This window comes from Cydia splendana, chromosome 7, assembly GCF_910591565.1.
Source record: "Cydia splendana chromosome 7, ilCydSple1.2, whole genome shotgun sequence".
In the NCBI taxonomy this organism is placed as follows: domain Eukaryota; kingdom Metazoa; phylum Arthropoda; class Insecta; order Lepidoptera; family Tortricidae; genus Cydia; species Cydia splendana.
In genome coordinates this window covers 20,532,285-20,604,373 of record NC_085966.1, presented here as the reverse complement: position 1 = coordinate 20,604,373, position 72,089 = coordinate 20,532,285, and positions in this window count along the sequence as shown.

Genomic DNA, 72,089 nt, shown 5'->3' with positions numbered 1-72,089 from the left:
CATTCAGGATTCAATGTACGCCCTTGACGGAAATATATCATTTTGATCCCTTGTAACACAAACTACTATTACAGTGCCCATATGGGTCTACTTTCCGTGCGTATCTCAAAAGTTTAAAGGGACATATGTACTGTAAAACGATATATAAGCACGAAGATTTTCGTACATTAAACCGCCCGCGCGAATAGTGTTACTAGATGACAGGAATTTTCCTGACATGTCAGGAATTTTGGCCTTTCGTCAGGAATGGGGACGGAACACGAAAATGTCAGGAATTTTTTGAATTGATAGACTTTTTTATAAAGTACCTTTTTATGTACTTAAATTCAAAATTCAAATTCAAATTCAAAATGTTTATTGCAAATCACATTACACATTATTAGGTGGAGCTTATAAGTAGGTGAGTTTACATGTGACACCCTGCAAGGGCACAGCAATACTTAAGACTAACATGCATATAGATTAACATTATTAATCGTGTTTATCGTTAAAAAAATCATTCACATTGTAGTAACATTTGTCGACTAAGAATGTTTTTAAGTGTTTATTAAATATCGGCTGTTTTTGAATATTTTTTAGGGAGTTCGGTAGGTGGTTGTATATTTTAATTAGCATGTAGTGAGGGCTGGATGCGACTATTTTTAGTGTTGAGAGGGGTAATTGAAGTTTATTTAAGTTTCGATTGTTCCTTTTGATTTTTGGTGCTGTCGGAGTAAACAACTCTGTATGTTTCCTAACAAATTTACTTGACTCGAGGATGTACATTGACGGTAGAGTAAGTATTTGGAGTTTCTTAAAGAGAGGTCTGCATGACTCCATTTGATCAGTATTTGTTAATATTCTAACACATCTCTTTTGGAGAATGAAGATCTTATCCATGTCAGTGCTATTCCCCCATAAAACGAGACCGTAAGTCATTCTTGAATACGCGTATGCATAGTATACAGAGAGGGCAGTTTGGAAGTCTGTCGCCCGTTTGATGTGTTGTAGTGCGTATAAAAAGGAGGACAGCTTTTTTGACAGTCTCTGGATGTGTGATTTCCAGTTCATGTTAGTGTCTAGATCGATACCCAGTACGGTAGCTGAATTAACAGATTCTAATGTTGTATTATTGTAATTAAAAGTGATTGGTAATGCTGATTTTTGGTGGGGTTTAAATTGGATTATTTTGGTTTTTTCTAGATTTAGTTGAAGATTATGTATATCCAACCAGCTTTCAATTTTTTCCATTGTTATAGTCAGTTTATTTTCAGCTTCATTTTTATCAGAACACGAGAATAACACCGAAACGTCATCTGCGAAGAGAGCGCATTGGTCTTCTATTGCATTTGGTAAGTCGTTTATATAGATTAAGAATAAAATACATCCCAAGACACTACCTTGGGGGATCGAGCCCGTCTGGGTGACTCTATCGGATCTGTAATTTTGTATGCGGCCAGTTTCGAAGTCTGTATGTTCTATTTGGACTAATTGAACGCGGTTGCTAAGGTAGGACTTGAACCATTTATGAGCCACTCCTCTGATTCCGGTGCTGTACAATTTATCTAATAAAACGTCGTATCTAACTCTATCGTAAGCTTTGCTCATGTCGAGCAGGAGTCCCACAGCGTATTTTTTATTGTTTATTTCATTTATAATACCCTGAACATATTTGTAAATAGCCAAAGTAGTAGAACGGTTTTCTCTAAATCCATCTTGGTTATCATGCAGTATTTTAAATTTTTCATAATAAGAGTAGAGTCGTTTTATCATTGCTGTTTCAAATATTTTTGCTACTGTCGAGAGAAGCGCAATGGGCCTATAGTTATTTATGTCTTGTTTGTCACCTTTTTTATGAATAGGTTTTACTACTGAGGTTTTAAGAACATCAGGAAAAATTCCTTCCGAAAATGATTGATTTATAAGCCATGTCAGTGGGTGAGTTAAAATATCCGCGCACGATTTAATCAAGGAGGAGGGAAGTTCATCTATGCCAAATGAGGTCTTATTTTTTAGATTTTTTATTATTGACTGTATTTCTTTAGGTTCTGTCGGGCTGAGAAAGAATGATTTATTTATTGCATTCGTTAACGGCGCTCTGTTTTTAGCTGTTGATTGAATGTTTCCGATGGTCGAGAAGTAGTTATTGAAGGTGTTAGCTATCTGTGTTGGTTCATTTATTGCTGCTGTTTCATCTGGGCTCTTTATTTGGAGATTATTTTTCCTTTGTGGTCTGTTTTTATTCGTTACACAGTTGACGATTTTCCACATAGTTTGTGATTTGTTACTCGATTTTTCTAGTTTATTTTTATTGTTTATTTTTTTTGATTTGCTTATAACTTTTTTTAATACTTTACAATATTGCTTATAGTGGCAGCGAAGTACCTCACTTTTGGTTTGAGATACAAGGAGTTTTAACAATCTTTTGTTTTTACATGAGATTCTTATCCCCGGGGTTAAAAATGTGTTTTTAGGTTTTAGTTTAATTTTCGTGATTTTTTTAGGAATACATTTATTAAGAGCTAGTTCTAGTATTTTATGAAATTTGTTGTAGTTTTCGTTGGCGTTATTGTCGTATGAAAATAGTGTATTCCAATTAATATTTTGAATTTCATTTCGGAACTTGGTGATATTTTCGTTATTAAAAAGTCTTTTATTAATCGTTAGGGTTCGCAAGTTTGGAATGGATATGGGTATAGAAAACAAGATAGTTTTGTGATCTGAAAAGCCATATTCGTGTACTTGCAATATAGAATCTTTAGTGTTAAAGTTTGTAAATATTAAATCAATACATTTGGAACAAGTTGGTGTAACACGAGTTGGCTCTCTGACTTTTTGGTGAAAGTTAAAGGATAGCATTAGACTGGATAACCTATTTTTGTCGCTATTGTCTGCGAGGAAATCTACGTTGAAGTCGCCTCCTATTACAATATTTTTGTTCTTATCTTTAAGACTTATTAATTTTAGAAGCTTTTCTAGATTTGTATAGAATAATTCTATTTCTCTCTTGCTATTTGGCCAGTACATATTTATAACTAAGAGGTTTGCCTGTGGCAGGTCAATCGCACTTATTTCTATGATTTTTTCCAGAGAAATTGAGGTAATATCTGGTCGGTCAAGACATTCTAATCCATTTTTCGTTGCTATAAGTACTCCTCCTCCTTCGTGTTGCGTACGGCAAAAGGACGAGCTGACACTATATCCTTGTATTTCCAATAGCTCTTCCTTAGCTTTATTGAGCCAGGTTTCCGAGATGCTTATTATTTGTATTTGAGGTTTTTCTTCTGCGAAAGCCTGGAGCAGGTGGGTCTTGTTCCATAAGCTTTGCATGTTTTGGAAAACAATGTGCAAATTAGGTCCGAAAGGTAGAGTTTGATGGTGTTTCTTTTGTCTTAGATTCTAGTACGTGTGTTTCGTTATTAGAGTTGGGGCTTACTTGGGGACTGAAGCTTCGTTCAGGCCCGCTTGGTTGTTGCTGTTCCGTGTCTAGCGGCTGGTCACTGCAGTATTCGTGTCCATTTACAAATACCTTTCCATTTTTCACTATCGGGCGTAGGCCGTGCGCTCGCGCATCTCGTAAAGTCTCTCTGAGTACTCGTCTCTGTCTCAATGTATTCGTGTCCATGAATTCCGAGACTGCAAGGCCTGTATTTCTGAAAATGTGTTTATTGGTCAGAATGTAGTTCCTCATCCGCTTGCTTATAAGTTCAATCTGTATAGGTTTACGATTTCCACGTCTTCCTATCCTTCTTATATCCTCAATAAACCCGTTGATATCTGTGCCCAGAAATTCGTAGAATACATTAGTAACGCGTTCTATAAGTACGTTTTATTAAGTGTATTACTTACTTAAAGTAATACACTTAATAAATTTAATAAAACTTAAATTAATAAAACGCGGCTATCGGCTCAATCGGCTGGCCCACGCTAAGAGACCCCTGGCTAGACCCCCCCCCCGTAGTCGTAGTCAAAAATATGAATGATAGGAAAAATATTCGGAAATTTTGTCAGGAAATTCTAAATTTGTATCTGGTAACCCTACGCGCGAACTCATATCTCTATTCTCTATCGCACGCGCATATTTATTTTGCTGTCCCGCTCTTGCTGTGGCAATGACCGTCATCATCATCGGTGCTTAACGTCCTTAACTTAGTCTATACTAGGTGTAAAGTTATTTGAAAAAAAAAAACCTTCAATTTACCTATGTGGATGCTGATAAGCAATAATGTGTTAACCCACATGAGCACCGTTTTGAGAAAATGGCGTCCAAAGATTTTTTCTTGGTTTTGGGTGTTTGTTCTAAAAATTAAAGATTTCGTTCCTATTGTTGAATTTGTCAGTTTAAATACAATGAATACTAGTTATTTATAATTATAATATTCGAAATAAATTTAGATTTGTCGCAATAATCCCCTTTTTGTTTATTGCGAATCGCATGATGACGTGAAACTTTTTTAAGAACGTGTCATTATACTTAACACAGTTTTGCTAATTGTGTTAATCTACCTTTGAACTTATAATCAACATGTTATAGCACTTAACTTGTTGTTGTTTAATACTATGTAATTTAATATACACATTTTGCAATAATCAATCAAGCCTCATAATGCATTGATATTTGCAAGAATGATTCAAGTGTAACAAGTTATTTAAAATCATTATACTTATAAAAATAACATTATTTTACGATTGTGCGTACATTCAAATTGTTGAACTTGGCATTTAAAATAAATTCCTAAGAAAAACTACAGCATTTTGCGGTTTTGTTTAATTTATTTCGGCAAACTTATCTCAAAAACAAAACCCTTCAAAACTAATGCGATTACGCTTTATAAATACGTTATTTCGATCAGCTTTAGTGGTCACCTTTTGAAAACCACTAGAATTAACAGATTTGTACACAAAATTCGTAAAATCACTTATCATAGACACAATTTTTAGTACACTTACCTTCATAGCACTTTTGGTAAAACAGAACTAATGGAATGTGATTTCCGCAATAATGAGTTAACCTCTCTTAAGTCATTATTGACATTTTAGTATGCGTTCTGCCCATTACTGCAATAAGTTAAGGTACTAAACGCATTAATGCAAAACAGACAACACGTGTTAACGGATTTGTGTTAACCTTTTTTCCTTCTTTTGGAATATTTATAACTTTCAAATCACTAAGGTTATTTGTGCAAAATGAAGTCGAGCGGATCAGCTACAATATGGCATTAAAATCTATTTTTTTTAGTTTTTGTGGGTTGACACATTATTGCTTATCAGCATCCAAATACAGCCCCTCTGCACAGACAATAAGTTGGTAAGAGGAAAACATAGAGAAGGAGATATTTCCACCGGTGCCCGCAAACCTCCGCAAATTGATGAAGCCTAACGACATTGTGAACCCCGACCTCGGGATACTATACACAGTGTAGTTGTGTCCGTACATTGACTACAACTACAACACTAATAATATAGATATCACAAATGTACCTATATGTATATCCCTACTAATCTCTGTCTAGTCTATATATCTGGTTACCTCTTCACGTTTAAACCGTTGAACTGATATAGATAAAAAAAATCGTTTATTAAAAGAAAAAAGATAAATTACATAACAAGCTCAGTGGTCCCACACTAGGCTAGGCCTGTATCGTGGTGATTTGATATGAAGATAGTTTGAGGCCTTGGGATATTATTTTATAAAACAGTTCCCTTATATTTACTGACGGACAACGCAAACATTAAACCATTGAGATGAGAGTAAGTAAGATATTGAAATTTTCAAATATGTTCTAAAGGTGAAGTCTATTATAAATATGTATCGTATATTATACATACATATGTTACATGATTTAATGAAACACGCCAAACTAAAAGGTGGTTTCTAATCTCAAATCTCAATGCATTTTTTGCATCCAGCCATTGCCGTTGTTAATTTACGATTGTTTTTATATCACGAAAATAACACAATCTCTTTTGTTCTATAAAATAAGTGAATTAAGTATTCTTCTTCCTCGCGTTATCCCGGCATTATGCCACGGCTCATTGGAGCCTGGGGTCCGCTTGACAACTAATCCCATCATTTGACGTAGGCACTAGTTTTTACGAAAGCGACTGCCATCTGACCTTCCAACCCAGAGGGAAAACTAGGCCTTATTGGGATTAGTCCGGTTTCTTCACGATGTTTTCCTTCACCGAAAAGCGACTGGCAAATATCAACTTCGTACATAAGTTCCGAAAAACTCATTGGTATGAGCCGGGGTTTGAACCCGCGACCCCCGGATTGAAAGTCGCACGCTCTTACCGCTAGGCCACCAGCGATTCAAGTGAATTAAGTATTACCACCATTTAACAGTAATTCAAGTTTCAAGAGATTGATTGACAGATAGAGCTGAACACTATTATTATGCTGCAATTACTCGATTGCTTATTGCATATTGACTGCAGGTGTCTACGCTAGACAGATAAACCTTACTTAAATATTGTTTTATTTTAGTTGAATGTAAAGGTTTTCTTGGCCAACCTTTCCCTTTAGGCAGTGGCCTTCGACCTTTCAGATCTTGCTGCCCGGATTTTTTGACATTTACGGCAGCAATGCAGTCAACAGTAATGTCGACTGCAGCAGTAATGCTGGTGTAGTCTGAATTCGAACGGGTCCTTAAGCTTTACACGGCCTGCAGCCTGCACTACCACCATGACGTACGAAGATAAGATACTGGTTAATATTTTACTTGTGCCCAGTCATTCAGGTACGTCCTATCCAGTCCACTAGATGGCTTTCTTGCCGGTTGTTAGAGAATTGCGTCAGGCCGGAGTTCGAGCGCTGCTTATTACGTTATCGTGCTTTTATTTGTGCAGACTTGGCCGTTGTTTTTACAGGGCTTCAGACAATGGTTGGAGGCAGATTGCTTGTTTAGCTAGTTGTTTATTTAATTTGATATTCATGAAAGACAGAGGGCTATTCAATTGACTGGCATGAGGAGGTTAAATTAATTATATTAATGAGTAAGAAATTGTGAAAATATCAACTGGAGGCCAGAAAGCCAACAGGGTAATTATTTTAAAGGTTTAAGGCAATGACCTTTTATTTATGTAGACGTGACGTTCATAGTTGACAAACACCCAACCCTAAAATTTGATCCAACGATTTTGACAACTTGACAGGTTGGCGTCACCTATACGACTAACTAAATATAGGTTCCGTAACCTATATTTCATGGCTCACGATCGTGCGCCTGGTACCATATCTACCTCAATTTACTTACATCTATGGTTTAAGGTAGGTATTTCATTTTTTTCCTTCAAGTTTTGATAAAAAAAAAATTGTGAAGCATTTTGGGCGGAATAAATAAGAAATCCTAGTTTCTTCCAAAAATATATGTAATTTTCCATTGAGTTTTGAAATACCATCACTCGTAACTCAGAGGAAGATTTTGCAGGAAATACTTAATATATTGTACAGAATAGGGAATTATCTATCTACCTTTTCTCAAGACCAGACAAAAACTTGCAAATTATACGTAGATCCCTTCTATGTAGGTATATACCAACTTATATTACTGCATTCCAGGTAACATCTTAAAAAAATGCAACTTCAAGCTACAACAAAAATTTTGGGTTTATAAAAGTTGTAATTTTTGCAACATTGAGCCTCGTTTAGTGGCACTTCGCACATAACATACCTAAAGTTTCTTATTTATTCTCCACAATTTTCTCTCATAGCCATCTCAGTTTTTAATCAAATTAAACCAGGAGCTTTTACTTACCACAAATAGGACCTTTTTAGCTAATTGCGAAGCCTTCTGCCGGGACTTTTTCCGCCATCTTGGATTTTATTGTTCTTTTATTCCGCTATCGGGGAATTGGATTCATTTTTTATGCCAATCACCGGTTGGAAACGTTTACTTTCTAGAGGTAAAAACTAGAAAACCGGTGATTTTTAGTAAAGTCTGCGTAGAAAACAAATGTTTACAAAAGATCTCTTCGTGTTCGAGGTTTATTATTGACCAGCCGTATCCTGTTAAGTATTTACGCAGAATAATTCTTTCTGGCTCAGTTTTCTTTATATAGGTAGTTAGAAAGAGAGCGTTTTAGGTGCGAAGTTGGAAAACTCACGTCAAAACGTTTATAACTCATGGTACCCGTTGAAATTTTTAGTTCTTTAGGTGACCGGTAGAGGCACTGTACAATTACTCCATACATTTTCCTTATCTTTCTCACTATCGACTGTCATTCACGGAACTCATGGTAGAGCTTCTTCTTACCTACCCACGTTAAGTAATACGATTCTCTAGTTACTCCGTTTCCCTTCTATATGTCAGTCTTAAGATGACTACCTTGTATTCATATTAATTTATACCAAATCGAACAGCTTATGAATTTAAGTATGTATAATATTTTTTATTTCAATTTCTTTTGCCTAAATTTCTGAAGTAGAAAGAAAAGCTTTGAAAAACTTTGCTTTTTTAGATCTTTATTTGATACAATTTTGACATAACTCGCAGCGCATCGCGATTTAAATGGTATAGTCGTTAGATTTGTAGCTGGCCCCGAACGGCTAGTCCTTTGTCTATAGTCTATATCTTTAGGTATTTAAATAAAAGTAAACAAACAATTTGTATATTTCCGGGTAATTATAACATTTATTGGTTAACCAACTTAATACAAAACCGCCTGGAACAGACACTGAACGACCTGACTTTAACCTACATTATTTGATCATGTAATGTTTTCATCTACCCTCAACTGGCTTAATAAGAAGCTATTTGAGGGAAGATTTTGTTTACTTTTATTTAAATACCCAAAGATACAGAGTGTAACTCGCACGTACCTAAGAGCGAGATGTACTGTGGGTACTGTAAAGAGGGCGGCCTATCTGGAGGACGTCGTGGGCATAGAAAACACGCAGTAGACTTTCTTTCAATATATTTAAGACAAATTTACATCAAGATCAACATCTATACTAGGTAGCTGCCTCTGATCGAATCAATGACCTTTTATTTATGTAGACGTGTGACGTTCATAGTTGACAAAATTAAAAATTGATCCAACGATTTTGACAGCTTGACAGGTTGGCGTCACCCATACGCCTAACTAAATATAGGTTCCGGAACCTATATTTAATGGCTCACAATCGTGCGCCTGGTACCATATCTATCTCAATTTACTTACATCTATGGATCGAATGCCGAATGCGCACCGCGTTCTATTGGACAGCGGGCTGATATTCTAAATTTAAATATCATAACTAACCAGTCACATATTAAAAAGGCTGTAAAGGTTGCAAACCTTTACAGTACTCACACTGTGATTACATTTTCAAAGTATGAATCTGGCTCCCGCATTTACGAAGATTTCGTTAAGTACTAACTTTCGTTATTCGTAAAGAAAAATGTGACGTTCCACGGGAAAAGGTACCTTATGAGGGTTTCTAGTTTCGGAGATATGAAATGTTTTGTAAAGAGGTGAAAAAATGCTCAATTTTTTTTTATTGTGTGATCTGAAACCTTAATGCGTAACGTTTGTTTACCTGTTTTTATTTTTGTTATAAGTTAGTTATAAGCCTAGTAATGTCGTCTCAGAGTTTAGTAGAAAAGGTACCTTATGGAAAAAAGATTGAAAATTCCCAAAAAAACTAGTCAATACGGGAAAAGAAGTTTGGTAGAGAACTGTATTAGCATTCTGCAAAACTAATTTGATAATTTCAGTTCTGGTTGGGGCGCCTCGCAAATATTATAACCGTACATAGACCGACATCACAAATCCAAGTAGCCTGCTATTATACCAAAGTTACTCTCGTCAAGTCTTTCTTAACTAGAATAATCTTCATTTGGTTTGGTCGCATGCAGTAAATCAGCCATTGGTTTGCTGAAAAATGCCAATACCCGACGCATTACCTTATGGAATATCTGAGGTCATTGAACCTCAATGCCGCTTATCTTCAATAGCAACCGAAATATATTATTGATAAGAAATAGACGATTTATACCATCTTAACCCCAAAATATTATTAGTTTATCCTAACTGTTCCATCATCATCATGCCTCATCATGTAACTTAATCACAAGGTACCTTTTCATTACATACAAATTATTGGTCTTTTTTAAGATTATTATGACGAAGAACTAATTAAATTTGGGGCAGTTTAATGTAAATTAATATTTTCTATTCTTAAAAGATAAACTGTAATATGATTGATATTTTGTAGTGATGTATTATTAGATTTATTTCCATAAGGTACCTTTTCGTAAATGTATGGAGCAAATACTGTTATTGTTATGTAAGTTTAAAGTGGCATAAGGGGTTAAATATAGTATTTAGTTGGGGTTTTAGGATTTATTTCATTTGAATGACAGAATTTCTTTCATATGTGCTCAGAAAAATTGATTGTGTGTCACATTAAAAGTAAAAATATTCAATTTTGTGATTTTATATGAAAAAGTCAGAAAATACATTTTCACCTCTAAATCGGTATTGTTTTTTGCTTAAACTGTCTGTCAGTGTCGTTTTCTAATAGATAGAATTTAAATCTTGAGAGCTCATTGCAATCAATCGTGAAAATGAAATAAAACTTTATTTTCAAGAGATTGGCTAGTATACACATAAATCAGTCGATATCAAAAGTTTCTATTTGCATTACAGAACAAGTCGCAATATTTTTTTAGTCTCACATATATAAGGTATTATTATTTGTAGTCAACTATGTAACTTACTTCAGGAACATAGTTTTTTAGGCGGCTAAACTTAAAACTTCTCTATCGTAAAGTTGCTAATTTCACAACATTATTTTCAAAAAATCATATCTCTGTAACTACGCAACCTAGAAGGTTGATCTTTTGTGTTATCGATAGCTTATTTATTGTAGATTACTGGGGTATGCATAACTCCATACCCGCCATAAGGTACCTTTGACCGTGGGACGTCACAAATGGCCAGCAATATTTATAATTATCTTAGAAGATTAACAAAGTTCCAAAGAGAGCCAACGGGCTAATTAGCTACTGAAAATGTTCGTTAAATCTTATTATTAATTAGACCTATTTTTTATAAAACACAAACTTTGCGCAGCTTTGGCAAGAACATTTTGTATTTTGGTGAATTAGACTTTTATTGTGCTATACAGGATGGCCCATTTAGATCGGTCAGTATCGGAAAATCTGAAACTATAAGACATACGACGATCTCTTCTTAGGAACCATGTCATCGATTTTATTAAGAAGAAAAACTGCATTCATACATTCAAAAAAAAAAGTGCACTCAGTTCGGGAATCAAACCCGGACGTTTTGAAAAATAAAACTAACACTATTTCTATTTAGATGTCGATTGTGTAGGTCTTAAGCAATAAATGTTACTATGAAACATGATGTCTGAAATGAATAAAATGCATTGTTTTCATATCCTTTAATTTATTTTAGTAAGTTTTCGAAATGAACACCATTTTTTTCAATACAATATTCTAGTAGATCCGATCTAAATGGGCCAACCTGTAGTATAAGCACGCCTCGCTCCAGAAACAGACATATCACCCTTTTGGTTCAACTTGCTATTGGTACGAAAAAAGAACACTCATTTCAAAATCTCGCTGTCATTACATGATTTTGTTGTTGTGTGCGTGACTTCAACTCTCCTGACGATATTACCTATAAGTACTAATAATATCTCTCCAGTGGTAAAACGTATGTTACCTTTACTTGGGCCTTTATATTTTGATTGAATTAAGCTAGAATGCAGGGCCGGGCGACTGGCCTACAAAGTACTAACCCGAATATGAGCATAAAATAAAAATGCAGCCGCCTTTCCAATGTTATCAGGGCCAGCAGGGCTGGCAATTATCCTTTACACTCCTTAGGTATCTCGTATCTTTCGTAACCACAATAAGTGGACGTAAGTACGTATTAAGTTGCATTTTATACAAGCACACATCCTTGTCTAAACGTCTAAATATTAGAGATGCCACGAATATTCGGCAACTATTCGGTATTCAGCCTATTGGGCCACTTTGCCGAATATTCGGTATTCTGCCGAATGTTGCCAACTATTCGGCCGAATACCGAATATCGGTTGCACCTACCTATAAAGAAAAATTACACAAAAAATAACCCAAAACTAGGTATATTTCATATTTAAAATGTATTCTTGGAAAGTAGTTAAACACGAAGGCACGTTTTTGAGCATTTGTTGATTACAAAATATTTTATTTTTATCATGGGTCTGATTCTAGTTACATTCATTAATTCTGTTCAACATAAAAATATATCTTAGCAAACGTTGTGCTTTGATAGCGAACAGTTTTCATAATAATTGTGACTCAAAATGTTCGCATGTCATGCCGAATATTCGGTCGCCGAATATTCGGTATTCGGCCGAGAGAGGAGCCGAATATTCGGTATTCGGCCAAATTCACTATTCGGGGCATCTCTTCTAAATATACACTCATTCACATTCGTAATGTTAGTAGGATCAGAGGTCACTACGCGATTTCGTCGCGTCACTACAAGTACATGCGGCGCACACCAATTTTGGTGTCTAGCAGTAGGTAGTAGTTGCCGCGCACCGCTACGGAACGGACGCCTGCTCGCGCTGGCTCCACCTGGCAGTCATGTCTGTCGTAACAGACGCGTTTTGTTAGAGAGTGAACCTTCTGTACCTTGTACTATTATTTATTCTATGGTAGGATACAATTGCAACTTAAAGTGCAGCCCTACGCGCCTGCGCGTTATCAGCGCTGGCTTTATCAGGATCTGCGCTCGCGTTGCGAAACTAACCGCGTTTCATTATTTTCCCGTTTCGTACCGGGTCGTGACTCGAACCCTTAAGGGTAGGTAACTATAATCTTTCTCATTATGCAGTGTCTGACGAGCGAGACCTTACCAATGAATCTTGTCGGAATGCGAAAGAGCAACCAGTGAGATGGATCGATAAAATTGCCAATGTCGGTGGAAAATATGGTCACAAAGAGCTCAGATCGAAGAAAATAGCGTGCTGATAAGCCTACTCACTACAAGCGAGTAAAAAGTAGAACATGTCATGCGTTAGGAAAGGACGAAATGATTCGCGACGGTCCACTGTCAAATACGTCGAAATTATTTTCGTTGTCTTGTTTTTTGTCTCCAAAAAAATTGACAGAGTGGACCTTTTTGTATGGGGTGAAATTCAGTTTTTAATTGCTCAAAAGAATTACAAGTATTTAATCTACAGCTAGAAAGACATGCAATAGCGCTCAACTTTATTTATTTATTTGATAAATACAAAATACAATAGAAATAAAAGACAAAAATAGAAACGTGAAAAGTGGTCAGAAACAAGAAAACGAAAAGAATTCTAATCCAAAATATCTAGTTAGGCAGTGCGCATTCTGACGTGCCATTGTTCAGTGTAGCTATTAACCTGAAAATAAATCCTGAATTAGAAAAAGTGACAGCAACCTACAAGCTTCGAACTTTATGCGGAGCTATTAAATCAGGATCAATATATTACGTCATTAAACAATTACTCCGATCACAAATTGTATCAACCATAAGGTCACATTTGAATAACTGACCAGACCCCAGACCATATCGATTTAGAATATCAGAGCAATAATTCTGTTTTGGGTAGATAAGCTATAAATGTATCGTAAGTATCATAACTATTCTTACTTTCACATTTCATATATAGACTGTAGTAGGTTTGCACAGTAAACTAATGTATTTAAAATCCTATGCTCTAAAAGGTGTTTTCGTTTTTCATTGATATCAAAATTATTAGATTTGACTTTTCTCTAATATTTAAAGCTATCTTGGAATAATTATTTCATGATGGCAATCAACATTATATCGTGTCACAATCGAGGATCGAGGAGGAATCGTGCCCTAAATCGGATCAATATTCTTAAAAACTGTCATCAAAGGTTCTTGGGCGCAATCCTGGCCATCTAACCCGTAACAATATCTCTGAAAGAGCCAAAGTTATCGGGCATTTAGGTGCTATAGTCTAATAACTCGCTTAACAGGTTATTAAAACCTCATGAGTGCCGGCGTACTTGTACAAGTACAATTTAATTTTGCGTTTTAAGCTCTTATATAGAAATAAAATAAAGTTCAAAATAAAAAAGTGGAACAATTAGCCTGTGGGAGTTACGAGGATAATATTTTAGTTTTATTTTCTAGTTAGCTTAGTCAGTCGCTACTTTATTGTTTATTGTCTTAATAAACGTCATTGCATGTTAATAAACAAGTCGCAAGCAACTACAAATTATAAAGTCCGGCTGTGACTAAGTCTTATACATTGTAAGCAATAATATTATCTTAATAGGCATGTAGCAATGTTGTCAAATACTGTGTTTTTGTATCCGCGACCGGCATACGCCCACCTAATGTTCTACATACTGCAGGTACAAGCGTTATTCACTATGTAACCATTCTACTGCAGTCAAAATATACATGGCAGTACATTTACAGTCACCTGCAATAATATATTACACAATGAGGGCCGCAAAAATATCTGACACGAATGACACGATCTTATTTGGAGAGCCATAAAAGCGTGTCACATATTTTTGCGGCCTTCGAAGAGTAACAAAATTATTGCAGGTGACTGTACAGCATACCTTTTCCACTGCTGGTGTATTATGTAACCTCTATTATTATGTGAAAATAAGGATGATAGCTTGCAACTACAGTTGCATAAAGCATGTGAGTGGATATACTATATTTCCATACAAAAAATAACCGAAAATAACCGATTTGCATTCCCTACCTACAGTGGCAAAGGCCGAATCCTAAACAGTTTTTGACCCATAACTTATTTACAGTAAATAAGTAATTGGAACTTTTACAAATATTTGAAGTCAGCATACTGTAGACGACAGATTAGCTCTGTAACTTACGGTATCTGTACCAAGGCCGTATCGCGTATTTCTCTTTAAAATAATAACTAGTTGAACGCACGTATGGTCTGTAATGTCGGGTTTTTACTACTAGCTCACACACTTGCATATCATGTGGGTGCGACATTGCGTTTTAGCGAGTTTGAAGCCGTAGTTTAGGTTATCTAAATATTAATTTTATTAGATTAATGGTTTGCCTTTCGAATTCCTCTACAGTTAGATCAAATCGGTAGATTTTTTGGTATAAACTAGGAGCGATTAGAAAATAAATTACTCAGAATTGGGTTAGTAAAGTTATGTACCGCCGCAAAAATATCTGACACGATCTTATTTGTAGAGCGATAAAAGCGTGTCACATATTTCTGCGGCCTTCGAAGAGTAACATATTTGCAGGTGATGATTAATGATGATCAGCCGTAAGGAGGGGTAAGCAGAGACCACAGATTTCAACTTGCTACGAGCCTGACATACCTCTTTCGCTTCCTTCACTTTCATAACATTCCTCATACACGCTCGCCGGTTTTGGGTGCTCTTGACCTGGCCTTTCTTCAGGATTTCCCCGATTTGATCTTAGAAAGTCCGTCGACGTCTACCCCTTCCAACTCCTGCTTCTACTTCAATTTATTTGATACTTTGTTTTAGACATATTTAATTACACAAACGGGTCTACCCCGAAATTTTTTATAAACTAATTTCGGGTAGTTTGGTGTTGTTTTATTAATATCTCCGTTGACATTTGTTGGGACGTCAGTCTTTCCGTGACCACAGCTGGTGCAACTCAGCTGAAACGTCGGAATTAAAGGTAAAAACAATGAAATTATATCGCGGTAGACCCGTTTGTGTAATTAAATATGTTTTTAATAGCTTCTAAGAAAATCAATACCTACCTATACTCAAATAAAAAAATCACCACATTAGTTAAAATAAACAACACTGCCTTGTTTTTTGCCGACGCTTGACATTTCATTATCGAGCCGGACTTGTTTTTCTATCGGCACATCACACGTAGGTCGACGTACCTACTATTGACACATAACTGACCATTCACAACCTTAATGCAATGAGATAAGGTCTAAGTATAGTTAGTTATTAATGTGTTGTTAGTAGTTGTCAGATCCGCTTTGTATTGTTTTTTTGTCAGGCTACTGGGAAATTTGGATAACAATTGCAATGTTGTTTTGACAAGTGTTTGCTTTTTATAGCCTATTAGTAGTAGCTAAATACCGTCAGCTGTTCTAAAAATACATTCCCTAGATTTTTTTGACTTTATATGTGTTGTTTTTAACTCTACACAGGCGACAACACAACAACAACAAAAAAACGCAAAAAAACAACAATCGCTGTCGCATTACATTGTTTGACAAAATGTTAGAAAGTCGCCATCAGATATATCGGAGCGACCAAGGTGTTCACAAATACCTGAACAAAGAGTATTATCAAGACGTTACAGCGAACCATTGAACATATTCCTATATTTTTGAGCATTTTAGCCGCTCAGATATATCAGATGGCGACTGTATCGTAGAAATATAGCGTAAGACGTCAGTTAGGGGTTGTGCACAAATCACGCGAGCTGTTTTCGGCTACTTTTTGACCCCCCCTCCCCCTTGGTGATATTTGGTGAGGTTTTTGGCTACCCCCCTCCCCCAACACAACCTAACGCGATTTTTTTTTTTAATTTTTTCATTTGACCTAATTTTAAGATAAATAGTATTGTATATAGAAAATCTTGTTTTATTTTCTATTTTCGTTAAATAGACTCACTATTTTGAAGTGCAGAGTGAAAATTTATGTTTAACCTTTACTCTGCACTTATTCACTCCCCCTATCGAACCTCGTGTGATTTGTGCACAAGCCCTTAGTACAAAATGTAATCTAGAACGTCTAGAGCGACACCCGAGGGACAACAAGACAACATCAATTCAAGCCCTAGTAATTATTCTGGGGGAATCGTAATTGGATACGTTTTAAGAAGTTCTAAACAAATTCTCCAATTACTAAACTTATTAGACCTTTTTGACTTTGGCTAATCAAATAATCGTCAGAGGGCCTCGATCTTTTTACTAAAATTCGAAGAAAAAACTATCTCATTCGCACGGCACCGTACAGTCGACGTCAAAATTAAGTTTACACTTTTGCACCTTAGTCCCTTATAATAGAGCGAAAACTGTAAACATATCTTTGACGTCGACAGTACATACAAAAACCGGACAAGTGCGAGTCGTACTCGCCCACCGAGGGTTCCGTACTTTTTAGTATTTGTTGTTATAGCGGCAATAGAAATACATCATCTGTGAAAATTTCAACTGCCTAGCTATCACGGTTCATGAGATACAGCCTGGTGACAGACGGACGGAGTCTTAGTAATAGGGTCCCGTTTTTACCCTTTGGGTACGGAACCCTAAAAACGACATATAATAGCCACTGGTCACTATAGCATAGATTGTAAATAGTCCCTGTACATTAAAAAAAAATCCAACGTCTTTAAAATAAATGTACCTATTTACGCGTTTTGAAATTACAACCGCCATTTCAGTAGATTTGATTAAGTATACACGGAAATCAAATGCGTAATAGGACATTCCCAGTACAATGTTTGCTCTGCATATATTTGTCTTTTATTGCGCAATGCTAAAAAAGACGGTCACTGGCGCGAATACCTTTAACCAAAAAGATATCTTAAGTTCCAAAAGATGAGGTTTGTTTTAAAGCAATAGTATGTTAGGTATAAGCCCGATTGAAACAGGGTAATTCTAAGGTAAATATGCTCGTACGAAATTGGAAGCACCTAAATGGCATTTTTAACTTTTGTTTTTTAACGTGGCAATGCTATGAGTAGCTAAATTTAATGCACAGCTTTTAAACGAGCGGGCGAATCTCCCGATGGTAAGCGGTTTCTGTCGCCCATGGACACTTGGGTTTGAAGGTCATATTGGTCTAACTGTAAGTTTTGATTAAGTATATTTCAATAATAGGTAGCGTCGAAATCAACGGCCTAGTACTTTTATTCCGTTGATTCTTTCTATTCCTTCTTTCTTTTTTATTTAGATCCTTAGTAAAGAGCGTGGCTACATGTAATTAAAAATGTTACAACAATCATAGTTCTACTCAGGGGACCGATTCTATTTTACCAATTTGTTGTGGCTTCTAACTGGTTTTGACACGACCTAGTGATTGGGGCGCATCTCAAACACGGCTTTCACTTCAATTCACATGCACCAATCGGCGTAACAGATCTTCAAGGTCATGTCAAAACCAGTTAAAAACAATAACAAATCCTTAGATCTGAATCGGAACCTGCTCCAGTGCAAATGAATAGTGTTTTAGCCCCTTCGAGTTAAAGATACTGTATAGATAAGCGCGCAGGCCACGTGGCGGCGCGGCGGGCGGCCTTGCGTTGTGCAAGCTGGAAAGTAGCCCCGCGCTTTCGGCGCGCGCGCAAGGTTGCGCACTTTTTGTGGAGCTTTATCTTGACAAACTGGACAAGTTAAAACCAGGGATATGAATTTATTTTATTAAATATTATTTTTTAAGTATTCTCACTAGTATATATAAATTATAAGCTGAAATTATTATGCAAGAAAAAAGCACCTTCTCTCTCGCTATACCGTTATCCAGTAAGGAATTCGTACAAGGAGGCAAGTACGTACATATGTACGTACTGCTCACCCTTTAGAGCTGGTTAAAGCAGGGATATTTTTTATACAAATTAACCGGTATTGTATTTCGGTATCACGGTTGTTTATGTATAATTTTACACTTAATTCAGCTAATGTGGTCAATCATTATGCTTATCTAAATACTATTCTATAGTATCAAATAAATATTGTGATTGCTATGAGATATTTAGATTTTTATTTATACCGGTAACGGTTCCTGTGTCAAAGGCGCTTAGCTTTTCAATAAACGCCAGCTGAATTAATATTTAGAAATATTTAGGAATTGCCATTAATCTATCTCAGCATGTGGAGTAAATAATACCTTTATCATCTTAGAAATAATTCACAATAAAAATAAATATCTGGAGTGGAATTATTGAGAGTTGAACTGATAATTTGAAAGCAATAATGAGAAATTCCCATTGGGAATATATACATTTAATAATAAATAATATAGAACTTTATTAAGTAGGTATTTCATATTATTGTATAAATATTTCTGGTGATTGAGTATTATAAACCTCTGATCATTTAAGTATATAATAGGTAATAGACCTTTAAGCTTAGAAACAAATTTAAAATGGAATAAGTCACTGTCGTGAGCGGGACTTGTAATTGTAATAATAATTGATTTATTTTGTTTTCTAATTTGTTTCTAAGTTTAATAGCAGCGTATACTTATTATTATCGTGATTGCTTATTATTACGTACGCTCCGTTCTTAACTCGATAGATACTATGTAACGTTTAATGAGCTAGCTCTTGCCTAGGCCTGGCATGCGGCTGACCTACGCTAAGAGATTACGGACTGACCAGAGTGGGTGGGGCCGGTTCACGGTTGTACAGCTTTATATAAAACAAGCCGCAGCACATATGCGCTGTATTTTTATGTAAAAGTCAGTAGTGACCCAGCCTACTAAGCTGGTGGTCTGGTATGCGAATCATGGAAATATTATTTATTGTATCTGACCATGAATCACTGACTTAGACGACAGAGGTGTAGCTAACCAAGCTATTATGACAACTGTTCGTAGTATGTATGTATGTATGTAATAGTAATTCACTGCAATGCATCGTGATTAAATTATCATTATCAGGTAAGACCGTCTACCAGCTCTTTCGTCGCTTCTAACTCTTGTTTGAGTATACAAATATGTATACAAATACGAAAATTCTTACCCTATGACAGTCTTCCCAACCAAAAATGTATATGCCGGTCTTCTCCACATTTACCTTATTTATTTCATTACTTTGCAAGTGAAATGAAAAACAGTACGAGCCCCTATATACTATGGACGATTTTCAAATATGTATATAAAAACATCTCTCTCTGAATCTCGTAACTTGATACTTATTATTCTGCTTCAGTTAGGATTATGCATTGGCCACCGATAATATACTCATCCATGCACTGTCGTGCGCGAATATAACAATACATCTAAAATAGATAATGATTGAACGTCATTGTCATGGCAGGTGGACCGCGAATTTGAACGAAATTTTTATATAGATATTGTGTACAGTCAGCAGCAGAAGTTGCTAAGCCGGCGAGGTGTTCAAAATTACCGTGACACGCCCTTATTCTCTTAACAATCTTATTCTCGTAATGAAGTCGCGTCAAGATCGTTTTGAACACCTGGGCCGCTTAGCTACTTCTGCTGTTGACTATACCTTCTGTGTAACTTGTACCTTTAATAGTTAGAAATTCGCTGAGGTTCAACCGCCATCTCACTAAATGTTTCTTTATTGGAACAGACGCTAGAGGTAATGGCGATGGCGTATTAAGGTGACAGTCCATTTCCAACGACAGCAGCACTACCATTCATTTTACTATGGAAATTGACAATAACACCGACGCGTTCGTACTAGTACTGCAGCTGCGGTCAGAAGGGTTACCCTAAGGGTAACATTCCATTTCTAAAAATGAATGGTAGTGCTGCTGTCGTTGGAAATGGACTGTCACCTTTAGCCGCGTAAGTTGAAAACGCCGGTTTGCTTCCAGCGTCGGCCACTTGAGGGCTTGGTAGCTTTTTCTTTAGTATATGACATATATTTATTTCAGTTCATAGGTAAGCGGTTCGTTTATACCTACTTACCTACAGTCACCGGCGCCGTATTTACTGGTATTCCCGTTGATAACGGCGGCATCGCACAAATACCTCTTTATCGATGAGTGCTTACCTGCAACACAGAAACGCCGGTTATCAATAAACTATAATTATGCATTCATGAGGGCAGTTCAGGTAAGTAGATCTTTTCACTAGTCTTAAATCGACCGGGATATGAACCGTGATTACCTTTTGTTTTCATATCCCGGGCGATGTAAGTCTAGTGAAACTTGACAAGTTTTTTTTTGACACAGCAACAACAAGTTTATTTAAACTGAATCGAGGAAAAAGAATACATATATGAAGAGAGTTGGTTGGTAGTGGTAGGTTAGGGCCAAGGCTACGATAGGGCTGCCCCGTCGTCAAAGCCTAGGGTTTTTTTTGTGGATTTAAATCTGTGCCGTGTTCCGCGGATGCACATGCTTGTGGCTCTGATTATCGAAATGTCTAGCGAAACTAGTCTACTGAAACTAACCGTGAATCATTCAAAACTGTTACCTATAGTAGATCTTTTTAATCAAATAAAATATTATGACATAGTTTGAAAGGTTAACAACTGTATTTTTTGCATAAAAAACTTAAAATTTTATCAACAATCAAAATTATTGATCGATCAATACTGTTCTTATCAGAAAATTGTTTATGTTTCTATTGATTATTAGGTATTATGTTTCCCCACATGTTTCTCACGTTACTTAAAAGCAATCTGTTATTTCATTTAAGGTTAGCAACGAATTAATTAGTAACAAAAATCTCAATTAGTCTCTTAGCAAGTAATTAATTAGTAACTAAAATCTCAGTTAGTCTCTTTATTAAATGTGTTTTTATGTCGTTTGTTAATTTGATACGTATGTAGCTGTCTTTTCATTAGTTACGTTTAAAAGTGCGATTCTGTGGTTTATATTAAGTGAAATTGTGAGCTGTGAAACTTAATCAGACTTTTATTATTTTTTATCCCACCAGTTTTTGTTACTTTCCTAATTTGTTTAATTCAAAGAACGATGCGTCAAAGCCCTCAAAAGAGGTTAACCTCCGTAGCAAAGTTTGAACAAAGTCATTGCAGTTTGGTCCTAATGAGTTTCGTGAGTTGAGTTTAGCGGTGAGCCGAGTTGTACAAATATTGAACAAGCAGAAAATATGTTTAGCTGAAGGCGGTTTAGGAGTTTGTATAACAAGAAAATAAAACTTATGCCCGTGTGTTCGAAGACAGTATTTTTGTTTTAATGATAGGTATCGCGAAAATATATATAAACAAAGGTGATAGTTCTAATAGGTTTAATAAATACTAGTGGCTCTGTGAGCTGTAGACCTCGCGAGCAGAGCTTGAAATAACATGGTGCTAAGAGCTTTAAATACACCGTGTTTGTTTTGATTTCCGTTAATTTCAAGGGTGCATTCCTGAGCTTAAATCAAGTAACTTTCTCAAAGACACCGATGTTCTAATTAAGTCCATTTCGGAGATAATCCATAATTTATTTTTTTACTATAAGGCCTCTACAAGCGTGTACACTTGCCTTAGGGCCGGCTTACATATTGATTAGTGTTTAGAATGAGTTCATACATTTGCTACTAAACTTAAGTACAATCTCGGTCGATTGATGTACGAAATGACATTGATATGTCACAGATTTCAATTGTTTGGTTGAGTTAAATGTAATGCCCGTGTTACAACAACGCTATATGCTACATTTAATTACTTTTTAAACAAAAAAAAAAAAAAGAAAACAAAAAAAAATTTTTTTTTGAAAATTAACTATGCCATTTAGTTCTTATAAACGTACTTAACTATACCCCGAAGTTAACGGAATTCAATAAAAACACGGTGTATAGTAAATTAAAGAAAAACAATACGAAATTTATGTGTAAAAAAATACAAAAAGTTATAATATCCCAGCATACAATTACTGGGGATCGAACCCAGACCCTCTGTGCAAACAGAAAAAGCGAACGTTTACAAACTGAGCCAAATAGTTCTTAGATGGGTTGACGAAATTTAGCTACTCCTTCTCAAATTAAAATTAGTTAAAATTAAATATCTAAATACCGCCTAAACCAGCGATAATTTTTTTCTGCATTTTTTGCTATTAACTCTGTAAACATGTTTCAAAAAGAAAAAAGTCTTATGATATCGATACGACTATTTGTTTAGGCGCCAGGTATCACGACTCCGCCATTTTTAAAAATGTCCAAAAACCGGATTGACAAAAAATTTTTATTTAGTCATAAAATTCGGTCACAAAATTTCACGAGAATCGGTTAAGAATTGCGACCTGTAGAGGAGAACATCCGGACATACGAAAGCAAAATGCCCGAGTCAAAACGTAGACCTTCGCTTCGCTTCGGTCAATTAAGTATCTAAGGATACTTAAAAAAAACATTTGATAGCTTAAAGTATGTAATTATACTAATTATGAAATACTAATAATAGTTTAGAAAACATGTACTTAAAGCAAATATAATTTATATTTATACTTTAGGATTACATGTACAATCAATTGGTGTATTTATTTTAATTCCTGAATTTTTGACAACCTGTAGGTAGGCAAATATGTAAGTTAAAAATAATTACCCTAAATGATAAACAATAACCTAAAAATAAAACAATCAAACTCAATTAAAATCAATATAACTCGGAAAACAAAGTGCCGCTCCAACGACATTTTAAAATATTTAAACGTCACAATAAATACTGAAAGAGGCAAAATAAATCAACCATAAACTCGATCGCAAATTGCAAAAGTAAACTTTATTTTCTTTGACAAACGGTTCATTTTAACTAATGCAGAGTTGCAGCATTGGGTAAATACTAAATAGCAACCGACGTGGACTTTTTTAAAGTCCTGTGTGTTCGGATTTGAACTGTATTTTAAAGTTATCAAGGTAGATTTTACAGCAACTGCTTTGAGTCAGTTAGTACATAGAGTTTTCATTTATCAGTGCTAGGACACGTCCCGGTGGAACCAACAATTGCTTTGGAACATAGTGACGCGGAAACAATTCAATTTACTCTGAATTATTGCCTTTTTATATGAACTTTTCACAATTGATTTAAGCTGAGTCAAAGGCTTGTCAAACACATTTATAGATAATTGATCCGAGGGTGGTTCAAAGTATCCAATGCATTTTTCGTTTGCGATTCACGATGTAGGGAGAGGTGACTGACACAAAACGCTTTTTGGCTTTCCTAGTATTTTTTATACATACTGCAACAAATTTTGTTATTAGCCTTGGCACAAATTATATACCCACACCTTTCTCAAGAACCACTCTATTGATAGGTGAAAATCGCATGAAAATCCGTTCACCAGTTTTTGAGTTTATCGCGAACAAACATACAAACACACAAACAGACAGACGCAGCGGGGGAGTTTGTTTTATAAGGTGTAGTGATGGTCGGTTGCACCAAACTGTTTGTCATCGTTATAAGACTTCGCAAAATTATATTGTATGGAAAGTTTCATAGTAAACCGCCGCAGCGCGCCGGGTGACGTTGACCAGGCGGTCAAGTGCGGATGGTGCCACTGGCTGGCACTAAATTGAGGTAAGATGTGAGCATAATAGACATAATTTCAGATATTTAATTCAGACAGCAAGGGTAAACATTTGGTAAACATAAATGTTTTTATTTTATATTTTGGCAATAAAGGATGATTTATGAATTATACACGATAACAATGTACATTCTTCAATGTCCCGCCGAATTTGACTAAACATTAACCCCATTGCCCGACCAGCCGCGAAATTGAAGCACTGTGTCACCACTATCTTCTTTCAGCAACGTTTTGAGTGGGTGTGTTATGGCGGATTTAGGGTTGTAGCACACTGAAAAACTCATCACCGGATCGGAGCCGCCTCAAACCGAGCTGCTCAGTATTGTTTGTAGGAAACTCCATACTGTAACACGCACTTATCGGCATCGGAATGACATCGCCTCGCCTCCGCACACGAGCTAAGCGGTGCGCTAAGAACTCGCAGTAACAGCGCTTGCAGCTCGCCATCGGCGTGGGAACAGGGTGCGTAGACAAGATGCGAATCGTTAACGCTCCGTAGCGAACGAAACGCAACTGTCACACTAATATAGAAGAGTGAGTGAAGAGTGAGTTTTGATTTTATTTTGATACGACCTCGAAGATCTCTGACGCTGATTGGTGCGTGAGATGCGCGCCAATCACCAAGACAATGTCAAGGTGGTATCAAAACCAGTTATAAACCATAAAAATTGTAAAAGTAAATTCGACCTCCAGCATTTCGGACCGCCGGTGTTTTCCCCTAAAAGGGTCCACTGATTAACAGTTCACCGGACGGTATCGGCCTGTCAGTTAGAACAAAACTTTGACAGTTCCGAACAACTGACAGGCCGATACCGTCCGGCGGACTGTTAATCAGTGGGCCCCTTTAGGCGCCGTTGTCATTGTACAGGCGCTGTAAGCGCTTTTTAGGTGTGCTGTGTGCTCCAACCTTTACACGGATATGTTACGGCATGTCTACACGACATGTGTCCACAGCGGACGGCTTATCTGATTTTTTCGTTCGCAACTTTCATCCCGATAAACTTTTACTTTTCATTTGACATTGGTCATAAAGATTGTCGCCTTCTATGGCTTTAGGTGGTAGAGCGGCAGGTTACAGCCCGAGGTCGCAAGTTTGAGTCTCGTTCTGACTGTGATTTTGCAATATTTCCTATATTTAGATAATAATTTTTGTATAGAATTTAATAATATTAAGTGTATTTCCGCTACCCAAAGGTTGTCTGGAAGAGATCGCTTTTTAGAGATAAAACCACCTGTCGTTTACCTCTGCTTGTATTTCTGTTTTCTTTTGTATTGTCTTCTTTTATTAAGGCGTGCAATAAAGAGTATTTGTATTGTATTTGTGTATTCTCATTTATAGTTCACATATACACCTACATATATATTAATCAGAAACTTGCTTACTTAACCCAAATATGTGACGTTCCATGGGAAAAGGTACCTTATGAGGGTTTCTAGTTACGAAGATATTAAATGTTTTGTAAAAAGGTGAAAAAATGCTATTTTTTTTTATTGGGTGATCTGAAACCTTAATGCTTAACATTTGTTTAAGTACCTGTTTTTGTTTTTGTTATAAGTTAGTTATAAGCCTAGTAATGTCGTCTCAGAGTTTAGTAGAAAAGGTACCTTATGGAAAAGTCATTGAAAATTCCCAAAAAGAACTAGTCAATACGGGAAAAGAAGTTTGGTAGAGAACTGTATTAGCACTAACTAATTTGATAATTTCAGTTCTGGTCGGGGGGCCTAGCAAATATTATAACCGTACATCGACCGACATTACAAATCCAAGTAGCCTGCTATTATACCAAAGTTACTCTCGTCAAGTCTTTCTTAACTAGAGTAATCGTCATTTGGTTTGGTCGCATGCAATAAATCTGCCATTGGTTTCCTGAAAAATGTCAATACCCGACGCATTGCCATAGGGGATATCTGAGGTCATCGAACCTCAAAGCCGCTTGTCTTCAATGGCAACCAAAATATATTATTGATAAGAAATAGACGATTTATACCATCTTAACCCCAAAATATTTTAAGTTTATCCTAACTGTTCCATCATCATCATGCCTCATCATGTAACTTAACCACAAGGTACCTTTTCTTTACATACAAATTATAGGTCTTTTTTAAGATTATTATGACGAGGAACTAATTAAATTTGTGGCAGTTTAATGTAAATTAATATTTTTAATTCATAACTTCAATGTAATTGATGTTTTGTAGTGATGTATTATTAAATTTATAACCATAAGGTACCTTTTCTTAAATGTATGGAGCAAAGACCGTTATTGTTATATGTAAGTTTAAAGTGGCATAAGAGGTTAAATCTGCCGTGCTAAAAACATAATTATGCAGTAATCGCAGTTGAAAAGTCATGCAATTGTTTATCTTGTTCTCTTTCTATTAAGTTCTTTATTTAAACGATGTTTTTCGTGCAAGTACTGCACAAACGATAAGCAGGGCAGAAATATAGTATTTAGTTGCGGTTTTAGGATTTATTTCATTTGAATGACAGAATTTCTTTCATATGTGCTCAGAAAAATTGATTGTGGGTCACATTAAAAGTAAAAAATATTCAATTTTGTGATTTTACATGAAAAAGTCAGAAATTACATTTTCACGTCTAAATTGTTTTTTTTTTGCTTAAACTGTCTCTCAGTGTCGTTTTCTAATAGATAACTTTAAATTTTGAGAGCTCATTGCAATCAATCGTGAAAATGAAACAAAACTTCATTTTCAAGAGATTGGTTAGTATACACATAAATCAGTCGATATTAATATCGACGAGATAACGGTTTCTATTTATATTAAAGAACAAGTCGTAACATTTTTTTATATAAATCTCTGTAACTACACAACTTAGGAGGTTGATCTTTTGTGTTATCGATAGCTTATTTATTGTAGATTACTGGGGTATGCATAACTCCATACCCGCCATAAGGTACCTTTGACCATGGGACGTCACATATGTACATAGATTATAGTTGCTTATCCAGCAAACACACCCTATCTAATATAATCTCAACAGTTGTCTCATTACGTATTCGTGTCATGGGCCATGATCCCTTAAGAGAATACAATGTTTGTTTATGTATTTAGTCCTATGAAACCTCTGGACAATTGCTAGGTTAAGTTTCATTTCATTTATTCATTGTATAATCATGTACATGAAATCAAAAAGGTGTTAAATAATTAAATTACTTCAAACTAATTAATTTTTTTAAATACTGCATATCGAGGTTCTTGTTTAATGGAATTTGGAATCTTATTAGTAATTATTATACAATTGTAGTGTGATCTATTTTTATACATTTCTAGATTGCATTTTGGGACCAATAGTTTATTTCGGTACTGCTCTCTAGTTCTCTGCTTATCTTGCTTTACTTCAAATAAGTGGGGATTTTCACGAACAAAGAGAGCAGAGTGCAGTATATAAATACAGGGCAATGTCAATAAACCATACTCAATAAAATATGGGTTACAACTAGTTGGAAGACGCACATTTGCAAGGGCGCGTATACACTTTTTTTGCATTACAAACAGTTGCTTGGCTTCGGTGCTGCCCCCCCCCCCCCCCCATAGCACAATACCATAGCAGTCATGCATATGCGTTTGCGTAGCTTACCTTTTTGTATCACGTCAAGACAAGGAATAATAAAATACCTAGGTTTTATATAGTATTTATATTTTTTATACCTTTTGTCTATTGGTCACTTTATTATATTTTACATTTGTTTTTTAGTTCTCAGTAAATGCTTGTTTTGAATGCCGGCTTTTTCGTTTCGCTCTCCGCATATTAGCTAACGAATGATTTAAATGTCCTCAATCCTGGACACGTCATTCTTATTAGTTAAGGCGGGGGCTATGTTTCATTATGTCAGGGTACTTAAAGATGCTTTTATTGAGCTACTTAGCACTAATAATAGTTACCTACAGCAATTTTTTATGACAAACTATAAATCTAGGTATTTTGCAAATTGAATAGGTCATACAAAAAATATATGGATGTAGTACTATTTTGTCTGGAGTCGGCCGCTATAATATAACGGCACCGCTATCCTAGGAAACCAGAGCTAAAATTAAAACAATATTTCGTTACCAAAAGTTTAATCAAACAAGATCCGGTTTCAATTTTATCCAGCCTTTATGTCTGATTATTTTTTTGGCCGGCGAGTTTTTTTTTTCAAATGCATGTTTCTCTAGTATCCATAAATAAGTAAACTAATAGTAATAATATGTTTTATTACGCACTTCCCGTGCGTAATAATTGAAAACTCGAAATTAAAACTCATACATTAATTTATTTTTTGATATTAGTAAAGAAATGATTATCAAATTATGATGTCGTAGGAGCAAGTCGCTGTAGTTGAGTTGGTCGTAGAAAAAAGTAAAAAAGAAAATAAAGAGAGGGTTTATATGTTTATTAACAGTGTAAACTTTTACAGTACTAAGCACCTTTACAATGTAAAACTGATAATCGGTACACAAACCATGACTAAGGAAAGAGTCTGAATGCTAACAAGAATCCATTACATCTATCAAGAAATGAATTAGTTTCTCCTCAATGTGGATCTCAAACGGCATGAAACCGTGGCATTTATGAGTTATTATGATAATGATTGGCCTTAATCACGCCATCTGACGGCTGTGTGCAAATCAGGCAATTAGGCCCATTGTCAGTTGGCAGAGCTATTCAGTTGTCCTGTTGCGTCTATGTCAACTGTCAGTGTTGAGGTTTTACATTTTTTTTTAGATTTTGTCTTCTTCTTCCTCGCGTTATCCCGGCATTTTTGTCACGGCTCATGGGAGCCTGGGGTCAGCTTGACAACTAATCCCATGATTTGACGTAGGGACTAGTTTTTACGAAAGCGACTGCCATCTGACGTTCCGACCCCGAGGGGTAACTAGGCCTTATTGGGATTAGTCCGGTTTCCTCACAATGTTTTCCTTCACCGAAAAGCAACTGATAAATATCAAACCATATTTTTTCGTACACAAGTTTCGAAAAACTCATTGGTACGAGCCGGGGTTTGAACCCGCGACCTCCGATTTGTTTTTAGATTTTGTACCACTAAGAAATACAAGGGCAGTAGCCAAGATGGTATGCATACCTACGTATATCGAAAAACGCCTATCGAAAATTAAAAATGTAACATACGTAAAATATGACAATTTTAATTTGTTTAAGTTTATTTTATTCGTTTCCAGTAAAAGATTGATATTTGCCTAGGCCCACTGAACTAATATAGCCCGTAGAACGAAATAATTTGGATAAGTACAAAAGGGTGAGGGATATTTTCTTCAACCAGTGGATTTATTGATTTGTGAGTGGATTGATCTCAATGATTCACGGTTAGTTTCACAAGACAGTGAACTGGGCCCACTGATTAACAGTCCGCCGGACGGTATCGGCCTGTCAGTTAGAACAAAATTTTGACAGTTCCGAACAACTGACAGGCCGATACCGTCCGGCGAACTGGTAATCTGTGGGCCCCTTATATCGACCGGGTTACCTATCCCCCTATCTGGGCTATCATCAGTTACCCGTGAACAAGATGCATGTAACTGCGTCGAAATATCGGGAGCTCGAAAACAATGAAAAAGGTAATCACGGTTCATATCCCGGTCGATATAAGTCTAGTGATCTCAATCCTCTTAAAACTAAACTTTTTTATCTGTTAGTTTATATCCCGCCGTGAAGTGCGCAATACCTTTCGAGGCGGGGTGGTGCGTGGCATTTTGTATGACACTGTTACATGTGTGTTTAAGAGCAACAGTACACTGCCTCAAAAAATATCTTATATAACAAAAATTTGCAGAATCTTACTGCCTCATATTATATTTAGCTCAAATTCAAATAGTCTGTCTTAAGCCAAAAGACCGCCTGCTGATTGATCTCTATTTTTAACTTGGCGTATCCTTTTGTTTATCGGATTGTATTTTCCTTTTATCCACTTTATGCTCTATCTCTCTAAGTTCCATATAAAGTACCTACGAGGACTCGACCTTTAAGCCGATTAGTTTTCTCCTGACTCGCCGCACCGTAGTAAAACCAAGTTTCAATATTAGTTATGCTTGCCACTGAGTTTGCATAAGGAATTTCCTGTCGCCGGGTAAAGCAAAAATTATAGTATTCTTACCGTTTAGAGTTCAGACAGCGAGCATATTTCTAGATAAGTAGACTTAGCTAAGCATTGCAAGTATAATAAAATTTATATATTGTTTTAGTAACAACAAAATTAGCATTATTTATTTACTCAAACTGTCCGTGTAACTATTAGATTAGATTTTAAAGATAGAATAGTCGTGTAGATTTTAAAACCACATCACCTTATAAAACAAACTCCCCCGCCGCGTCTGTCTGTTTGTTTGTGTTTAGTATGTTCGCGATAAACTCAAAAACTACTGAACGGATTTTCATGCGGTTTCACGTATCGATAGAGTGATTCCTGATGAATGTTTAGGTGTACAATTAGGTGTACAATTTGTTACGGTTTTGTGCAACCCGTGCGAAGCCGGGGCGGGTGTCGCTAGTTCATAAATATGATAGGTAAATTAAATAGTTTAAATACCTACACTACCAATGCGTTGCAAGTATACACAAAACTGCGTTGCATCGAGTCTTCGCTGCTATTACACTTTTTGCAGTGCATTGTGCATGCTCAGTTCTGATTGCCATTATATAACTGTAATTACTCGAATTACTTGTTAATTGACAAACAATCTGTTAATAATTTGCCTTTTATCTGAAGATTTATTCTTGTAATTAGATGTAAACATGAAGTACATGCCTACCATGATTGTTTTTGCGTTTTAGAACTCGATTTCAAACAATTATTTCATCATCTTTAACAAAAAACTGACTTCATAAATCAGTTTCAAGTACTTAACTCCTAGTGTTGATTATATGAGGAATATTTGTATCTGATTTCAGAACTCTAAAGGGGGGTTCTACTTCGTCAGGATTTTTTTGTAATAAAGAATGTTTTTTTGGAGACACATTTAAAATGAAATAAAACACGTAAAAATACTCTTTCACTTAAAAAAAACATTATTTATATGCACTTTGATTTCAGGTAGGCGGCTGGACGTAATTCAATTTTTTTGTCATGATTCGATGATGAGGAAACTCTTGAAAAATACAGAGCAGTTTCTGTGTTAAAAATACACCATTACCCCCAAAAATCTAACATATCGTTAAAGACACATAAAATAACAGCGTCATATAGTGGACTTATGTCGTTTTATCATTATCATAAACCGTCGAATAGGAAATAATTATCATTAGATCATTACGGCCGTCGGAACTGACACATTTGCCGAGAGCACTCCGCGGATGGCTGCGTACTTAGTATTTAGCTTGTTCCTGACCATATCTAAAGCTTACTGCAATGGAATAAGGGCTAAAAATGATCAGGTAAATATGTTGCTGCACGTACCTATAGTAGCAATGTATAACTGACTAATAATATACCCTATTGTAATGACACTAAGGTCCATCAATGGTCAAACGTGTTGCTGCACATACTTAGTGGACTAATAGTGTAATAGCTGTATTACGAGGGAAAGCGGCCGAAGGCTGCGTTGCAATTGCCTGGCAATCCTGGCGTCAGTTATCATCGGTCTGTAATCTACATAACTAAAAAAAGTTTCATCACACTTGCACACGGCATTCAGTACAACAAGTACCGACAGAACATTTCAGACAAAAAATGGCGGACCCAGCGAAACCAACCGATTTGCTATAATTGTTTGTAGGCCAAACACATGATTGGCGCGACAGTATCTCGCGGCGGAATAGACTACCAGTCTTTTTCTAACTATGTTAATAAAAGAGGGACTGCAAAACACATAAAAAAATTGGAAATTTGAAGCAAAGATGAAGAAGGGAAGACCAAGGAGAGCGTACATGAATCAAATAAAGGAAAAACTCAACGTCGTGTCGTACCTATCAGGCTGTCAAAGAGAAGGCAGAGGACCGCCAAATATGGAAATTGCACCACCGACAAGAGTCTTACTCTTAAATATTTATGATGATGATGATGTAGAATAATACTGGTCGTTTCGATTTTATTTCAAATATAGAACACCGAAAGCTGGTCGGTGAGCAGACAGCACGCGCGAAGGATTTGCCTACAACGTTCGTAAATGACATATTTAATCATTACACAGAGCCTGTGATACGCTTCTTTAATTTTGCGGGATATGCAGTTTGCATGCATACGAGTATGCGGTTTGCGCAACGTTTGTTTACGATGGGTAATCCTTGTAATATGCATAATTATTGTTTTATGTTTATGAGCATTTTCAGAAAAAAGTGTCTATCTACCATTTACTGTTAACAACCATCAACTTTTAGATTATTTCTACTTAGAATCACAAGGACAATCAACATAAAAAGAAAAAAAGTCTCCGAAATTAATTCTTAGTTTTCACATACATTTTGTATGGACTGTCACAAGGCTGACACCCAAAATTTGCATGAAAAACTGGGGACACTTTATTCCTTTATTTTAATCAATAGACCTTATATTCTAAGTCGAAATAAACCAAGAGTTGTTAGTTGTTCGAATAAAAGTACTTAAATGGTTTTTGAAGTGAAAACTTCTTTAGCGGCGCTGGGCACTTTTTGAGGTGGGGAAAAAATGATAAACTCGAGACAGCGTAACGCGATCACGTGACCGTAAGGTTTAGATCGCCACTCATAGATGGCATTTAAATCAATAAAGAAAAACTCAATTACATTACATGAAAAAGATTCTAATCCTGTACGGGTTGAAATACGAGGATCTCACAGTTGCACTCTAACTTTATATCACTCAAATATAATTCAATAAAGCTACATCTTGATGAAATCGCTAATAACAGTGAACTCTAGTACTGGTGAATAAAACTCAAAATATCATGACCACATATATTTAGATGCGAGGTCTGCAAGGTAACTTTACAATTTCTATTCGAATTTTGAACAATTAACGCTACTAATTTGAATTTCGAATTTTAAACAAGCTCACTGAGTGACCAGCAATTTCGGAACTAAAGTTTTTCAATAGAAAGGAGGATGGGTCAATTATACATATATAGTGCTGCAGACATTTTGGACTAGTCATTGAGTTTTCACTTCTGTCGGCACTCCAGGAGTGCAACCCGTTGTTTTTTTTTTTAAACCCCTACATTCGTTAATGGTGAAAATAAAGAATTAACCGAAACTGCCCACACCCATTTCACCGGTATAGGTTGAACAAAATATACAATAAAGTACTTACCCAAGAAAATAAATTGCACCACTAAGGTAAACGTACTGGTGCTCGACGCGGTCCCAGTACCTACATGTCATCTTGAAACTTAAGTCATTGTCAATAGAGGTGACAGCAAGGTGTCACCTATTATTTGGGCATTAGCATGTCGAGCACTAGTACGTTTACCTTATACTAAAAATATAATAAGTAAAACATCAAGTCAACGCACCCAAGCCCTCGATCGTTATTCATTTACTTAGGCCATACATTTTCCCAATTGCTTGCCATTAAATGTTCGCGCCGCATAGCAAATGCGCGAATACATTAAACCGATACACATACACATGCTACATACACTAACAGGCCTATTCGGATTTCGAGATAATCACAAGATCTTGAGACGATTTAGAGATCAACTAGATCTACATTAGATATCTAATAGATGTGACTTGGATATCTAAGTCATAACTTGTCGAAATCGTTCAAGAGGACCTCCAGAATCGCGGAAACGTCAAATTTGACATATCTATATTACAAATATCTTTAAATTATCCGTATCGTAACTTGTTGAAGTCTAGTAGAAATCTAATTCATTTTCCGAATCGAGCCGTCAGGCTGTCGTAACCGATCTGTGTTACAACGTAATTAACGCATGTTTATATGAGATCCATTGGTAAATAAATAACTTGCATAATGTACAAACGGTACTTGTTTATTTAAACATATAACTTGAATAATAAACTTAACTGGTACAAATGCATAATTTGCAGAACATTGCAGTAATACCCCCTGTATTACTGCAATGTTCTGCCGCCAGAGTGCAGCACTACTCCTATTTATATGTAATATTCAATCAATAACTTTTAAGCTTTCAGAATTTATAATTAATCAAAATAAGTTTTCTGAGTGTACTCGTCAAGACATGTACTCGTACTTTACCCACTGTACCCATACTTGACAGTAAGGGTAACATTCCATTTCTGACCGCAGCTGCACTTCTGGTACGAATGCGTCGGTGTTATTGTCAATTTCCATAGTAAAATGAATGGTAGTGCAGCTGTCGTTGGAAATGGACTGTCACCTTAAGGCTCAGAATTTGTTGACCCGTCCTACATTGTATCAAAAGTTGATAGTAAAACAGTTTCGTAATGTTGTTTAAATAAAACTATTAATAGTCTCTCTAACGACATATGATTTAGAATTGCGTTGGCTATATATATGTCCTGAGATGCAATCAGCAATAAATTAGGTATCTACTAAACAGAACTGTGAAACGACATTATAGTTTCAAGGAAAAGGAAGGATTGACAATAATATAGTTGCACAAAGCGCTTAACAGTTTTACCCAATATCCTGGTAGATGGCGCTGTTACGACCGGCGAATATCCTACATCGCGCGAACGTTTGTTCATAGTAGCATCCATAAGATGTTACAATTGTTCTTTTTTATACTTGTCTCAGGGTAATATGGCTGGATTACGTCCGGCCGACTCTAATTTCTATGTAAAAAAAAAATACTTGTGAGGATTTGTGTGGACTGTGGAGATAGTTTAGCTAGATTAAACATGCTTATTACGTTTGCTTACTTGTTATTCTTACTAGATGTTTTTCTCTGGCTTGCCATTCGAGACTCTAATGCAATATTGTACGCAAGTTTTGTGCGGAATTCGAACCCCTGACCTGCTAACATACCTACTGTTAGTCACCTTAACCAACTATCTTATCGCAGCGTAGCTCGACGAACTTTATAACTTACCTAACTGAAACTTCGGATATACAATAATGAAATGATAACGCGTTATGCTGTTCTTATGTATGGCAGCGAGACGTGGGCAACGACTCAAAGACACGTGCATACTATCCAAGTTGCCGAGATGAAGATGCTGAGGTGGATGTGCGGCGTTACCAGGCTCGACAGAATCCGTAACGAGTACGTACGAGGAAGCCTGTGGGCGTGCGCGACATTGTCGATAAAATGCAGGAGAGCAGGCTGCGATGGTACGGTCACGTAAAAAGAAGGCCTTCTGACTACGTAGGAAATTTGGCGCTACAACTTTCCATCCCAGGTCGAAGATCTAGGGGCAGACCCAGAACAAGATAGGAGGATGTAGTGCTAAAGGACATGAGTGAGTGCAAGTTATCCGAGGACGATGTCGTGGACAGGGTGAAGTGGAGAAGGTTAAGCAGGAAAGCTGACCCCGCCACCATGTGGGATGGATAGCTAGGAAGAGAGAGAGAGAGAGAGAGAGAGAGAGAGAGAAATGATAACACGTTAGACGTGTTATACTTACTTACTAAGCATGATTAAAGATGCCAATAAAGATCGTCCTTCCTCCGTTTTGATAGCACAATGGGCTAACTAAATAATAACTTAATCACGCCCCAATTGATTAATAAACATTGTTGCAACGCGTTTACTAAGCTTACCGGTGCGTAAAGCGTATGATTATGCAGATTTTGGGCCGGAGGAAAACCTACTGCAATCATAGTCAAGGCTGGAGATTATGCCTGGACCTAAGTTGCTAGTCTCATCAAATTGTTTGAACGGGAAATGTAGGTAGCTATTGTCAGGACTAAATGCTGTAAACATATCCTGCTAGGCTATTGAGGTATACTCGTTTGACTGTCGATCCTCTGAACGTAACGTCCGAACGATAGTTAGGCTAAGCGTATGCTGAGGGGCAGGCAACGCAGTTCACGCAGCGCAGCGCAGAGCAAATTTTGTAAAGTATAGAACGTCCTTTAGCTACGCACGTTGCATCGCTAGGACATTTCCATACTTTACAAAATCTGCTCTGCGCTGCGCTTTGTGAACTGCGTCGCCTGCGTCTCAGCATATTACGCTTAAGTAGCCTTATGTCTCGGCCACGACATTGAGCGACATGAGACGGCGGCAGCGACAACCATAGGTGGGAACGAAAGGTCCGATAGCTGTGTCTCGCTCCAACCTATGGTTATCGCTGCCGCCGTCGCAAGTCGCTTAATGTCGTGGCCGAGCCGTTACTGTGCCAACTCACATGCGGTGCGTCTCGCTTGCATCAATATGTCAGTACGAGCGAAATGCATTGCGAGTAAAGGTGACGTTCGGATTCAGTCTACACCAGTATTACGGATACGATGGTCGTTTTTGTCTACGTGACAGCGTGATTACCCGGTGTCCGTCACTTTCTATCCCGCGGAGTTAAAAAGTGACAGTTATATTATCACGAGAATAAAGCGATCCATAAAAGCCTGCAGCAGCTTTACTGCTGCGGTATTACAGAAATGCAGTCAGTAGCAATGTCACTCGGTAATAAGACTTTGGGTCCGATTCGGATTTTGAAATAGACATCTATAAGACATCACCAAGATACGATAACGATATGTTTAAGATCTAACCTGTCAAATTTGACATTTGCGCGACTCTGGAGATACTGTTGAACGATTTCCACAGGATATGACTTAGAGATCCAATTCACATCTAATAGATATCTTACTCTATCTAACGTAAAAGTGACATTGGTTGCCCGAATTGCGCTGCAAAAGAGAACTAGTTGATATCTAAACTATAACGTATCTAGAATGGATCTAGTACGTGTCGTCTCTTGTGAATATCTTGAAGTACGAATACGGCAGTGCTGCAGCCATGCTGCCGACTGCATTTAAGCGCTGTCGTTGCTTTTAGTTCCTTTACCTATAGTCAATTGCGCTTGGCGTCTAAGGTTCAGTGCTGGAAGGGTCCGCTCTAGAATCTTCCGGAATTACCTGACAGTCGGAAGTGATTCGGCACTACCCGACCTTATATTTCCTTTTCATTTTCCTCACTTGCCTACTTAGTTTCTAGACCAATCTAGCTGTCTTCAACACAATGCAAAGGCCAAATTTCTCAACACAGCACAACTTGCGCAACAATCATCCGATGATACACCATTGTTCAATACTGATTTATTGACATTTCGCACACTTACAGCTAAACCGCACTAAGTCACTCACAACCCCATTCGTAACTCAACTTTAACCCCCAAGAATAAGGCTTGAAATTGAACTGCTTGTTTTTATTTGACGTTTTGCAAAATCGTGAGTGATTTGAGTCTAGACATCCAGACATCCTAATTGTAGATCGTGGCGTAAACCTAAACAGGTGCTTGGCAATGTACAAATTGTTTAATGCGGATATATCGCGGCAATTTAAGTCTTATTGCAGGAAAGCTATTTTTGCTGCTTTTATAAGTTAGACTGGCCTATAATTGTCGATAATGTATGTTGCTATTGTTGTGTCTTTGGAGCGCTGATTGCCTCAGGTTTGGTTGCTTAAAGTATGTTAAGCTGTATACTGCACTCAATTTTGATACCAAATGTAAGTCAAATACGGGCGGTTTCTGATAGCACGTTTACGCTGACAAGACTTTCATCGTAGTCTATGTAAATATATCAATATAAACATTTAAAGTAGATACATGAGAAATAATTAAATAAAAAGCTCAGTTTTTGAAACCTGCATTGACATATTTTACGTTGCTACCAAGAACAATTAAGTTAGACATTAGACCTCATTAAATTTAAGCTACTGAACTTTGCACCGACTCGGGGTCCGACTCTCTGTAATACTTACTAATAAGTACTTTAACTAATACTTTGACACGATCAGGCTAAAAGTAACAGTAAATTATACACTATACATTTTGGTTGCACTACCTAGTCACTGAACTACCAAGACATTCATTCAACCGAGTGCTTGTCAGAAAGAGCAATTACAAGGGGCATAATCAACAGAGTCTTCACGTATTCACGGCGCGCTCATCAGCGTCTGCTGTTACGTCGTTTGATATTCATTCAACATCAGATTCCGAGCTCTTTGACGCTAACTAACTTTGATCTGATTAAGAGCCACACGAGCCTAATAATAACCACAGCCATACAATCGAAGTTAGGCCCTCATTTTAAAACGACAATCTGAAATAAAATTAAATTCGAGTACGAGTAGTTTCACATACAAAACTTCTACTCGCTCTAATTTATTTTTACTACAATTTCTAGCAATGAAAACGAATACCAGACTTAGATGTTCATGTCCCAATTTCATGTTATTTCAGAATATCGTTTTAAAATGAGAGTTTTATTCCTCGCGTTGTCCCGGCATTTTGCCACGGCTCATGGGAGGCTGTGGGGTCCGCTTGGCAACTAATCCCAGAAATTGGCATGGGCACTAGTTTTTACGACAGCGACTGCCATCTGACTTTCCAACCTAACTACGCCTTATTGGGGTTAGTCCGGTTTCCTCACGATTTTTTCCTTTACCGAAAAGCGACTGGCAAATATCAAATGATATTTCGTACGTAAGTTCCGAAAAACTCATTGGTACGAGCCAGGGTTTGAACCCGCGACCTCCAGATTGCAAGTCGCATGCTCTTACCGCTAGGCTACAAGCGCTCAAACCATATCTCAACCATAACCATATATCAAGTCATATCTTTATTTAAATAAACTGTAGCATCAAGCAGCAACCTTTTGTTTTATATTCGCTTTTCTAAACTCTTTCTGACAATACGTATTACATACACATTTTCACTACGACAGGATGAATCCTTTTCGATTATTTTTCTGAGGCACTTTTTGTATGAAAAGTTGAGTCTTCAGTGGCTTTGTATGTTTGTTTATTATATATTTGTTTTCTGACGTATATGTATGTGTATATCCAAGACTTTTCTTACTTGACTCATTTGGATACCTAAGGTTGAATCTACTGGTAATTTCTTTGTAACTTATTACCTATTTCATATTTATTGAGCACACAGCTGCTGTTTTAGTTTAGTACCTAGTCGCTGTTGAAAGTCGTCCTTTCCTTAAATTCCTTAGTCCTTGTGGCTCAATACCCATAAATTATCCATAATGGTTCCATAATGGGGCTATAGGTTAATCCTAGGTGTAAAATCTTCTCCATAAAGTAACAGATCCACGGAAATTAGTATTCAATCCAATCATAGCTAACCTCCGTGGCCTATGGTTATTGTAATGGCCATAATGGCCGATATGGCCTGTGGGTAACGTAAACATGTGTGATCTGTGAACTGTGGTGTGATTTAAGAGGTGTGACACGCCTTTCACTGCCCTTAGGGAACGTGATGGGCTTGATCGTGATAAATGACAGCGAAATGATGATTGCCTGGAATTGTACGTGTTCAGACAAACGGTTATACGATTCAGTCGTATTTTAAACGTAAGCTGTTTCTGTATGATAAGGATCATGACCAAATCTTCAGTCATCTTTTTGCATTTTTTCGAGATGGTTTTACACTAAACGAAGGGGCATAAATAAATTAGTGTAAGGTGTAATCAAATTGTGCAAAAGTTTTTGCATAATGTTATAGTTATCCACAGTGAAACATGGGGCCTATATTTGTATCGAAAGGCGTTCTCGCTCGCTATATTTTATCAACAGAGAATAAAATAGAATATCAGTCACGGCAAACGCCTCAGTGTAGGAAGATTTAGAATTCTCCGCTCGTCTGAGCTGCAAAACCTTTGAGTTGGCGGGGAAAATAATGAAATACCTATTTTTATCAGAGGCATTGAGTAGTTTGAGAGACTTGGTTGAAATTCTTGAACTCATTAAACAGAGAGTTATAAGCAGACATGGTAACATAGGAAATAAGTTCCATTTTACAATTTATGGTAGTGAATATGTAGATAGTATTACAAGTAGGTACAAGTTAAAGTTAAAAGTTGTCGGCAGCGCTATTATAGCGATATTATAGCGAGCGTCAGTATCTCTTTATAATGACTTATAAAGAGATACTGACGTTCCTTACTGTAAACAAGGTAAACAAAAGTTATCTAAACTATTCCAAAGCCATAAAACAAGTATTTTTATTTCTGTAATAATGTTGGTTTACAAATGGAATTTGGTTGAATAATACAAATATTGCCTGTTATCATAGCTGTGATTAAATTGATTATAGTTCTAAGTGCATATTTTGGATACGCTATACGTAACTTCCCGTATTTGCATAAAGAGGAGTATAATTTACTCTATGTATAGGTCTAATCATGAGTACCCAAAGTATATTCACACTAAAAATCGCTGATAGTTTCACAGCTTCGCATCTTTTTTTGTTTAATTAGAAAAAATAAACTCTCAATAATGGCGTAACCTAACATCATCTCTGAATCAGCCAGACACAGACCTAGACAAACAGTATAACATTGAGGTTTCGTCAGGCAATGTGGGTTTTATTCACGGCCGTTCCGGTATTGCGGAAACAGCAGTTTTTAGGGTTCCGTACCCAAAGGGTAAAACGGGACCTTATTACCAAGACTCCGCTGTCCGTCCGTCCGTCCGTCCATCTGTCACCAGGCTGTATCTCACGAACCGTGATAGACAGTTGAAATTTTCACAAATGATGTATTTCTGTTGCCGCTATAACAACAAATACTAAAAAGTACGGCACCCTCGGTGGGCGAGTCCGACTCGCACTTGTCCAGTTTTTTTAGGTGTTGCACACAGTGCAGGCAGATTTTTTTATGGGAGCACTACCCTTCGTGCCTACATTTTTAAAATTTACCGCCTTTGTGCTACTGAGGGAAATGGCTTACCGAACTATATATTTGGACACGTGTAGAGTTAAAACAATAATCTGGAGAAGCAGATTAACTTAGGCTAAAGGGTAGCAGACATGCTAAGAGCAACACGTCTGCAAGATAGTCTGACATGACATTAAGCGCCACTTGCACCATCCCACTAACCCGGGGTTAACCGGTTGAACCTGGAGTTACCATGGTTACCAGTACAATTTGACACTGGCTAACGGTTTAACGGGTTAACCCCGGGTTAGTGGGATGGTACAAGTGGCGCTAAGACAAATAACTTTGTCAACACATATTCGGACATTGTGGATAACTTAAAAAAACAAACACACACAAAACAAAAGAGCATTAAATAGAGACGGTAAAAATAAAAATATGAAGTCTAAGTATAATCTTTTACTGTACTTCAGTCTTAAACGTTAGTATTTTCCTTTGAGCACTAACTCGATAACTGTACTGGACGTACACAATACAGCGGTATGCGAAGGCCGTTCATTTTTGCAATCATTTGCATGTTGCGGCCGCAGCCAAAGATAAGTATACATTTCTCGCCTTATTACCGAGGCATAACGCACAAAACTGTAAGCATATCTTTGATAGATGGATAATGGAACGATGTGCCTTCAAGATTCAACTGCAACTGCAATCACTGCAACTGAAATTGTGCAGGTTTTTAAGGCAAAAAAAATAGCCCCGCATATTTTAACCGCTTAGTTTTTCATCATCATCTCAAACTCTTCCTAGTCGTCGCTCAGTTTCTTCACGAATATTTCGCGGTGCATTGCCTTAGATCGGTTGCACATTAGCGCAAGGCTGGGCGCGCAAGCGACCTTCCTTTCTACGTGAAAGTATCTTTCGCAACGCAAGGCAAAACGAGAGACTCATACCTAATTGCAAGTGTGATCTATTACATTCGGGCAGACGAAAAAAACTGTCATCCTTTTTGTGTTGTGTTAAAGACACAAAAACAGCATTATTGATTTAAATACAATAACAATAACATACATGAAGTAGATAACCATAAAGTAGGTAGGTACTCGTAATTAATACCGATACATAAATATTTTTAATTCGTTCAACATGTACCTATTGTATACAGCATTTTTATAAGTTCTACGCTACACATAAATAAAATGTAACAAATCCTTTCAAATATGAAAATGTAACAATATTCACCGATACCTCAGAGGTAACTCATTCGAGTAAATGTGGTACGCGAAGCAGATTGAATTCCAAGTATAGGAATCCACTAGGCAGATTTGATTTTAAACTTCATATTCATGTGACAATATTAATACTAGGAAATAAATCCGCTTTAAATGTTACCAGCAAAGCTTTGTAAGTCTGCAGCTCTTTATAATTTTTGGACGATTGTATCTACTACGTGTAAATAGAAAAAAGGGGGTATTTTTGTAAATCGCTAATATCCACTTTACCAGAACCGCTTTTTACTTTGGCAACCCAAGTAACAATTTGTGGTTCTATAGTAGTCGATAGAACGTTTCCCAAATACCACCTAAGGTCCTATAAAAGACCAAAGAAGATTGTATAAAGCCGAAATGGCGCATCTTATGTGCCATTCAGTGATATAGTAGACCTGTAGCAGTGTCAGTCGTGACGTTTTAGGTCTATAAAAGTGATGTGATGATCACTTTTGTGCTAATTTGTTGTCAGTAACGCCATTATAGTGTTAATTTATACTATAGTGGCATTTGAGTTTCCATTATAGTGCTTGTTTTATACTATAGTAGTATTTGAAATTGTATTATAGTGCTTTTTTATACTATTGTAGAATTCATAGTTCCTTTACTACGAAATTTGCTATCAAGTTTTCCATCAACTGTTGTGAGTGGTTTTGTTGTGTGTTTACTTCACAAAAACGGTACTAAGTAAAATGGTGATAAGTAAAGACTTTATATTAATATGCGCCATTTAGATGTCGAATAATTCGGTCCTTAGTGCAAAAAGTATATGGGACGGAAGTTTTACCGTTAGAATAGTATTAGTTTAATGAGGAATTTTAAATGCCCCCTCGATTTATTTATGTTTTTAATAAAATAATTTAATAAAATATTATGATATTCACCATAGTTACTACTATACAGCCAAGAAGTAAATCCGACGCTTTTATAGGCTAACTATAGAACTTACGACGAAATATTCACCGCCATCATGATTAAAATTAGGGTTCCAAAAGAATTTTGCTGTGACCCAGTTACACCTACAAACTCTTTAGAAATATGTAGGTTTTTATTTTATTTAGATGTAGTCATTACTGTTGTTTCCTTTTTCAGTGTCATTGGTAAAAAAAATGTGCTAATAATGGATGTCGATAAATATCTAAACCGTCACGATTTTATGCTTGTATTAAATCATTGATGATAAATCTTACCTACAATATCACTGGGGTCTTTTTTATCAATTCATTAAAATATAAAAATATTTTGTACGGAACCACATTATGTGGCTTAGGCCTGAACTTATATAAGCAAGATGTAAGTAGCCATTACAGATCAAATTTATCATTTACAAGTAGTCGTTTTCTACCTTTATGTATCTAACTCGGTTTATAAAAGACATAAAAACTCAACTATAACGCTGTTGTCTTTTAAAAGAAAAAACAAAACCACTACACAACAGTTTTGTGATATAAAAAAGTCATTGTGACGTTTACAGCGATGAGATATAATAGGGATTTAAAAACTACTAAAGCGCTTTTTAACGCTATAAATATGTCCCAAAAACGCTACTATAGAGCAAAACAGTTCTATAATAGTGTTCATATGACTATTAAAGTATTATGTACTATAGCAGTGATCTCTAAAGCCACTATATCCTGAAATCGTTGTATAGCTGGGTTTTTGTCACTGTTAGAACACAAAACTATAGCTGCTAGCAGGGAACCTTAATAGCGCAAACTACTAAAGTATTATGTACTATAGCAGTGATCTCTAAAGCCACTATATCCTAAAATCGTTGTATAGTTGGGTTTTTGTCACTGTTAAAACACAAAACTGTAGCAGCTTGCAGGGAACCTTAATAGCGCAAACTACTAAAGTATTATGTACTATAGCAGTGATCTCTAAAGCCACTATATCCTAAAATCGTTGTATAGTTGGGTTTTTGTCACTGTTAAAACACAAAACTATAGCGGCTTGGCAGGGAACCTTAATAGCGCAAATTAGTTGCATAAAAGTGATTCCAACTACTATTATACAGTAATATTGCTCTATAGTGGTTATATTTGAACCTGTTATAGTACACGCCTATAACGGCTCTATAAAATGATGAAATAAACCTTTACATCAATTGCTTATAGAATATATTAGCTGTATAAGCCTATAGAGCAAAAAGGTGTTGCCAAGCGCTTTTATACGACAGGTGGTCACCTCTGAAACCTTAATACGACGTCTATACAAGCTTTTAGCGATAAAAACTAAAATTATAGGACTAAAATGTTACTTGGGAACACAACACTTATTTATAAATGCTAAGCAATGTTTACCACGGCATCTTGCTTACTGTAGCTACAGTAAGAAGGAGCTTCCCGTACCTACCTATAGTTGTAAATACTTGAAATTTTCAAATAATTATGAAGTTTTCTTGAAGAGGAGCCAGATTTATGTAAGCGAGTAGTGTTTGCCACCATGTGCCGTAAATGGAAAACTTGCACTTGCTTCAGGCCAATGACCAGGTGGCAGCACTGAATTGTTCCCTGGTGTGTTGGAGGGTCTGCCATGTATAGCGACCTAAATAAAAAATTCAAGTTTGACATTTCCAGTTTGACATGACACTAACATTTCTCGCCAAAACCTACTTGTGCGGAGCCTTGCAGCTCACGCATATTATTTCAACACACATTTTGTTTCATACATTTGATGATATCCGTGGGTTGAATGGCTGAACGTCGCGCACGGAGCGACCCGGGGGAAATCAGCGCACCAACCGCGTTAGGAACCATAATTGATATTTAGCGCGTAAATAGATTTAGAAAAACATTTTTAAAACTGTTTGTATCAGTCAGTCTGTCGCAGAAATTGGCTATTGTATCTGTTGCCATAAAAAACAGTCATTCATAGTTCCGTCTACAACAGAAGCAATCAATTTATTCGCAAAACGTGTCTTCTTCTAATGCCATTTTCTATACTTTCTAGTACCATTGCCGGCTACCATAAGGTCAGACCAATTTGATGCGTCTTTCTCTAGATGATAACTAATTGTGTTCTTGATTAACTAGAAAAGAAGAAGTATGATATTACTTATATAAAAGTTATTCGTGGTCAAAAAGTTCATCAAGTCCTTTGTAACACTCTACAGAAATTATATTACAAAGCTGATCCCGACGTGCCGTTTTCGCGAGCCACATGTATGTGGTGGTTGCGCTAAGCCGCGATGATTTCCCTGTGGGCGTGCGTGCTCTAATCAAAGACACGAACCTGTAAATCTATGACGACACTGACTGCTTAATTATGACGCTAATCTTAAACCTAGCTATAAAATAATAACGTGTTTACTGTTTAGAGCTCATCCCGACGCGCCATTTTCGCGGGTCACATGTGGCGCTAAACCGCGGTGATTTCCCTGCGGACGTGCGTGGTATATCAAAGGCGCAACCTTTAAATCTGTGACGTCACACGCAGGTTAATTATGATGCTCATCTTAAACGACAGTCGGGTTTATTTTCAGCGGGTTTCTTACACTTGAACCCTTTTGTTAATAAGCGTATGGTTTAAAAGGCACTGAATTAGATCTACGTTTTTAAAAGACAGTTCTTTAATTACTGAGTCAAGTTATATACAGAATTATATTTTTCATTTGACTCTACCGCTCTAAGCCCATAGGGCGTTGTCGATATATATTTATCAATATACCTATCTGTGCAATAAATGGAGGCCTTTGGTCAAATGCTCATAGTCTCTAAATTGCAATTTATGTTGCCAGAAATTGGTAAAAGTAATGCCAGTTGTTTTGGTACAGACCAAAACTTCGACGGTTTTCAAAAACCTGAGCTTCAGTATCTTTAACTCAAATACAGCTAAGCTACGGTCGTCCCAGTCGTAACTGAAAACATGTATTTCCTGATATAGTAGTTAAAATGCTTTTATGAGGCGCAACTGACTTAATTATCACAATGTACTCATTTTCAGGGACAGAAGTATATTATGAATTGATTTCTGCTTCTAGGGGTCACACGAGTTTTAATAAGCAGACGACATAACTACATATATGGACATAACAAATGAAATCTTTTTTTCCAGGCGGCTTAGCACGGTCGCGTTTTTATCCCTTGTCACCATGCCTGTCACGTTCTAACAAGTACGTAAGTGCGAAAGGGACACGCATAGTGATAGTCGATAAAAATGGAACCGTGCTGAGCCCGCAGAAGAGATATCAATTTAGAGGTATTATTTTGTTTCTAGGTATGTATCATATTAAGTTTGTATGCAATAAATAACTAAGTATATAAAAAAAATTGTTAAAACATGAAACGGATATGAGACGCCCTGGAACTGTCAAATCTATTATAATAAAGGGAGCACGTGTGAAGCGGGACGCGAACTCGGGTTGCCTGTCCGCAAAGGGATTTCAGTTGTATTTTATATGCAGTAAATGTTCTAAATGGAGGGTAACTATACATTTACGGTTAAAATTTAGGGGTGTGTAATACTTGTTATCAATTACGTAAAAGTAACACACTCTCTCTCTCTCGCTCTTTAATACTAAATAATATCGAAACGGGTCACTAACGTATTATAACCTCCTGAGTCCTTTAAAAAGGATGAAATCCTAAAATGAAAATTTTGTATTAAAATGGAATATAAGAAGGTCCAAATTCAAAACTGCAATAATGACAAGGGGGACTGAGGAGGTTAAGTTGAAGATAACTCAACATGTTTCGCTCCGTAACACACGCTCGCTTGCGCTCGCTGAGCGACAAGAATGACGCTGGGCGAATCCGAGCGAACATTTGCAAACTTTGTTCAACTTGGCTCAAGTTCCCCATTATCTGCGGTATTAGCTCAGGTTACATTGAGCGATGGGTAAACATTGTAGAGGCTTACCTCTACAATGCTCAGCTATGCAATGCTAAGCTCAGTTACCGTGAAAATTTATTTTAACGAGGTTTTCAAATCCGGCAAAGTGATATAATATAACTTTTCATTTAACCCTTGAAACCCTCGCAACGCGCAAGGTTCCACTTTTCGAATCTTTCGCTTACTTGGGTATCAATATTTAAACAACAACTTTGGCATCTGTGATAACTTAGTAAATGCATAAGGATCTTACAGCGCCAAGAGCACCACCTACTTTAGATGTTATAATTGCCGCTAATATTATGCACTAGTTTATGTATTTATGACTGTATGTAAACACTTTATTGTACATAAGACAGGTTAAATTACAATGAAACAAAATATATATAATGACCCGTAATATGGTGGAAAGATTTGCTGGCTATGGATGAGGTCTTGGTGGCTCAGATGGCAGAGCGCTGGAGTATCGATCCAGAGGCCGTGAGTTCAAGTCTCACCCAAGACAGTAATTTTTCCACTTTTAAATTTATTCTAAGCTTAGTAGCGTCGTTACCAGACGTTTCTGCTTGTAAAAAATTAAAATAAATATAATGTACAAAGGCGAACTCAGTACATAAGTAATAAGTAGTAATATACCTTTGTTTATTATAGTACCTATTAACAATACCTAGTATAAGTAAATAGTTTTCATTAGGTAGCTTCGAAAGGCTGCTTTCGTTTAAAATCTGCGCGCAAAAGTCCATTTTACCGGCAAGCGTAAAAAGGCAAAACAAAATGTGCTTTGCATTTCCTTTCTGCCCTAGTGGAATAAGTGGATTTTTTCGTGAAAATGTTAAAGCTTTCCGATACAATTTTCAGACAATACATACCTACTGTATATAATAGCATCAATAGCATCATATACCTATTTGGATTAGAACAAAAGGCATCTCTCATTATACGTATAACTATAGCCGGTCAAACAAGTTTGTCAGTAGATAAAGGCAAGAAATTAAAATTTTCTATGGGACGATAAACCTTCGCGCCTACATTTTTTAAATTTGCCGCTCCATTCTACTGACGGGAATTGCTTGACTGAGTATAGCTTCTGCCCGTTACTACGTCTACGTGAAACGATGATGATTCATAAAGTTTTCATTACAAAGGTATAAAAACCAAATAGGATAAAATAATCCTAGACCTACTTCAGATTATCTGTAAGTCGTTGGGTCCGAGCTATAAATAGAAAGATATTGTTAACGGTCAGGGTTGTCACTCGTTCCGCTACGCCACGCCCGGCGCAGAAGACGCCCCGTCGCGTTGTGACCGACTTGCAGCCCTGGCTTGCCTAATTTATGTAGGTACAGTACCTAGCGTTCAAAAGTGCATGAATAGATGTTGACCGTAATGCCTTAATATGACGGTTGAAACATGTCCATACACTTTTGAACGCCAGTGTACATAGACAATGTTTGAGAAGCTCGAAAGCATATTCAGGTTTTAAAAATATGAAAACCGTAAAACCTACGCCAAAACATTGTCAACTGTTGCTTCTTGCGACGCCGGAAACCCGAAACAATTGTGTTTCAATATGCGTATTAATTATTTAACTATAACTAACATAATATCCACCAATATAACCGGAAATGAAGACCAGCCATGTGCGTCATCCAATCAGCCACGACCACTCTGACAAGAGTGCACGACTGAGAAGAAGAAGAGAGAACATAATACCTATATAAATACAAAAAGCTAAACACACTCAGTTGGCAAATGTCGGGTCGCGCCAAAGTATATAATATTGACGCTATTTCAGATTTAAATGCATGGGAAGATGCAAAATATAGCAGCGGGAACGAACAGTAAAGTAACCCTGGAACTTTATTCAACACCCTCGTAGCCTAGCCGGTTTGAATGCCGGCAAGGGCTGCGAACTATCGAAAAAATATCCTTCATTCATCAACATATACAGAACTGAGCGCCTAGCCAAAATTACAATCTTAGATAGAAAATGCCAATGAAATTAAAATAATGTGTCGAAATTAGTCATGCAACTTTCCGTTGCATTATCTGTCATACCGATACATTTTATTTTTCGTTTCGTGTTTGTGAATGTACGATTGTCATATTTTTGAGGCTCCTGCGAGCTCAGCACGGTTCCATTTTTATCGACTATCACTATGCGCGTCCCTTTCGCACTTACATACTTGTTAGAACGTGACAGGCATCGAGCTCAGCACGGTTCCATTTTTATCGACTATCACTATGCGCGTCCCTTTCGCACTTACATACTTGTTAGAACGTGACAGGCATGGTGACAAGGGATAAAAACGCGACCGTGCTAAGCCGCCTGGACATAACATTTGACCCGCTGTTTTGCATTCAAAATTATTACGAATATTGGTTGAACTCACAGTAAAAACTCTTTTTGTGTCGAATTAAGAGTTGCCCAAACTTGTCAGCCACTTAAATCTGTTTCCTAACATTTTCAGAAACCGTGCTTTTAATAAAAACAGCACTGACTTACTACCTACTCCACATTTTAAAAGGGGAAGACAGCTGACTGTCAACATAATATTGCCGTCTTAAAATTACTAACAACATTTACATACCTACAGGTTGTAGTGCATACTTATTTTCCATCGTATTTTCACGGAAACTTACGAACGCGTCTTGCTATTTCAGTCAGTCTCGATACAAACAGTACTGAGGTTGACTGAAGCAGCATGACAAATACGAACGTTTCCGAGAAAATACGATGGAAAACAATTATGCACTACATCTATAAATCAAATAGGGGGCTATTCATAAATTACGTCATTTCAAATTAGGGGGGGGGGGGGGTCAGGACATCGGATGACGGTAGCATGAAGTAGGATGAAATGGGGTCATTTGAAGCATGATTTTAGGATGATTATAGGGGGTCAAAAAAAGTAAAAAATTACCTTTGAAATGTTGAAGTCGGTTATATCAAAAGTTACACTACTGCGCCATATCTCCTGCCCCAGTGATAATTGGCGTATGATTGCTCCATTCGCACGCCACGCTACGAGCGCCTAGAGCCCGTTAACAACTTATATTAGATACTGTGGGCCCGATTCGGATTTTGAAATAGACATCTATTAGATATATTTTAGACATCACCAAGATACGATAACGATATGTTTAAGATCTAAGCTGTCAAATTTGACATTTGCTCGATTCTGGAGATACTCTTGAACGATTTCCACAGGATATGACTTAGAGATCCAATTCACATCTAATAGATATCTTACTCTGTCTAACGTAAAAGTGACATTGGTTGCCCGAATTGCGCTGCAAAAGAGAACTAGTTGATATCTAAACTATAACGTATCTAGAATGGATCTAGTACGTCTCTACTCTGAATATCTTGAAGTTCGAATACGGCAGCATAGGTTTTACGTAGAATCCTATGTTTTCTTAGGTTATATGTAGGCGGAAATGTTACGTACTTCTGTTTTCAGTTAGTAGATACTGTATAAGGTTTTACGTAGAATCCCATGTTTTGTTAGGTTTTATGTAGGCGGAAATGTTACGTACTTCTGTTTTCAGTTAGTAGATACTGTAGGTTTTACGTAGAATCCCATGTTTTGTTAGGTTTTATGTAGGCGGAAATGTTACGTACTTCTGCTTTGCTGTGTTTAGTGAGTAAGTTCTTCTCTCTTTTTTTGTTACTGAAGTGGCGCTGTATGTAGAAGGTTTTTACAATAAATGACTTTCTTCTTCTTCTTCTTCTTCTTCTTTCATTTAGTATTTAGGTTTAGAAAAGTTCTATAAGACCACTAGGTAAAGCTTCCAACTATTTATTTTCCAAAACTAACTCGAATATCGTCGTTCACGCGTGAATAATATTATACGTTCGCAGTTCTAAGGCAAAACATTATCACAAAAGGAAGAATTAACTTTGCACAGTTGTGCAAACTTTTGTATGGCTGACATGGCTATTTGTACGTTACGTACAAATCATATAGAAATAGCAAAACATTGACGCGCCCCTCCCCCGCAAAAATCGGCAGACTGTTTTGTACTGAAAATGACAGCCAAGGCGTTTCCAGTTACTAAATACTCTAAGCTTTGAGTACCTAACTACTCACCGAGCTTGATAAACCGCTTTCAGTACGGTTACCATCAGTTTCTCACTGACACAAACGCCGTCGAGAACGTAATTTCCTTTCTATACATCCCGTTTGCACTAATATGCGAGTGCGAGCGAGATGTATAGAAAGTAAATTACGTTCTCGACGGCGTTTACGTCAGTGACAAACTGATGGTAACCGTACTGTTGTCAGATTACTGAAAGCATGATGTATTGAATATAATAAATATGTTACTCACATCTTTATTTTTAACCTTTTCATCCTTGCGAATTACATAGACGAAATAGTAGGTAGCTTAATCTATTTTTGTGCGTAGGTATGTAATTATGTACCTATCTAGAAAAATACTGCCTTACGTCATAATTTTATCTACATCTACTTATAGTAAGGTTCACCTTGTCCTCACACTTTTTAAACATAATTATGAAAAAAAGCTTTTTAGAAATAAATAATCGGCCAAGAGCATGTCGGGCTATGCTCAGTGTAGGGTTTCGTAGTTTCCATTCTGTCAAAATAGGCCAAACGGGGGCTATTAGGAAGTATCATGTAAAAACAATAAAAACATAAGTACCTTTGCTTTGTACGTCTTTTTACTAAGAAAAGAAGATTTTTTGCAATAACTCCAAAAAACGACTGAACCGATCATGTTCGCTATAGTTTTCATTGAAAGTATTTATTAAGCTTTTGTTTCACGATCTTTTTCATATTTTTTGGACCCATGGTTCAAAAGTTAGAAGGGCGGGCACATTTCTTTTTCGGAGCGATTATTTCTGAAAATATTAACTAAGTATATCAAAAAACGGTTTATGGAGACCCGTATTCGTTTTGAAAGACCCATCCAACGATACTAATGAAACAAAAAAATTGACATTAAAACTGGTGACATTTAAGCGAAAGAATCTGCAATGAAATGTGCTATCAAGTCAGTCAGTACCAGGATATCAGCTGCGCGAGGCAGTAACGTGACGTTTGGGGGAGCCCACGCTTGTCAGCTAAATGCCAGACCGTCCAGAGGGTCAATTCAGACTTACATTGTGACATCGAAATGATATCATTTTGTTCCCATTCGCCCGTGCGTTTCGCTTACGCCAAGTACACTGGCGTTCAAAAGTGCATGGACATGTTTCAACCGTAATATTAAGGCATTACGGTCGACATCTATCCTTGCACTTTTGAACGGCACTGTACAAGTCCGAGCGAAATGCACGCGCGAATAATAACTAAATTGCACCATTTAGATATTATATTGATGTCAAACAGGCCTATTCGAATTTCGAGATAATCACAAGATCTAGAGACGATTTAGAGATCAACTAGATCTACATTACATTAGATATCGACTAGATGTGACTTGGATATCTAAGTCATAACTCGTCGAAATCGTTCAAGAGGACCTCCAGAATCGCGGAAACGTCAAATTTGACATATCTATCTTACAAAATATCTTTGAATTATCCATATCGTAACTTGTTGAAGTCTAGTAGAAATCTAATTCATTTTCCGAATCGAGCGGCCTTCAGGAGAGGCTTTCTAAGTCTTAAAATCTGATTTTAATTAGATATTTCGCAGTGTTGGCAGCATCAAAACGCAGTATAGCTGCCGACTGTAATGCTGAGCTGCAAGAAGTGTCAGAATCAATGTCGATGTCCTGGATAATTTACTTTTCCTGCAATATTGCAGTCGGGAGCAATGCTGCACTGCAAAGTTGTCGCAATTAAATTGCAATCTTTAGATATACACTATAGGTATGCATGTAGAAACTATGATACCAAATTGATCTCCATCTCAACATCAAAATTCTTTCAAACCATTATTTATCAACCATATAAGCTAAACAACAAATCACTTAATTGCGGAGTAAAATAGTCGCTACAAAACGACAAGATCTTTCTGAAAAACATATCACATATACCAGTTAACGCAATTTATTTTTATAAACACCTTATCTATATAATATAACTTAAAGGTTTACCATTCGCGATAAAACTGTAAAATTGTATCTATGCCTATTTTGTGAAAACATGACATACGATTAAATTAAATAAAAGTTTACCAAAGATAATATTTAATGTCAAGGTTCTAAACAAACAACAATAACCCTGCGGGCAAATTTACAAAATGAAATCGTAACCTTTTATAATAAACATAAAATAAATACTTTTCTGAGATGAAATTCGCATTAACACTAATTAATTAAATTAAAAATATTAAGCAACAAAGAATCTGGTAACACAACACCGCGTATTAGCTCACAACATTCCGTTGCCATTTTTACTTGAGCTACTATTAAAGAAAAATGCCTTGAGTATTCTCAATTCGTTTTTTGTCCACGGATCTCATTAAACTGGACAGTGGTTATGTATGTACAAAGTGACAAATTTAATAATGCGGCCGAAACGAAAGCTGTTGTCAACGGACTTCATCAACACACTATGCGGCTTCCATAGTTTTAATTTTATACGACAGCAAATTAAATTTGCCAATTTCAAACACTGCAAACTTATACATGCCGGCAAACGAATGGCTATCGTTAATTATTCTTCAGTGTTAGTATGAAGCAACAGTTTTCGCTGACGGCAAATGTAAAATGGTCGAGAGGTCGATGCCCGGATGCGGGTGATGGCGTCCCGGAGCGCTAGGGGTGGGAAATCTATCGATAATATAATATCGATAATGAGGTTGACCTGATTCGGGATTTCGAGACGACGTTGTTGTTAACTTTGTTTTCTGGATTAATACGTGTATACATATTAATAGCTGATAGTGGAATAGTGATACATAAAATGTAGGTACATGTTTGGGACTTATTGGAATACTCGTAATTGTGACAGGAACTTTAATACCTAGAAGGTTTTTGATTCGCTTGCTATTTTCGAGTTTATTTTATTTTTCGCTTAAAGTTGAAATACTTTACCTACTCTTTTTAGAGGCCAGAATAATAAAATTAACTTTTGCCAAACATTTATTTTATTAGAGACTAACAGACGACGTTTGTTTAATGAATTATTAATAGTAACATTTATACCATTTAAGGCGTTCTTCACTACATTTCAGCTCAGATTATATGCAATGCACAAAATTCTCACTTTCTAAAAAACGTTATTTGACAGTGAAAATGACAATGCATTCTCTATCTCACCTTTATATTGAGCCAAAATTACTGCTCGGAATAGTAGTGAGCGGTCACTGAGCGCGCCCGAACAATCCAGGATACTAATAGCCAAGGTGACAATTGTTGATAGAAAATGCCAATCGAAACTTAAATATTGTATGGAAATAGTCACTTTACTTTTCCTATAGCATTTACTGTTTATCGATGTAGGATTATCATCTTGGCTAGGACCCAATGCAAAATTTCAGAAATTTCGAATCGCATAGCAACAGGTGCTGCAGTCACATCACTGGTCAGCAGATTGAAAAACTGCCCCAGTTGTGGCTAAATGATAACCTAGCGCGCACAATGACGTCAGAGGGAAACGCCGCTACCTCATCTGTGTACATAAATACGACCGACGCAGTGAATGCAATGTTGCAATGACATCGATGAAGTAAACAGTTACAAACATGTTTTTTAATGTGCTACGTAGGTTGCCCTGAAAGTTTCGGGAATTGCATACTTAGGAACGTATATTTGACATGTGTTATACCTCTTTGTTACAAGCATAGTCTCATTATTCGAAAACACTGGCCACTTAGAAAAAAAAAACAATGTTCTATTTTCAATTGTTTTTTAAAGTCGTTGAGTCGCTGGTGAAAATGGAGCTGTCCCGCCAAAGTTTTAGAGCAATGATTTATTATGACTTTAAAAGTGGATTAACACAACAACAATGTGGAGACCGATTGACTATTGCTTGTAGTAGTGAAGCACCTTCGAAGACGACAATATACAGGTGGTATTCGGAATTTCAACGTGGCCGTGTGTCTCTTGCGGATGACGTACGTGAGGGTCGACCGAAAACTGCCGTTACCGATCAAAACATCGATGTTGTTCGCCAACTGATAAAAGAAGATAGGCATGTTACATATCGGGAAATTCAGGAGACTTTAGGCATTGGAATGAGTCAGGTACAAGTTATTTTACAGCAAGAGTTGGGCGTGCGGAAGTTGTTTTCCCGGTGGATTCCTCACTTGTTATCTGACGACCAGAAAACGGTCCGTGTCAATTGGTGCCACAAAACCCTAAAAAGATTTAATGGAGGAAGCTCAACTGCCGTTTTTAGTTTTGTGTCAGGTGACGAGTCATGGATTTACGCATATGAGCCTGAATCCAAAAACCAATCTCGAGTATGGGTTTACGAAGACGAGCCGAAGCCAACAAAAGTTGTTCGTTCTCGCAGCACGATCAAAAAAATGGTAGCCACGTTTGTCTCCAAATCGGGTCACGTGGCGACTATTGCTCTTGAAGATCGAAGAACTGTCAATGCCGATTGGTATATAGGCGTTTGTTTACCGATTGTTTTTGCTGAACTGCGAAAAAATAACCCTAACCGCCGTATTATACTACACCATGATAATGCCAGCCCTCATACTGCTCAGAAAACAAACGACTATCTGAAGGGCGAAAAAGTCGAATTACTGGACCATCCTCCGTACAGCCCCGACCTAAGTCCCAACGATTTTTTTACTTTCCCGAAAATAAAGAATCGGTTGCGTGGTCAGCGTTTTCAGACCGCGGAAGAAGCAGTCCACGCTTATAAAATGGCCATTTCGTCAACCCCCAGTTCAGAGTTCAATAACTGTTTTGAAAACTGGTTTCAGAGAATGAAAAAGTGCATTAAACACAAAGGACAATACTTTGAAAAACAATAAAAGTACTTTTATTTCATTTAAACGCGTATTTTTTCCAATTCCCGAAACTTTCAGGGCAACCTACGTATCGCTGGCAGAATTAACTTAAACGGGAAATTTCAAGAATATTTTGATCGTATTTTCACAAAATGAATCTATGTCGTCCCGCCATTTTGGTTTTGGTATTCCTCTGACCCGAAATCGATCCTATGGGACCTAGTCTGTGGCTAATTTGGCCCACCGTTCATTTGGCCAACGTGCCCTGCCCAGTCCCACTTTAGCTTTTTTGTGAAGAGTATCAGCACTGAGTGTTCATTTGATAATACAACGAGGAAACACTTGCTGGCTCGCATAACCGCAGTAGTGTTATGCAGCAGACAAGCAAGACTCGCATAAATAGCGGGATAGATGCCCTTTGCCCAGCAGTGGGACACTCTTACTAGGCTCGTAAAAAAAGATGGAATTTTATTGTTGATTTTACTTTTCTTAAACAGTACGTTCGTCGATTCAGTTTTTGAATTTCTCTTTTCAAAATGCTGGAGTATTGGGAGCCGTGAGGTCTACAACTCATAGAGTCAGAAGTTAATCTGTGCTGTGACTAATAAAAAGTACCTACCCATAAAAACCACCTCAACCTCAGGTGTCGATAATTTTTACAAAATTCTAAAAAAGTACCTAGTTGTCATGCATATTTTTAATTAATGAACTCAGAATAATGAATGGTTTTAGCCGTAATGTTGATTTACGGAAGCAATCCAATGAACAAACATTAATCAATCATGGCTGTGTTTCGGTTGCTAACGATGAAATACGATTAACCGACCGGCCACTGAACTACGTGGGATTTTTTCAGAACTTCATTTTAGGCAATCTTAAAATTAACCTAGTTTAGGGAAAAAGATCAATAGAGGTGAGAAATGGGCTATCATCTATTATCAATTTATCATTAAGCAATTCAATACTAGAATGTTTATTTTAGAAGAATTCACCATTCAAGTTCTCTTCAAAAAAGTTATAACTTTTAGTAACATAATATATGTTTATGTAGGTACATATAATATTTTGATAACTATTATTTTAATTTTTAACAAGCAGAAACGTCTGCGAACGATGCTATTAAGCTTAGAATAAATTTAAAAGTGGAAAAATTACTGTCTTGGGTGAGACTTGAACTCACCAAGAGCCCAGAGGCCGTGAGTCTCGCCCAATACAGTAATTTTTCAACTTTTAAAAACTATTATTAAATTACGTCTTAATACTCTAACGATAAGAATATAATCCAGATAAATAACTCGCTGTAAATAGTTATTAATTGCAACACATTTCATCTTTTTCAGCAACATGAGATTTCGACATTTTAACAATCTAAAAAGTTTGAAAAAATGCGCTGGCTCCCAGTAATTTTAATTTCGCGTCGTACCAAAGTTAGGAGAATGTATGAATAGCCCTGTCCAAGTTGGTAACGTTGAAATGTCCACGATTTTAACGTCGCTTTTAGTTCACTGCATACGTTTCCTAAAGCAATGTAGAATTCTGCAGCCCTAGTATAAATTTCAGTCGATAGTATAGCGTGACGTGCGTTCGCGTTTGCGTTATGTCTATTTTTGTACGTATGGGATTTTGAACAGCGCGCCAAGAGGGACGTTTTGGAAACTCAAAATCCCATACAAAATGACACTTCGCAAGCGCGTACGTCACGTCACGCTATCGAATGAAATTTACACTAGAGCCTCTACCATCAGTTTTAACATTGACATAACGCTCACGTCTACGTAATTTACTTTCTGTACATCTCGCTTGCACTATTGCTCGCATATGCGAGTACGAGCGAGATGCATAGAAAGTAAATTACGTAGACGTGAGCGTATATGTCAATGTCAAAACTGATGGTAGACGTATAGGGGTACGTACGGTTACCATCAGTTTGTCACTGACGTAAACGCCGTCGAGAATGTAATTTACTTTCTATACATCTCGCTCGCACTCGCATATTAGTGCAAACGAGACGTATAGAAAGTAAATTACGTTCTCGACGGCGTTTATGTCAGTGACAAACTGATGGTAACCGTACAGCTACCCCAACGACCACTCACTCTGTTATAACTACACTGTTTTAAACCTTAATGCTAAACATTCACTGAATATAAAAATATAACTTTTTATTTATACCTACTGTTAGCGGTTTTTTGACGGTCGCCCCTCCCTATGACAAGTAGTGGTGGCAACACCGAGAACGCATACGCAGCGCTTGGGCGGGTTGAATGGATTCTAAGATGGCGGCGATGGACGCTCCTTACTCTCTAAATGTTTTCTTCTAAAAGTGTCAGAAGTGGAACAAAAACTCGTGCCTTAAAGTGGATTACGTGAGATTTCTATCTGTTTAGTAAAAAGTGACGTTAGAGTTATTAAAAACGGACAATTGGAGTTGTAAATGCGCTCGCGCGCTTCCCGCGCGTAAACTTGCAACGCATTGCAAGGATGACAATTTGTAAAAGGAATTTAAGACAATTTAGTGATCTTGTGCATGTACTGAACACTCAGATTTCGTGGTGAATATTCATTATTGTATGTTGTGTGTGTTATGTGGAATTTGCATGTGGTTGGGCGACCAGATTCTTCATATCGGACTGTACCGGTGAGCTCGTTTCAAGCTTTTGCTTACTAACTCAGAATGAACATTTGAACTCCTTGAACTACTAACTATAACTATTGTGCTTCATAATTGTAACGTGTGCGACAAGCCCTATTAATATTGCACTGTTTTATTAACCCGTCCTTGTTCATAATAAGTGTGTAGGTATTTATTATTTATGTGTGGACTTTATAACCTATTAGAGGACGAACTAACATCGGGGGCTGGTAAGCAGTGTGGTTAAGTGTGAGGGATTAGCTTCTTGCATCTTGTGTGTGTGTGTCCGTTTCTAGAACAACATAATTTTAGCTGACAATGGAGAAGTCCAACAAGAGACACCGTTCACCTAGCTTGTCTTCAGATTCAGATTCCAATTGTGATTATAGTGAGATGAGAAGAAAAGATAAGCGTATTGAGGCATTGGAGATTCTAGTGCGGCAATTGAGAAAAAATAACAATTATCATACTGGCTCCTCGGTGGGTTATGGAGGATCAAGCCATGATACACCATGTGCATCTCAGGCCATTGGGCAACCTATAACCACACTTGCAGCACCAGCACTTGCTGTTCCAGCAACAACAGTGAGATATGTAGGTCGGAATGAGATAGTTCCTGAGTTTGACCCACAAAAGACTACGGTACCCATCGAGCATTGGATTAGAAATCTGGAAAGCATCGCTAACATGTATGGCTGGGATGAAAGAACTCTTATATGCAACTGTACATCCAAGCTGAGAGGATATGCTAAGGGATGGTTTGAAAGACAAGCCTCTTATGATGTGACCTGGTCAGAATGGAAGGTGCGGCTAATGAGAGCATTTCCTTTTACTCAAAACAAGCTTACTCAGATTCGAGAACTTGTGAATAGGGTAAGAAAAGATAATGAAGATCCTATTCAATTCTACTATGATAAGCTAGGCACTGGAATGTCCTGTGGTATGACAGATGATGTCATTGCAAGTGCCATAATTGGTACCCTGGGAAATAAACTGATGGAAGTGGGTGCGCTGTCAGCGGGATGTAGTAGCACATCTGAATTATTGACTTATTTGGCACACATTAAGCTGTCTACCGCATCCAATAGAGAAGACAGTAAGTCTGGACAGCTAAATAAGGTATATAATCGGCATGGTAAGAATGATAGGAGGCAGCAGTCCGAAAAGAGATGTTTCGTTTGTGGAAAAAGGGGTCATATTCGTGCAGAATGTAAATTCAATAATAAGAAGGATATTCCATGCGGGATCTGCAAGAGGACTGGCCATACTGAGTCAACCTGCTATGACAAAAATAAAAATATTAAAGATTGCTCACACTGCAATAAGAGGGGTCACGTGTCAGAGGAATGTTGGAAGAAAAAGAGGCAGTCAGACCAACAAAGTAAGCCTGTGAGAAGAGTTGAAGTAATTGGAGATAAAATGGATAAAAAATATTACAAAACTGTGACGGTGAATGGATCTGCGGCAGGAGCTTTTCTTGACTTAGGCAGTTCCTGCAACACTATGACGGATAACTTTACAAAGAAGCTACAACTAGCACCAGAAAGGGATGACAGTGTTGTGCTAAAAGGCTATGGGGATGGTGCTATCTTGCCATTAGGTTTCTTAAATGCTTTGCTGGCTGTTGACGGTGTAGTGAGAGTTGTGAAGTTTTATGTAGTGCCAGACGATGTACAAGACTGCGATGTGTTGGTAGGCCAACCGTTTACTGAATCCGCTAATATTATCATGGTGAAGACATCGACACAGCTAAACATTTATGAAAGTGAAGTTCCTCTTGAATTACCGGATATCAGTGATAATATACAAAAGATACGCCTGTATCCGCAAGCTGATACAACTATAGGACCAGGTTTGAACAAGATTGTGGCAAGAACTGAGCCACCTGTCACCGGAATGTTGAAGCTAGATTATACAGAGCAACGAAAGCCCTTGTCGGAAAGGAACATAATGGCAGGAGAAATACAGGCTGTGGATGGTAGTGTTGTTTTGATGTTGGACAATCTTGCCAGTAGAAGCCTCTCTTTAAAGAGTGAAGAATGTGTTGCCAGGGTGGAATTAGTAAACAAGACCTGTGACGATGACAACCCTAAAATTGGTAAAAATTTAAGCAATGCTCAACGGAACACTCTGAACGGTATATTGAATAAGTTTGACCACTGTTTCTCTGGAGGAGGTATAGAGATAGGTAACTGCGATGTTGAAATGTCTATTAAGCTCACTGAAGAAAAGATTGTTAACTTTAAACCCTATCGAATGTCTTATTATGAGCGGGAAGTAGTCAGAAAGACAGTGGCGGAACTACTTAGCTCTGGAATTATTGAAGAGTCAAGGTCCCCTTATGCGAGTCCAGTACTGTTAGTCCGGAAGAAAGATGGTGGATATCGCATGTGCGTGGACTATCGAGCCTTAAACAAGATAACGGTAAAAGAAAGATACCCACTACCGGTAATACAGGATTTACTTGACCAACTTGGAGACAAGACTATGTTTTGCTCTTTGGACTTAGCCAACGGATACCATCAGATTAGGATTTCGGAAGACTCCCGTGCTCTCACTGCCTTTGTGACTCCCGACGGGCACTATCAGTACAAGATGGTCAGTTTTGGCCTGTGTAATGCTCCTGCAGTGTTTCAAAGGGCTATGTCAGACATCCTACAACCGGTGTTACATGATTGTGCGGAAGTGTACATCGATGACGTCATAGTGTGGGGGAATGATGCAGAAAGCTGTCTTGCTAATCTTCAAAGGGTCCTTGAATTGATCAGTGCGTCAGGGGTCAAACTAAAAAAGAGTAAATGTTCCTTCCTCACAGAAAGTGTGGAGTACTTAGGACATGAGATTGCCAGAGGAGAACTGCGGCCTTCAAAGCATAAGCTACAAGCAGTTGAAGATTTTAAAACACCCCGTAATGTACATGAGGTACGGCAGTTTTTGGGTTTGGCCAGCTACTTCAGGCGTTTTATAAAAGGGTTTGCAACTATGGCTCGTCCCTTGACGCAGTTAACAAAGAATAACACTGAATGGCAATGGGGATCGCAGCAGCATCAGGCTATGCAAGTATTGAAAGAGGCGCTTACTTCTGATCCTGTGTTGGCTATTTATAGTCTGGACCGGGAAACTCAGATCCACACTGACGCGTCAAAGATGGGACTGGGTGGCATCTTGGTTCAACGTCATACAGATGGTACCTGGCGAGCCGTTGCTTACGCTAGTAGACAGACGACGGAAACGGAGCAAAGATATCACAGCTTTGAATTAGAAGCCCTTGCAGTAGTCTTCAGCATCATGAAGTTCAAAGTATATGTCACTGGCATAAAATTTACGTTAGTGACTGATTGTTCGGCCCTACGACTCGCTTGGTCTAAACGAGATTTATCTCCAAGGATTGCCCGCTGGTGGCTAGACCTACAAGAGTATGATTTTGAGGTCGAGCATCGTCCAGGGACATCAATGCTCCATGTCGACGCCCTTAGTCGGAATCCTATTCAGGTTAATCATATTGAAGAAAAGGATTTAGTGGATACCCTACAGGAGGCCGATGAAACCATTCAGACCTTGATGCTGAATTTAAAGTTGGAAGCGGATGTGAACAAGCCAAAGAAAGGTGGCTTAAATGTGGACTACAAAGTTATTAACGGACGGCTGTGTCGTGTAGTTGACGGACAAACTCGACCAGTACTGCCGAAGTCTGCTCGTTGGCACATATTAAAAAATTATCATGATGGCATGGGACACCTGGGCGTTGAAAAATGCCTAGAAGCAATAAGAGCCAAATATTGGTTTCCAAAGATGGCTAAGTTTGTGAACAAGTACATCAAGAGCTGTCTTGGCTGTCAATTCAGTAAAAAGTCGACAGGGAAACAACCAGGTCTGTTACATCCTATTCCCAGAGAGCCAACTCCGTTAGATACCCTACATGTAGATCACTTGGGCCCCTTCTGCAAGAGTAATGGGAAAACATATATATTCGCGGCAATCGATGGATTCACAAAGTTCGTGTGGTTGGAGGCGGTACCCAGTGCGAACGCACGAGGTGCTATTGCTGCTTTAGAGCGACTTTGCCACGTGTTCGGTTACCCGAATAGAATTATAAGTGATCAAGGCGCAGCTTTTACTAGTCGCGAATTCGCAGAGTTTTGTGTGAAAAACTACATTAAGCACGTTAAAAATGCGGTTGCCTCACCGAGAGCTAACGGGCAAGTAGAACGTCTGAATCGGACGGTTTTGTCATCGTTGACTGCGCATCTTGGCGAGGAGAGAAAAGGTTGGGATGCGTACTTACCAAAAATACAACTAGGGATAAACTCAACTGTTAGTAGTGGGACCGGTAAAACACCGTTAGAATTGATGTGCGCCTTGCGACCACGGTTACCACAGGATATCGTAGGTCCAACACGTTCGACGGAAGAGCTATCTGAACTTCGTAGAGGAGCGAAGGTTCGAATAGAGAGTAACGCTGCCAAAATGAAAGCGAGATATGATAACACTCGGAGGATTGGTGAATCGATCAAATTAGGAACACTTGTAATGGCCGAGAGAAGGGTCCTCAGGCCAGGCTTGACAAGCGGTAAATTGGTACCGAAATATACCGGACCTTACAAGGTTACGGCGGTGTTGCCTAATGACAGGTATGAGGTCAGATCGACTGCTAAGGGTAAAAAGGCTTATAAGAACATCTTGGCTCGTGATAAGCTCAAAGTGTACCATCAACGCGATATGACCTCGTCAGAGGAGGAGTAGAAAAACAAAAGGATAAACAAATCTCTCTCTAAATTTTGGTATTATTTAACATGTTACAAGTTGTATGTGTTATTTGGATAATATAACAAAGTGATAAATAAAATATTGTATTTGTTGTTGTTTTCACGACGCCTGTGTGCGGTGATGCCTGTAGTCACGACGCTTCTTGCGGTGACGCCTGTTTCAATGACGCCTATGTGCGCTGGTGCTTGTTTTCACGTCGCCTGTGTGCGGTGATGCCTGTAGTCACGACGCTTCTTGCGGTGACGCCTGTTTCAATGACGCCTATGTGCGCTGGTGCTTGTTTTCACGTCGCCTGTGTGCGGTGATGCCTGTAGTCACGACGCTTCTTGCGGTGACGCCTGTTTCAATGACGCCTATGTGCGCTGACGCTTGTTTTCACGACGCCTGTTGTCACGACGCTTCTTGCGGTGACGCCTGTTTCAATGACGCCTATGTGCGCTGGTGCTTGTTTTCAAGACGCCTGTGTGCGGAGATGCCTGTTTTCGTGACGCGTCTATGTGGCGATGCCTGTACTCACGACACCTGTGGGGTGATGTTTGTTTCCATGACGCCTTAGTGCGGTGATGCCTGTAGTCACGACGCTTCTTGCGGTGACGCCTGTTTCACGACGCCTCGGTGCGGTGATGCCTGTAGTCATGACGCTTGTATGCGGTGATGCCTGTAGTCACGATGCTTCTTGCGGTGACGCCTGCTTCACGACGCCTCGGTGCGGTGATGCCTGTTTCCACGACGCATGTGCGTGGTGATACCTGTGGTCACGACGCTTCCTGCGGTGACGCCTGCTTTTACGACGCCTTAAGCGATGGTGAATGGTAGTTGATAACGACGCCTATGGTGGCGTTAGAGAAGAAGAAGGTTCAAGAGATCTTGGGCCTACTGAGTGAGTGCTCTACGGCGGCCAACGTGGTCGCTTCAATCCTGGATAATGCGTGCCTTCTTCTAACAACATGGGTAAACTGTATCGGTAAAGGTAAGGTAACTTATTGTGCTATGGGCGAGAGATGTGATGGATGGTCTTCATGGTTGACTACAGGGTGTAATCTCCTGCCGTGGGCGGAGGAGTGCCAGGACAGCCGAATCTGTTAGCGGTTTTTTGACGGTCGCCCCTCCCTATGACAAGTAGTGGTGGCAACACCGAGAACGCATACGCAGCGCTTGGGCGGGTTGAATGGATTCTAAGATGGCGGCGATGGACGCTCCTTACTCTCTAAATGTTTTCTTCTAAAACTACATATGGTACAAAAACATGCCAAAACACAATAAATAAAAACAACTTAAAAGTACAATTAAAGTAAATACAAACTAGTCTAAAATAAAACTAAACTAAACTAAATCTAAAAAAGGCCCCTGCGGCAAGGTCCCCAAGATGCTGGCTGCGTTACCGGGGCTCGCTGAACTGCCAGACTGAATTATATTTGAATCATGTTATTTAGTTACGTCACGCCCGCGCCCATACATGTACGGACAAGTACGAGCAAAATACACGATATCTGAATGACATCAGTTGGTGCCATTCTGATATCAGTGTACGTTCGAATTGACTTGAAAGACAGTAAAAATTCAGGCCAACAAATTAAGCTTTATCAGATTATCATTATTCATTATTCAGATTATTATGATGGACGACATGTATTTCTATTTTGTGTAAGATCCGATTTTGTCCTCTTTATGGGTAAAGTTAGTAAATAATGATTTATAATTCGGAAACTTTTCCAGGTAGGCCAGTCAAATTAGATAAAAAAAAACGTTTTGAGGAATTAATACCCAGCAAGCTGGAAATCATTTTAATACCTTCATTTGGTCCTAAATGCGTATAATCTGAGTTTACTCCATCCCAGGAGGTGTGGATAAATTTTGGTGGCCTTGGGAGATACATTTTACCTTGGATTGACAAAAGCACTGGATGTAAAAGGAACCTACCGTCAAAATCAATGTCACTACCCAGCACGAGGTTGTTGTGGATCAGACACTGGTAAAAAAAAATCGGATTTTAACACGATTTTACCAAAAAACAAAAAATTCAAAATGGTGGCCATTTTTTACAATGTTTGACTACGAATTCATATTAAGGTACTTTTCGGATCCTCAAATGTAGTTTTTTATCATGATAAGAGCGAATTTTCCGTAGGACGTGCCGTTTTTGAACAGCATAAAACTGAAAAAGAGCAAAAAAAAATCACATCTCCTGGAATGGAGCAAACTCGGATTACACTAATTTAGAACCAAACGAAGGTATTGAGACGATTTCCAGCTTGCTGGGAATTAATTCCTGGAAATAATCTAATTTGACTGGCCTAAACTTCCAGGCATATTAATCAATTTACCACGCACAATAAATCTACATCTAAGCCAACTTTTCTTTACATTGGCCCTAAACCGGTAATCAGGCTTTTAGCAGTTTCAATGCGTTCAATGTTCTGTACGTACAACGGAAAGCCGTAAGGGTGAATTTCCACTTCTATTCAATATGACATACGCCCTTATTGACAAAGTGGAGGTTTCCATTTAGCCGCCTCTCCCCAGGGCTTAGGCTTCACTCAGGCTGCGTAGGGGAGGCTGGGGCCGGAAGGATGTAACGTTATCAAGGTTTTGATTTATTGAACATACGAAAGATGTATTTAGAGCGGGAGTCAACCGCAAGAAGTGAGGGAGAGTAAACAAAGTTCGAAGTGTGGTAATGTACCATAAAATGGGGTGAGTAGGAACGAAATCGAGGTTCAAACCTGGATAAAAGTTTATTTTATATGTGGCACATTGATTTATATACAAAAAAAGTGTTCCGGGTGTATGAATTTTAGTTTGTCAATGATAATTTGTTGTTTCATTTCATAACTTTAGAGATAAACACGAAATAGTATGAAATCCCAGCTCACCCCGTAGTTGGGGTGACGAGGGATTTCCTACTAAGGTGAGTTTTGAAAATCGTTGGATCGACACTTTGGGATTATGAACATTACTTAGTAGCTTGATTTGTTATTAGAATATATAATTTACGTAGCAGTAGCCTGTAAAAACCAATTCACCCCTCTGTCATCCCTCCGAACCCCATTCATAACCCAACTGCCCTCGTAATCCCTACTCACTCCATTTTACGGTATGTATTTAGTTACTTTGGGTAGTAAAATTTACTTTAAGTTTGCTTCACGCTTACTTCAAGCTGTAAATTATATATCTTTGAGCGCCTTTTATTATCAGTTTGACACTTTTGTTTATTTTAAATCAAATGTGATGAGGTATCGAATATATAATACAGACAGGGTGCTAATTTACAGTCATATTTTGTAATTAACTTACTAGCTAAAAGCATTAGGCCTTTTTTCGGCACACTACGAAACGTTTGCATATATCATAGTCAGCTTACGGTAATAGCAGACTGTTTGCACACATACTACGAAACATAGGCTGTTTCATACATTCTGGTAGAGACAAAATAAAATCACGTTTGCGGGTTTGGCCCCATTGCAAAAGTTGCTCAGTTTGACCTATTATCAACATCATCAAAAAATCATCTCAGTAGGCAATCTTTTGAATATAAGGCCTCGCAAGATTTATCTAAAGGTTGGAAAACACTCCGGACACATACAAATAAAGATACTTAGAACACAGTCTAACCTAAAAATATACGAAACGCTGGAGCAAAGGCGCCAAAGGGCATCTCGAATGACCAATCAGCGCGGGTAATAAATTTGTATCGAGTGACTGTAAGCGGAGCGTCGTTATGGCGGGGTTACAGGGAGTTGGCGGAATTTACAGCTGTTTACTTTACATATCGTTTTCCTCGTGTAATCAGTACCGTAAAACAGGGTGAACAGAAATCGCGGGGTGAATAGAGAAATTTTGAACTTTTTCTTTCAAGTTGTTATATTTAAAAACGTACATCTCTAAAACTAGATTTTTTGGAATGGGTATAAAGTAGACTATTTATTCTCTACATTGATAACAAAAGAACTTAATCAAACTGCCTAAAAGTTAGATTTTTTTGACTCTAAAGTAAGGTCTCGCCAAGGTAAGAAATGAAGCCTGTCTGAACTTTGTTCTAGCGGTAAATGTTTTGACATTAACTAAGTAAAAGTTAGCTAACCTGGTAATATAGTATCTGTAGTACCTAAATAATAAATAATATCACTAATTTTCTCTATAATAAAGCATTTTTTTTGCAAAAAACCGATAACAAGCAAATTTACGTGATAAATGGACACGCATATGGGGTGAACAGTTACGCCATAGGGGGTGATTAGATACAACAAAGGGGTGTAAAGACACGCCTTGGGGGTTAAAAGACACGAAAAAATAATTTTGTGTTAAATAGCTGTTTAACAGATATATATACCATTTGCCAATAATAATGACCAAATTCGATGCCTATGACAGCTAAAACTTAATATTTCTATTCACCCCTTTCTTGTGTCTATCGACCCCGTTTTGAGGATATGGAGAAAACAGGTAGTTTTCTTTGATTTTCTCTGAATTGGGTAGGTAAAAATTTATTTCACAAATGCAAAATTGAATAACTAACCAAGACTCAAAAAATGATATCAAAATTATTACTTTTATCATTTGGATTATTGGCGAAAATCGTCCTTGAAGTTGAAAATCGTGTCTTTTCACCCCGTTTTACGGTAATCACAGTGGCCTAAACTTCACAACTAGTGATAGAACGAGAAGAGGATAGTAACCTTTTTGTGTTTTCCTTTTTTATATGATGTCATGAGTTTTTTTATGTAATTCGACATTAAGAGACCAATACATCTCTAAGTAATTGTAATACGTTAATTACGTTAGTTTGAATTGGTAGTTGCAGTTAGTTGTATTTTATAATTATTGATGTATTATTAATATTTTTGCTTGGATGTAAATTCAGTGTTGACGTGTAAAAGTGCCCTTGTGGCCTATTTGCTGAATAAATGTTGAAGTTTGAAGTAAACCAGCAAGGGCAGCCAACAGTAGTTTTGATGCTACTTTAAATCTCATGTACCTATCCAAAAAAAAACACGCACGTCATCTGTTGCAAACTGGTTTTAGTTTAGTCAGCATCAAGGAAAGAGTATCTAATCAAACCACATGTCAGATGTATTCTCATTAATTCTCATATGGGGCCCACAGATTACCACAGGGTTATTGTTGTTTGTTTAGAACTTTGACATTAAATATTATCTTTGGTAAACCTTTAAGTTATATACGAGTAGATAAGGTGTTTATAAAAATAAATTGCGTTAACTGGTATATGTGGTATGTTTTTCACAAAGATATTGTCGTTTTGTAGCGACTATTTTAGTCCGCACTTAAAGGGGCCCACTGATTAACAGTCCGCCGGACGATATAAGCCTGTCAGTTGTTCGGAACTGTCACCTTTTGCGATTAACTGGCAGGCTGATTTCGTCCGGCGAACTGGTAATCTGTGGGCCCATTTATAGCTTAATGTAAAGAGATATCTCTATATGCAGAACAATTAGATTGTGGCAAATATATTTGATCGCGAACTGTAAATAATTTCATCTTTATTTGTAGAAGTATCCCAGCACGGATATCATGGTCGCATTTTTATCACCTGTCATGTCATGCGTCACTTTCGTACTTTAATACTTGTTAGAACGTGACAGGCATGGTGGCAGATGATAAAAAGGCAACCATCTAGGGTGGCAGATACTTTAGGTGCGTTTTTTCTTTCCGCTAATTTTATTTCTGACTGTAGAGCAGCGTGGCAGGAAACAGTTAATTCTTTCAGTAACGATTAGTACCTACGTAAACTACACACGTCATTACGTATTAAGTAAAGGTGTGAACGTACCATTTATTGCCTAACGCTATCACTTATCAGTCAATGACTACACGACCGAATGGGACCAAGCAAATATGTGCAAAGAAAATAAGTTTGCACGCGCGATATGGGATAATTTTAACCTTGAAATGTTATATCATTTGCAAAAATGTGACGCATAGAAAATTGTGATTGGTTTTGTACTATCTACCTACTACTAGAGTCCGCCAAGCTAACTTTGCACCAATTTGAACAGAACAAAAGGAACTGCCTTTATAAACATCGTGACATTCATGATGACATTGTCACACTTGGTCATTTCAAATGCCATGCAGAGCCGCCTTGAACCGACTCTACTGGGTCTATGAGAGTGAGACCTTGTGCACCCTTGGCTCTGCGATTTTTGAAAATTTCCATAATGCTATAGGAATAGGAGCATCGGTCCAAAAATGCGACATGTGTCGAAGAAAACATACAAAAACATGTTTGCCCAAACTGAAAACAAGACCTTCGCGTCGCTCGGTTAATGAAACAGAAATCTTCGCTTTTCGCAGACACATAGTAGAAAATTCAAAACTTCGTAGCTATAAAGATTGGGTCACCGCGCCGGCCAAGTAAGCATAAAGATTAGTTTGACTCAGTTATGAAGTACCAGGGCTAATATAACATTTTTGTAATAACTATTACTTTTCTAATTGTTGTTGTTTCTAAATATTTCAAACTAGGCACGAGTAACTTATTTGGATAACTATCTCAAAGTCAACGTCTTAATTTAGTTAAACTTAGGGATCGTTTTCAGTATCCAAAACTTGATAATTTGATTTGAATTTCGTATCAAGAAATTTCCCGCTTTCTTCGTCAAATGATGTTAATGACACTAAAACCCTGAACTTAAGGATGATTACTCTATAATTACCTATACCTACAAACTATGTGTTGGTGTCACATGATCATTTCATGCGGGTATTTTAAATGATTGCTCAATTAGTATTCGTAATGTTATTCGCTGACTGCGATAACATCTGAGTTAGTTGACAGTTATTTTAGGTTTTAAATATGTAGATACTACTAGTATATCTAGATCTAGAATTCTAACAAAGTAGGTAGAATTATTTTCAGATGCGGACAATTATTGAGCACTGACAAAGCAAAAGACAAAGAGCTCGCGCTAGAAAGAGAAAGCTGAAAAATACTTCAGCAATTGTATTCGGAAAATCGCGGGGCAATTCTGGACGAGACTTAGCCTATTAGGACCGAGATAAGGGGAGCAGTGGGCGGCATGATGATGACGAATGCATTTAACTTCTACGAAATTCTCCCTGCCACGTGCCTACCCTACCTACCAGAAAAAGTAGTATGGGTAGGCCTTTCACAAGGTTGATCGACTATTCGAAAATTTCATGGGTACGCAGGATTGGAATAGCTATTATGAGGAATTTGAGATGAAAAGACTAAGTACCTACCGTTCCAGAAATGAGAAAAATGATCACAGAAGGGACGGATCGACGGCGTAAACACCGACACAATTAACACAAATTTCCATTTCAAATGAACTGCGAGGTATTGGAATAAAGTTCATTAAAAGTTTGTTTTACCTGTCGTGTCCTGTCTGCTAGCTTACCTGGAACAGAAATAATTATGGATAATTTTATGTATGAAATATAATAATTCCTATACATACATACTTATAATCACGCCTATTTCCCGGAGGGGTAGGTAGAGACCACGGATTCCCACTTGCTACGATAATTCCTATATTGTGTCATAATATAATATACGTCTCCCATCATAGAACAATGCTGTTCCGGACATTTGCGAGGAATGCGCGGAGCCGAAGCCAACACGTAGATTCTCTTTTGACACTTTAATTAAACGTAAGGGGTACACCGAGTGGATGCTGCCCTTGCCCGAGTCATGGGACGCACGCAGAGGCAGCACCCGCGGGTGTAAGGACTATTGAGAGTTGATGGAATCTAAAATGAACTAGGCGATTGGGTGGAACCGATTAACTAAATACTGGGCTATGGGTTATATTACTATTGTTTATAATAATATTAAACTGACCTACTTTGCAACCGTCGTGTTGTGCTATATTTCCATATTTTCATTATTTGCGAATTAAACAAGTACTTACTGCAGATGCAGGTTTAAACAATAGCTGTTTGTTCAGCATTTATTAAAGTTATTTTAAACAATAGCAGAGGACACAAGAAAGTTTGTACTAACATCGCTGTTTACTTACAACTGGGTGTTGTATTTTTCAATATTACTAGAAACTACGAATATTAAAGTGTTCCAATTGAGGAATAACTTACATTATTTTATCTACACACGTATTACTTATAAACCCTCTATGATGCTTTCAAAATGCACAAAATAATTTACGATAAACTGTTTTGTTACAACAAATTTCTTATAGTCTGTTCGGAAAGAGAAGAGTCGTGGAACGCATGGGGCCCAATACATTCCACGACTCTTCTCTTTCCGCACAGACTATCTGTGAAAATGTTATTAATGTTATTATTGCTTCGTTATTATAGTCTGTCAAACAACTTTGTCGATTTGCACAATAACCCTTCGCGCCTATATTTATTAAATTTGCCGCTTTTTTTCTACTAGCGGAAATGGCTTGACAGACTATTTATCAAAATCGATTTGGTAATGACATTCAAATTTCGAACATCTCTGAAAAAAGCAATTTTGGCTTTCATAGGCTTATTACGTCATTAGTTGCCATGTGGTTGCCAACCTCCAAATGCCTTGTTTACACCCTTCATGAAGATCTAGGTACGTCATCCTCAAGACAGCCCGCAGAGTTGCCATGTGGTTGCCAACCTCAAAACGCCTTATTTACACCCTTCATGAAGATCTAGTACGTCATGCTCAAGACAGCCCGCAGACTAACTCAATCAGACACTTGATAGCATAAATTACGTGCGATTAGAGCCGGTGAAACTGTGATCGATTAAGACTAACTCCTGGCAACGAGATGGCGGCTCTTGCTGGGTAATGCTTGTCTTTTACGACGTTCGGTAAACGTTTTGGCATATTACAGATCACTTACTAAATTGACCATCATATTT